Source organism: Heteronotia binoei, chromosome 3, assembly GCF_032191835.1.
Source record: "Heteronotia binoei isolate CCM8104 ecotype False Entrance Well chromosome 3, APGP_CSIRO_Hbin_v1, whole genome shotgun sequence".
In the NCBI taxonomy this organism is placed as follows: Eukaryota; Metazoa; Chordata; class Lepidosauria; order Squamata; family Gekkonidae; genus Heteronotia; species Heteronotia binoei.
Genome location: NC_083225.1, coordinates 93,417,184 through 93,489,272, shown reverse-complemented (window position 1 = coordinate 93,489,272; position 72,089 = coordinate 93,417,184). Strand labels below are relative to the sequence as shown.

General features: G+C 41.7%; 1 protein-coding gene across 1 annotated transcript; it reads left to right on the top strand.

Moving 5' to 3' along the window:
- Window positions 1-12,359: 12,359 nt before the first annotated feature.
- UMODL1 (uromodulin like 1) lies at window positions 12,360-71,850 on the top strand. Its single transcript, XM_060235265.1, has 21 exons — window positions 12,360-12,555; window positions 17,307-17,549; window positions 32,016-32,174; window positions 33,414-33,529; window positions 38,543-38,735; window positions 45,681-45,986; window positions 46,421-46,533; window positions 48,416-48,635; window positions 50,992-51,129; window positions 51,793-52,440; window positions 55,549-55,806; window positions 56,196-56,308; window positions 58,471-58,684; window positions 59,708-59,845; window positions 62,551-62,963; window positions 63,862-64,004; window positions 67,311-67,547; window positions 68,090-68,249; window positions 69,905-69,989; window positions 70,964-71,168; window positions 71,736-71,850. Exons 1-20 carry the CDS (start codon window positions 12,414-12,416, stop codon window positions 71,146-71,148), a joined length of 4,224 nt encoding a protein of 1,407 aa, XP_060091248.1. The 5' UTR covers window positions 12,360-12,413; the 3' UTR covers window positions 71,149-71,168; window positions 71,736-71,850.
- The last annotated feature ends 239 nt before the right edge of the window (window positions 71,851-72,089 follow it).

Here is a 72,089-nt window from a genome sequence, read left to right as displayed (position 1 = left end):
TTACTAAGAAATATATAGAAACCAGCCCAAATGTCCAAAACATGTACATTCAAGTCCCAAAGTAGTCCGGTGACAAGCCAATCAGTTAAGTACTTGTTTCTTTCCAGTCTTAATCAGACCTGGGACCACTAACAAAAGAAAATATTATACAAAAATATCAGAAGGACATTCAGACACCACCAACCCTCTTCCAGTGAAAAAATATCATACTTACATATTGATTCAGTTATATAGATTCTTTACATAATTTTTTAAAAAGGGCACAGAGCATCTCCAACAGAAATTTCACATCGGCTACATCTCAGTATGAGGTTTCTTGTGCACCCTAATGGTGCAACTAACATGTTTAAAAAGGCAAACATCTCATTTACAGCTGCCATTACACAAACCTCTTAAAGGTAAAGTAACATATTTCTAATGCAACATGCTAAAAGACACAAACACCGCAAACTATATCCACAGCAGATACGACATACAAAATATTCCATACAAAGAATGTCAAATCACATAATTTATACAAAAATGTGTTATCACACAACCAAATTATGCACAGCACTCATAATATTATAAAGAAGACCATTCATAAAAAACATGTCAAATCATTGGTCATATTGTCCTTATGGAGTGTAGGAATCATGCCCTGAGAAGCTATCTTTCTGCAGTGCCAGACTCCATGACAGCGAAGCGGGAGGCTCACGTACTCAACAGATGTCACCTATGCATAAGGTAATCAAGCTTATCTTGGGTGTGGATCCTGTCAGACTGCCTAAGCCTTTGTCCAACAGAACCCAAGACAAAAGATGGTACTAGTAGAGGAATGAAGAAGAGGAAGAAAGTCTTCACCCAGAGTCAAGTTTCTTTTATAGATGGGGTGTTACCTTAGGTAACAATTTGGCCATCTATTGTCACCTCTTAAATAAGTTTTGATAGCCTTTAATCACTTCCACCCAAATAGTTTCTCTCATTCTTTCCCTTAATGGTCATCATGGAGCATCCCTTTTTGGCCCATTGTTACCTGGAAGTCCAATCAGGTAACCAGAGCCAGGTCTGCTCATTGGCCAGGTATGGGCATCCAATCAGGTGCCCCAATAAACTGGCTATTGGCTACCGCATAAGTCCAGCCCTTATGGTCATTGAGGAGCCTCCCCTTTTTCTGAGGTCATGTACCAGCTGACCACTTGTCATCTGCCCCTGTACCTCCCATCCCCTAAGGGCTAAAGGTAGTCCTTATAACATGTGACCCAGCTCCCCACAGGTGTGCATCTAGCAGTACCCCATTCCTGCTGCTTAGATACATCCCCAATTCTTGGCCAGTTGAGGGTCCCCTTCTCCATTGTCCTCGTTTGTCGCCATTGGAGCCTTCCTTGAAGACTACGATCGGTAATTATCATCCTGTTTGTCCATCCTTATGTTACCTCTATGCATTTCTCTATTTTTATTAGGTCTGTATATATGTTATATGAGTCTATTATCTTGTATGTGTGTGTTCTATATTTTTCTGTAATAAATTCATGATTATTTTACTTAATTAGTGTCCTTGGTAAACTTAGCAATAATTTCTGGAAGTAGAATCCTGTATACATAGATTCTAGATCCTTTTTAAGCCAAAGGTGCCCACCTGTCCATTCCCCAACCTCTTTTGAGGGCATTTTGGTTTACAAATTTTTAAGGTCCCTGTTGAACTTCTTAATCTTAACCTCTTTGATTTTTATTCTCAAAATCATATAAACTACTCCTAAGTTCCTTAAGTTGCTCTGTTCAAACACTTACATAAGTGGGCATGTTTGACAAGCCAGCCAGCAGCTTTCCATAGGTGCCTGTCCCCATGGGAACCTTCCTCATGCTGCCAGCAAGTGGAAAACAACTTTGGCTGGGGCCAAAGCAATTCTGCCTGCCACACATGGCCAGAGGTGCAGGAGACAGTGGCAGACAGTGTGTCCTGGCCCAGTGCCTCCACCCTGGAGAGATAGTAGACCCTGACCTCAGAGATGGGGATATGCATGAGACTGGATAAATCAGCTTGTCACTCTTAAAAATTAGCCTGGTTTAGGTCCAGTTCTATTAACAAACATTTGGGATTTTCACTCATCTTCAGTTTTCAGTGGATCCATAGGAGCCCGGTGCGAGGGCTTGATATTCATGCGAGCCCACTCAGCAGCAGGGATGGATCTAGGGAGGGGACTTGCCCTGGGTGCCACCAGAGGGGGGTGCTAAATTGGGTAAGGAGTCCATTCTATTCTAAGCCCATAAAATAGAATGGGCCCACAAAGGGGCATCATATTTAATCCCCCTCCCCCCCCAAAAAAACCCCATGTTGCAGACTCCAGGGCAAGAGTTCCTCTTGTCGCAGAGAAGTTTTCAGAACCTCAGACTACTCGAGGAAGAGGGTTCACAACACTTGTTGTTCTCCTTTTTGTGTACCAGTGACCAAGTTGTGACTTGAACAATGCTCTCTTTCCTCTCTGTGCCTGCATCCCTTACTCTCGTCAAATCATTTGAGTCTCCCAGCTTTATCCTCCACAGCTCCGTTCACTTCTTCCCAATTTAAACTCTCTCCCCATCCCTGCTCCCCCTCCAGGAGGTCCCGCTCCAAATCCCAATCAGGTGCAGCATTGACTGGTCTGTCAGGGTCAGGCTGTAGGTGCTCCGGGTAATCCAGTTGGGGTGCTGTCCAGCCAGTGGGGAAGTCAGCATCCACCTCCTTTGCTGGTTGTTCGGGGGTCAGGATCGTTGTTTTGGTGGCCCCTGTCAAGGCAGGGTCTGCACCCAATGTGGTGTCTGGATAGCTGGGTAGGAGTTAATGGTTCCTTCAACCTCTTGTTGAACTTTGTGCATGCTCTGAGAAAGAAGACAACGACTGCAGATTTATACCCTGCCCTTCTCTCTGAATCAGAGACTCAGAACAGCTTACAATTTCCTATATCTTCTCCCCCCACAACAGACACCTTGTGAGGTGGGTGGGGCTGAGAGGGCTCTCACAGCAGCTGCACTTTCAAGGACAACTCCTGCAATAGCTATGGCTAACCCAAGGCCATTCCAGCAGTTGTAAGTGGGAACCAGATTTGGTTCCCCCAGATAAGAGTCAGCACACTTAAACACTACACCAAACTGGCTCTGCTTATGCTCTGAGACAACTAGTGGAAGGACCTTTTCAGTGGTGGTTCCCCATCTTTGCAACAGCCTCCTTGCTGCAGTCCACCTGATACCAAATTTGCTATCTTTAAGGCACAAGGTTAAGGTAGTCTTTTTTAAGGCCTTTTAAGACCTCCCTGGTTATGCAGGGATCCAATATGATTAGCCATGTGTTTTTCTTGTGTTTGGGTCAGATCTTTTTCACTCAGGTCTATTCTTTAATGCTTTTATGGTATCTTAAAATAATAAGCACAGAAGAATAGATGCTTTTGAGATGTGGTGCTGGAGAAGAACCTTGAGAGTCCCTTAGACTGCAAGAAGATCAAATCAGTCAGTCCTAAGAAAAATCAACCCTGACTGTTCTCTGGAAGGTCAGATGCTGAAGCTGAAGCTCAAATACTTTGGCCACCAAATGAGAAGGGAGCACTCTCTGGAGAAGATCCTGATGCTGGGAAAGACAGAAGGCAAAAGAAGAAAGGGACGACAAAAGATGAGATGGCTGGACAGCGTTACTGATGTAACTAACATGAATTTGAGCAGACTTTGGAGAATGGTGGAAGACAGGAGGGCCTGGCATGACTTTGTCCATGGGATTGCAAAGAGTCAGACTCGACTGTGTGACTAAACAACAACAACAAAATATTTTTTAATTTTAATGTTTTTATCTATTGAATTTTATTGTTTTATATTTTTTGTAAACCACCCAGACAGCTTCAGCTATGGATGGTATAGAAACAACAACAACAATGATAATAATAATACAGTGTACTGCTTTGGTCACTCTGTCTAGTTCCATTTGGGCTTTTTGTTTATCCAGGGCTGCATCTGCACATCATTGGAAATTGTGCTGTAGCAGTAATTTGCAGCTAGATTCGCCTGTCCACACAGGGTAATCTAATTGTAAATGATTGTGGAATGTCCAGTGATGTAGCAATGCAGCCACTGGTGCTAACCCACTTAAAATTAAGGGGTTTTTTTTTAGTTTACTGTGGATAATATATGTTCTTACATCAGCAGTTAAACCGATATTTACTTCATTTATGTTGTCGAAGGCTTTCACTCCTGGAGTTCATTAGCTGTTGTAGATTTTCCAGGCTGTATGGCCGTGGTCTTGGCATAGTAGTACCTGACATTTTGCCAGCTGCTGTGACTGACATCCTCAACTTTGACACAGTGTTATACCTCTGAGGATGCTGGTCACAGCTGCTGGCAAGACCACAGCCATATAGCCCAGAAAATCTACAACAACTAATTTACTTCATTGGTTGGTTTAAGAATCTAGATAGCTATAATCCTCTTGTTTTCTTATATTATTGAAGGGGAACTTGTAAGCATTTTATTTGCCTTGCTGTACTTGCTTGACATTCTGGAAAGGTGTACAAAAATAAAAGGCTGTGTGGAAGATAGTACTGGTACTGTACTTATTTCTTTGTTAGCAACCTTCTTCAGATCCATCTTTTCTTTATTTTAGTGGGAGACTTTTTCAGGCCAGAGGCTCAGTCATGCTCCCAGGGACTTCCCCTCTGCCCCTCAATATGGCTTTCAGTTGTAAAGGCACCTCAGCATTCTACATCTCAACCACTTTATTCCCATGAAACAACATAGGGATCTTCTGCTCATGCCCGTGAAATCTTGCTGATTCCCCCCCTCCCACAGAAGAACTCTGCCCCACCCCCATTTGTTCCTGGGAGTTCTGTGTCCTGCAGGAACAGATTTTTAGACTTCTGCCTGAGGGGAGAATCAGTAAAAATCATCCCCTGCCCTAATTTAAAAACTAGTTAACTGTGGAGGGCTTTACATTGACCTCCACAATAAAGGGAAACCTTTAGCTCTCCTCCTCAGAGGAATGTGAGTCAGCCTTGTTCATTTCCTGTTCCAAGGGCAGGTTATAACACATTCTGTATAGTTTATGTCTACAAAAGCCCTGTAAAGCAGGTTAAGGGAGAGTGGTTTCTCAAGAGCACTTAGTGAGCAAGTTTGAATCTGCCTCTCATGTTCAAATCACTATTTTGCCCACTGTGATGAGCTAACTCTCTTTGTTTCTGTGTTTTCATTACACCAAGATACAGAAATCAAGCTAATGTGAAAATCTTGATTAAAAAAAACTTTTAGTAGAATATGTAACCATTTCCCACTTGGCTGTTTATGGGGGTTTATATGTTTTTCTTTAAATCACTGTTACTTTGCTCTATAACATTTCAGTTCCTTGATTTGAAGAGTTAAAAATAATTATACATAACTCTTTTTCAAAAACGAGTCTCACAAAAGGTCTGTTCTAGGGGGTTCTTTGTCTTGCAGGAATGGATTTTTGAACTTCCATGGGAGCAGAGAATTAGTGAAATTCATCCCCTGGCATTGTGCATGTAAAAATTCTAGGTAGGAACCAAGCCCATAGATAGAGTGATCAAAACAGAGAACATAGCCCTTTCATATGATCTTTCAATATTTCCCCTAACATGTTTTATAATGTCAGTACTTCTAGTATGCCAAATTATGAAAGCAATTAAAAAATTATCTATACCTAACATTCATGAAGGATTATCATTGAGTAGCAGCGTGCTCAAGGCTCATAATGCAGCAGAGTTTATCTGAGTAGTGTGTTCAGGCAAGAAACAAAGTTACACATGGAGCCTCTTTATCTTTGCAAAAACTAATACGAGTCCTTTATTTAAGGAATTCCATTCTAGAAAGGATAGAGACAGGATTCTAATAAAATCTAACAGATGAAGATGGATAGAGATGGAAGAAGCATGTCCTGCTGTCATGGTGCCAAGATGTTGAAGGCTGGCATAGGAAGGAAGTTTTTTTAAGAGTAGCAATCTACACATCAAAAAGGTTAGCATCAGAGAGAGGAAAGGAAAGGATAGTTAGTGTCCTAATCTCTCTATCTCTTTAGTTCTCTTATAGACCCCCTCTGAAGTCTGAGGCTAAGAGACAGTGCAAAGTCCTTCACTTCCAACAATTCAAGTCAGGGGGAATCTAAGCTAGAGGTGTCAAAGAGGTGTTAAGAGAGCCGGATCTGACATAAATGTTACTTTGTTGGGCCGGGCCATGCATGCCATAAAATGTAACATGAGGTGAGATATAAACTTTATAAAGGTGATTCAGATGTCAAATGGCAATGGCAGGTGAATGACAGTAGCAGGCTTGATTAGATTAGGTGTGATGTGCAGAGGGGTAGTAGATGTGGAGATATCAGCACTGGTAATGAGACAGGAAACTTATGTCTCAATTCTATCCAGGAGGATTCAGTCCAGGAGGATGCAAAGAATAAATGGACACAAGTCTGACAATAGAAACCACAACATTAAGTTGCTGACCTATGAGTAGCAGTGCTCTTACAAAAGGAATTGCAAAGGGAAATTAGAAAGAGAGACTGCTGAATTGCAAGTGATAATGAAGCTCAAGAAGACAATGCATCCTCCTGGACTGAATTGAGAACCAGTTTTCCTGTCTCATTACCAAAGTGTTACTGTTTGGCATCTGAAATCATTCCACTCTCCAAGATATAAGAACCAATCTAAGTGTTCTAATAACTAATCAGGTTCTTTTTGAAAGAAAATAAATCCACATAGAAACAGAGAAATCCAATCTTTTTTCAAAAACAAATTTCAGAATAATTAAAAATAAATTTCTCAATGTACATTGTGTTTGTCAGAAGAACCCATCCACCCACCCTCCAAAAGAAGAAGTAATAATAATGTGCTTGCACAGAAAAGCTTATACCTGCCATAAAATGTTGATCTTAAACCTGCCATGGACTCCCAACTTTATTTTCTCTCTCTCTCTCTTTCCTCCCCCTCTCTTCCTTCCCCAAAGAGGAGGGGTAGCCCTGGGGAAGGAAGCAGAAGCTGTGTGTCTTGTGTGTTTGAGAAGGAAGAGGCAAGAAGCAGGAAGCAAAGAGCCATGGAGGAAGCTGAGAGAAAAACAAGCTACTGTGCGGCAGCAGCAGCCCTGGAAAGGAAGTAGAAGGAATTTCCCAGGGAAGGGCAGATTTGAGACCTGCATGGGCCGTATCCATCCCGCAGGCCACATATTTGACACTTCTGATCTAAGCAGTCAGAAATAGAGGGATTGGTAGCACAATTTAAAACATATTTAACGATGATTGTTTTAGGTGGGTAGCTGTGTTGGTCTCTAGTAGTAAAACAAAATTTGAGGCCAGTAGCTCCTTAAAGACTTGTTTGTGAAATGTGAAAATGATATTTGGCTAAATGCTTCACACCACTTTCAAGGTTGCAGTACACTAAACCAGAGCCTATGGTAGCCAACTCATTTGGGAAATTTCAGGATATTTGGGAGTAAAACCTGGGGACAGCAGAGTTTGGAGAGAGGAAAACTAGCAAGGATGTAATTCCATAGAATCCAGTTTCTGAAACAGCTATTTTCCCCAGAGAACTGATCTATGTAGTCTGGAGATCTGTTGTAATTCCAGGAGATCTCCCAGTTCTTTTGGAGGTTAGCTACCCTATGCAGAGATCAATCTTTTCAGGAAAGTAGCCATACTACCCCTTAGTCAGGGATGTCAAACATGCAGTCCGTGAGCCAAATCAGGCCCCCAGAGGGCTCCTATCAGGCCCCCAAGCAACTGGCTGTCACCTGCTTCCTTCTCCCTCTCTCTTGCTTCCTTCTGCATCACAGCTTGCTTTGCCAGGCTTGCTTAATCACACAAGAGCAAAGCCTTTATTTTCTCCATTGGCTGAGGCTCCTACCTTGAGGAGGAAGGGGGGGGAGACAGAACTTGCTTTTCCAGACTCTCTCAATCACACAGCAGAGCTACCGAGCTAAGCCTCTCTTCCTTTTATAGGCTGAGGTTCCTCCCCCTCCTCGTCCCCTGAGGAAGGAAGGAGCCAGAGCCTCCTTTGCCCAGTTCCTTCGATCCCATGGGAGAAATACAAACAAAGCACCTTTAAGACCAACAAATGCTAATGTTTTAAGCATGTTTTATTTTAAGTTTTTTTTTAAAAAAAAAATCTTTGTGTTTGTCTGTTTCCTTTATAAAGTTTATATCTCTGCTACCTAATCTTAAATAGGTACACACATGGCCCAGCCTGACAAGGTCTCATTATGTCTGATCTGGCCCTCATAACAAATAAGTTCGACACCCCTGCCTTAGTATGAGCTATTTTGGTAATGGGGGGGGGGGGGGGGAGGTTGTCATTTATTTTATTTAAAGTCTGAATAAAGCTGTGAGACAGTTGCTCTAAATGGATTTGCTTCGCCCTTTTTAGCCACTATCAAATATTAGGGTGAAATCTGCTGGAGTAGCTACTTATGTTTTCAGGGGAGCTGGTCAAATTCCACTTAATTAGTGGTGGGTGCAAAACCTAGACACAGACTCTTTTTTTCTTTCTTCTCCATATGAGAATGTTTTCTGACTGACACTTTGCTTTAACTAACTGTGTCAGTGATTAAGGCCAGTTTAATCTTAATTTGGAAACAAACACTTAAAGAACACAATAGAGTAACAGATTAAAAAGATAAACTGCTGGTATTTCATAAGCAATAATTTTTTCTTCAGGCCTCAGGGGTTATTTTGCTGTGTGCTGGTGAAATGAACGAATCACCTAGACAACTAAAAAAACTTACTCCAGATTTACTCTTCTGTTGCTCATACCGCCTTTGGAGATTTAAACACATAAAGCAGAAATCATTATTGTTCCTAGCAGGGATAGCAAAATACCCAAACCAGCAATAAAATAGCACTCCGTAAACCTTTATACTATTTGAAAGTCATGAAAAGAAATATATTTGACTTTGCTTTGTAATCATTAGTAATGTAGTGTGAATGCAGAAGACTGAAAAGAATAAACAAGTTAATAAGGTGCTGTGGGAGCTGTTCAGGTGAAGGCTTGTGAAAGGTGGAGCCTTGAGTTACCTGGGCAGAACATTTAAACAGGATGTTTACAGAAACTCATGTCCTTACGCTGGTGTGTCCAAGATTAGATTTTTGCCCCTTAAATTATATTTCTAACAATTTTTGCAATCTCTTCTATTTCTATATTTGTTCCCCTTCTCTCTCACCTGTCATTGTGATGTTTAATTAAAACTAACAGGCAAATAAGAAGGCCTAGACAGAAACCCAGTACCTCTTCATTTAACTTTTTTGTTACAGTTGTTTCATAGTGGGAAATGAAGAGAGCCTGGTATATTGAACAGGAGTGAGTTTGGTATTTGCTGTTCTTGGCTAGGGTACAAATTCAGAACAGAGACAGAGCCATATAGAACAGGGATGTGAGCCAGATGTTACATATGGCTTGCCACTTGGTAATCTCTGACCTAAATTTGACTTATATTCAATAGAGAAGCCATGATGACAATATCAGTATTTCTGTTTTAGCATTTTATACCATTAGTCCATATCCCAATTGGGGGGGGGGGTTGTTTGAATATTTTGTAGTATCAAGTGGGGATGAGCATGAACTGGGGAAATGGTTCATGATAGTTCATGGTTTGATTGATTGCCCGAACCAGTGGTTCATGTTGGTTCATGGTTTGATTGATTTCCTGAACTGGTTCATCATTCATTAGGTTCAGGAGGTGGTAGACCAGCCCCCTCACAAGTTAGAGATGCCAAACTCACGGGAAGTCTTCAGCAGGCTTTCTTTTACCAGCCCAGCCCTTCAGGTATGGCAAAGTGCCTCCAGGAAAGCTCAGCTCTAGCTTCAGGTTCAGTCCCTGAAACCATAGAAAGGAATACCTTCCCAACCAGGAGACATGTTTAAAAAATTGCCCCACTGTGTGGGATTAAAAGGAGCTCCTCAAAGTCTCCCCTAAATCAGTCAAACAGCAAACAACAACTGCACTAACTCATCTCTCTTTGTGCTGCAAAGTGAAAGCACCTAAGTCAGGGTGTGATATTATACTGGTATACAATCTGCTCCAAGTTTAATGGAAGCCCCATGGTGGGCTCCCAGAGCTGCCATTCAAGCTATGGACAACTACTTTGGGTATTTCTAGGGCTCTCCACAAGTCCACCCCCAGCATTGCCTAGGAATTCATTGAACCGGCACCAGGCTGTCTGGAGAATGAACTGCAAAAATGAACCACCATTAAAAAAAAGGGTTTATTTTTTTGTTTCAGAATGATGCAACCAAATGAGCCAGTTCAAAACAAACCATGAACTGGCCTGTTTTGTGCATTTCATTTTGTTCATTTCTTGGTTTGTGCCCATCTCTAGTATCAAGCATTTGATGCCAACAAGCCACATTGATACTGTTTTACCCAACGAATTCAGTGATCAGTAGACTTAACTAAAGTAGGACTGCCCAGTGGCAGTCACAGACCAAATAAGCACAGACACAGACCATAAATTTTATATTACTACTTTTTTGTAATACCTTCAAATTTAGTTTTGAAGCAAGTGGGGAATAATTAAGGAATGCAGTAGGGGGGAAGAAAGAAGAATGGTTTGGATAACAATTTTGCAAATGGAAGGAAAGGTCCAAAGAGATATGAAAGAAATTAGTAGAATGGAAAAAGTAAAAATATCAAGGCAAAGTTAAAAAAACAAAAACCTATCAATAATGTGGTTGAAAGAGAAATTGGTTGAGATGAGAAAAATCCCAGGTTTGACAAATTGTACAAATGGTTGTTCAGAATATCTCCTGCTTTTCCAAAATGGCTGACAAATCTATTTAGAGTTCCTTACTGAAAACCTCTCTGGACTTGTTTCCATTGCACTGTGCGTGATTTCTTGTAGTGATCACAGCAATAAGGTGTGCAATGACAGCATCCAGGGATGTAAAAATTCTTCAAGATTTGCCTAGTATGCTTCTTCTACCACTTGATTAAGGCCATTTTGCCCTTTCAATATACAACCTAATGCTGAAAATAGAAGTTGTCCATGGACAACACTTTGCCACAGAGAGCTCTGGATTTCTCCCCTGTCTGCATGGGTACATGTTAAAATGAAAGGTGAATAAAGCTAATAGCATAATCACATGAAAGACCACGTGCGTGCTTTGCCCATAACAGTTCTTAGTCACTTACCCATACCAAGATGTTCATCCTATGGCATCTTCCTTAGCAAGAGTCTCTCCTTTTATTTAGATGTGTATTGTGCCCACAGCAGGTCTTCCCTTCTCCCATGCCATCTGTAGCTAGGGAAAAGTGAATGACTATATGGAACAGCAATTCCAGTTTGTTCAATAGTTTTCTCCTTGGTAAAGGAGCATGGCAGACATAAATGGAGGGGGGGACCATGTGAACTATTTAGACCACATAATAACATTTAATGATGTCACAGGTTGTTTTTTCAATCTCATTTTGACCCAGGCTTATTAGCAATAGAACAATTAACAGACATTTTCACATTCTGACATGTTACTGTTTTCCCACACTAATGCAACCCAGATCAAAAGTTTTCTGAATTTGTTAATTTTACTATTCTGCTATTGGATTTTATCTTTGTACCAGTTTGCATTCTAAACCCCACCGGCTATATGTGGCTCTGCTTGCTGTGCCTCATTCCTCGTCTGAAGAAGTGTGCATAAACACAAAAGCTTACATTCTGAATAAATGTTTGTTGGTCTAAAAGGTGTTACTTGACTCCTGCTTTGTTCTAAAGTTAATGTAACAGCACTTAAATACTTAGGATAGTATATACCAACTGGTGAATTTTTTTATGGACTGTATGTATATCTTGAAGATAGATTTCAATTCACACACTAAATCCATTTATATACAGGCTTTTAAAAAAAAGTTTAGATAAATCAAAAGACTTTGGTGCAAACCACTTCATGTTTAGCTCCTTAGCCTAAGAATATGTTGACAAAACGTTGCTGTTTTTCCTAGGTTAAATCCCAAAACATATCAGAAATGGCTGGTGCAGTTTGCACTAATCTCAATACACTGAGTGAGTGGTTGGGGCAATCTCATTATATAGCATTACCTTACTCTTGGTATCTCATAGAGTATGATGATGTCATGCCATTTCATAAGTTTGCATGCAGACATCATCAGTTACTATAATGTGTGGTAGCATTGACTTAAAATATGATAGTGGTTCACCTTTACAACTTTTGCATTATTATCTTTTCTGGTTATGGCCAATTGACTTCAGAAGAGCTTCCAAGTAAGTCTGCTTTAATCAGTTGTTATTTTGTAAATCACTACATCAGGCTGCTGAGGATCAGGATCAGTAATTGAGATGCAGGCAGTCCATAGGGAAAGCATTAATGAACCTACACAGGTAAGAGTCGCTCTTTGTTCTCAGACCAGTTCTACTCATATACAAAAGAGAAAAGCGAGAAAATTCTCTTTTATTTCCTAAACCCTGGATGCAATACCAACAGCTATTTTGTTCCCCAGGAAAAATAAAGACTGCAGAAATGACAAGGATCTCAGTTTCTGGGATCCTAGTTGCTGCTATCTTCACCTTCTGCACCAGTATGGGACAGGAAGCAGGCAACACTTTCACAGGTGAGCAACAATACACTTTAACAGCACAGTTGTGTTGGTGGAGCTTTATGCAGAATTTTAACTTGCAAAAGACACTGGATGCTGTTCAAAAATCTACCCGAGGGCCATTTATTTTAATCAAACACAACTCTTCTCATTCCCAGAACTCACTGTTGAGTGTGGATTCAGTATATTGGTTTTTGGCTATGTGTTGTTTTTGATGTAGGATTTTAGGTGGCAAATAGGATAAGCTTTGTTAAGACAGTGATAATAAAAGAGATGTGTGAAGTGGGAACTACTTAGTGTGTATGGAAAAGGACTCCATTTGCACTGGACTTACTGCTGTGGCATCATTAACATAGTGGGGATTGTGTATATATCTTTTGTTTCAGGCTCTGGTATCTATAAAATTTCTTGCTGCGAAATAGAGGGACAGGGACTGTATTCTCAACTGGGGTAGAGAATACAGAAAACTAGCAGTTTAGCCAGCAAAAGCAGCTAAAAACATTATAGAGTGGAAGTGGTGAATGGGAATGAATGATGCTTTGAAAGAAGATGTATAAAATAAGGTGGGTATGGACCAGAACATGCAAAATATTGTCCATCATGCTCTTAACCCAGTCATGGAGAAAGACAAATGAGATTGTGTATACCGCTTATCACTGCTTTCAGTATTAAGCACTGGACTAGTATTGACGGATACTTTAAAAATATCTGCATTTTAGAATTTCTTTTTTCTGCTTTTCAAATATTGACAGTTGTTTCTCATGTGAAAAAAATTATCCATGAATTCTAACTAGAACAGTTGGTAGTCATTACAATGCCAACAAGATTATTGAGACTGTGTGACTATCACTGGTCTAGAATGAGTGGTTTCAGAGTAAAAAGACTGAGCCTGCTTTCTTGGTGTTCTCAGATCTCATTGTTACCAATTTGTCCTGGTCTAAAAAGTCTTTGAAATGCCAGCTATCATGCTGAACTAGCTTTTAACACCTAATGTCACAGTCTTCTAAACCCTGGGTTTCATACAAGAAAATATTCATAATAGAATAACAAAACAGAAAAAACAATTTTTAAAAGTGCTCAAACAATCTGCTGTGCTTTACTGTAGAAATAGACAGGAAATTGATAGATGAAAAAGGATGAGATGGATGGATGAATATGTGCCAAAGTGTAAAAAGCCAGATGAAATTATTCTCTGCTGGATGAGACTGACCTGTTTTCACAGAGTACCTCCAAAAATAGCTGTAGTCCTCATGTATTGATTTACATTTTTTTTAGAGGAAAGTTTAGGTACTCCTCAATGCTTGTTTTGTTTTCCATAGAATACGGACATAAATGAAGTGGGTCCACTCACAGGATAGAAATTATTGCAGCTGTAAAGGTGAGGGTGTGGGGAGTAAGCAAAAATAAGGAAATGCAGGGAAAATGTATCTCATTAGTATGGATAGTGTACATTGGCGGTCTGAGGGGAGGGAGGTTTATGATTCATGGGCAGTTGGCAGCCTTCTTTGATTTTTCTTTATTTGTATGTTGAGTAATTCTTATGGTCAATGCATGTACAGCTGAATGTATGATTTAAACTCCACATTTATCTTAGTTCTCGTCTCCAGTTTTGTTTGTACAGTGAACATGCAGTGGCTCTTTCTTACAAACAGCTGTACACATGCTTGCAGAATGTATGTGTGTTTCCTGTGACATGTGAACCAGGCTTGTCACAATAGATACCTTGTATTTTCCAACAGCTTGCTTGCTACATTCATGTATTTATTGTCATTGGGTTTTTAAAAATAATCAAGAACAATCTGGCAGGATTAAAAACTGAAAGTTTGCACAAACTACCGTGGATGCAATGGAAAGAAATTTCTAAGGAATTTTCTGGTGGTAACTGTGATTATCTCGTAACTGTGATTATCTCTGTTTCAAATACAAGAGGGAAACAAACTTTAAACATTTCTTTGGTTCCTAGTTAGTGCAGTAACAGTTTTAATTTTCATATATATCTTTGCTGTAAAGGTGAAAAAGGTGCTAAAATTCAACTATCAATTGATGATAATAAAAATAATACAGCAGCAATCATCTTCTTATAGCCTTACTGGAAACTTCAGCTACTGGTTAGTAACAAGCCATTCAGCAAAAACACATTTTAATTAGCTTAATGGCAGTCTAATCCTTGTGATTTAGAGCTAAGGAGCAGAGAATGCCAATTTGTTGAGCATTGTGCTTAGCAACCCTACTCAGGGGATTGGCTTCCTAGGCTGTAGTTTGGCTCTCAAAGGAATCTTCAAACTCAGTTTACAGCTGGGCTTTGTTTGAGTGTAAGGTGGAAGTCAAAGGGCTAATGAAGCTACACAAAATGAGTTCTTTCAGTAGTTTCCTAACTATTGTTAGGATTATGATCTAATAGTGCAAGGCGGACTCAAAGAGGGAATCACCACTTGGCACCATGGCAACATAAGCAATGCTCCCCCCCCCCCCCCAAAAAAATTAGAATACATGGTAGAATGAAGGGAACAAAGCTGTATGCACGTAACAAAAATCCTGATGCAGATCAGTAATTTTTTGGAAAAGCCAGAGTGAGAAAATCTGAGATTCACATCAAACAGCACAAATTCCATTATAGAAGCAGTTTACTGCTATAAACACAAAATGAATATTGTGGGACTTTTGTTTGGAAAATTTGTATGTTGCCTCTTCAAGGAACCTACCCAAGGCAACTTACAAAATAAAACATAATAAAAACATAGAAGTTATTAAAACACAGCAGAAAATAAAACACGGAGCAGCTTAAAATGGGTCTTCTTAAATGTTTCTCAGGCCAAGAGCAGACTATAAAATGATGTTAAAAATCACCTCTTTGGCAAAAAGAAACATGTTGCACTGGTGGCTAAAAAAAAGTAGTGTAGCCACCAGATAGGTCTGATGGGAAAGGACGTTCCGCAGGTAGAGATACATACTGAAAAAGCATTTTCTTTTGTCGCCCCCTCTGTCACTTCTGAAGGTTGGGGCACTGTTACGTATGTGAAGGCATGCCCGGACTTGTTGGGTATAAGCTCCTTCCTGGCTCGTTGGAGCTATAGGACTGAGCTTGAGGTGCATCACAATAGACTGAGAGGGTCCTAGGATTTCTCCTGCCCCAACTGTATATTACCACCTGTTCTGGTGCTTAGCAGTAGCATGTAGTAGAGATGCTAATCACTAGTAGAGATGCTAATCACTAATAAAGAGCTTTAATCACTACGCAAGAGCCTCCTCATGTATCAAACCCACTATCTAATAGGCACATAGACCAAGGCTTATGAGCAGGATATTAGCTGGGGGAGCTGGACTGTATAGGAAAAGGGATTTTTTTGAACAGGAAGGCAGTTCCGGCTGGCTTGGCATCAAGGGTGTGGCCTAATATGCAAATGAGTTCCTGTTGGGCTTTTTCTACAAAAACCCCTGTGTAAAACCAGGGTGATGTCAGGGCATGTGGCCTAATATACAAATGAGTTCCTGCTGGACTTTTTCTGCAAAAAAAGCCCTGGGAAGAAGTACCCTGTCCCCAAGTCATTGAGGGCTTTAAAGGTAAGAACCAACTGCATAAGGATGTGCAGCCAGTGCAGCTCTTCCAACACTGGTGAGATGATCAAAAATCATGGTAAAGTGTTATCTTTCTTCTTTGAAATGACAAGTCTTTAACTCTTCTAGCTTTCTAGAAAAGCCCCCCATTACAGCATTTGTTATTGCTTGGTACAGCCCTCTTATTTCTGGATCACCACACAATTCTACAACACCATTTAAATGTTATTAAGAAATATAAACTCTCAAAAAGGAAACATGCAAGGACTTGCAAGGTGGCGGCGGCTCATCACATATAACTCTCTTCCATGACTTCCTCTTTCCCTTCCTTGTCAGTCCCATAGGTACTCCTGTTTTTCTCCTTCCTCCTCTCCTTCCCACATACTAGCCAATCTACCTTTATCTGACACCCTGTCTTCATTCCCTCCCCGGCAGCTGGGAAAACTCTGACCCAGTTGTGTGGTTCTGGCCACCATGTTCAGGAGTATATGCAAGGACTTGTGGAAGAACACCTCACTTTTCCCTTTATCCACTTCCCCACACTATTTCCTCTTTCCCTTCCCCTGGCAGCCCCCATAGCTCCACCTTCCCTTGCTTCCTTCTCTCCTTCCTGCCATCATGCAACCTCCCTGTTATCTGCCCCCCACAGTCAGCTATATTTGTTATTTACTTCATTTATACTCCACTTTTCTCCACAATGGAAACTCAAAGCAACTTGCATCATTCTCTTCCCCTCGATTTATTTTCACAACAGCCCTGTAAATTAGGTGAGGTTGAGTACTTGTGACTGGCCCAAGGTCACCCAACCAGCTTCCATTGCAGATTAGAGATTTGAACCTGGGTGTCCAAGATCCTAGTCTGAAATTCTAATCATACACCACTCAAAATTTCAAGGGTTTAATTTCTTAAAGCTATTGGTGTTGCTTATATTATTTCAGTGTTTTTAAACCCCTCCCAAATTTTTTAAAAAAGATTTTAGATTTTTCATCAAATCTGGGGCATTTTTTCACATTTGTAGAATGCCTTGTTTGTAGTCTACCTTGTATATTCATGGCTCCACTCTCCAGATTTAAACATCCAGAGACTGAGCATGTTGAGAATTAGACATATTGGTCCTTGGTTCCCTGAAACTTCATCAATTAGAAGGTGCTTAAAACAATATCTTTCTGTGACACTCCTATTTAATTTATGTCACTGTGTTTCCTTTCCAGAGAAAGGTCTCTCCTTGCTGGGCTACCATTTATGCAATTATAGTGTGACCAAGCATGTGTCTAAAATGGTTGCCTATCAAAAGTCATATGAGAAGCAAACTCCATGTGGAGGATGGATTCCTTGGAGAGTTTGCACCAAAACTTATTACAAAGAAGAGTATCACACAATCACAGTCCCAGAGCCTATGAACATAACAGAATGCTGTGAAGGATATGAACAAGTCGGTCTCTATTGTTCTTTACGTAAGTATTATATTAACTATGAAAACAACACAATTGGCCTACGAGTTACCAGATTAACTGCTTTTTTAGATATCTGCATCATACTCAAATACTAGCATCTATTATAGGTTAGGTTTGGTTCATTCATAGCTGAGGCACATAGGTTATCATCACAGTATGACATAGTAGTGAGCCTTTGGTTTATGTTTCCTGTTTCATGTAGGCCCCCTTTTGTGTCACAATGCTCAATCAATGGATGACAACATAGTTTATTTGAATGTAATGGGGGGAACGTAAAGGCTATGAGGCTTATTCCTGCATGGATAATTACCATTAGGATAGATTACATTCGCAAGCCAGCCCTGATTCTCACTGAAACCCTTTGTAATTCCTCTGTCTGACCTTTTCATGTAGGTAGCTGAGAGAATACATCTTGCTTTTTAATTCTGCCATTTGGTATTCAGTATCATCTAGGATTTGCTTTTATACGCAGCCCCCTCCATGTTTCTGGGAAGAACTACCATGGCCACAACTACCCATCAAGGTGTACATTTGGTTGAGTCTGTGAGAAAGAAGTATAAATTAACAAAACCAAAACTCTGTCTTTAAAGGTGGCTGCCCAGGGTTAGTAGCAGTGAGTTGCTTTCAAAATTGTCTCACATATGGACTGTGTTGGGGTGGAAGTATATCATTTACCTTCAGCCCTCAGAGCCTAGTGAATGGTAATGCACTGTCTAGACATATTGTTAAATAAATGATGACAAGACAGAGGAAGTTGACAATCAGTGGAATGAATTCACAGCAGGTCATTGAACTATTGCTAATTTCCTCCTCTGACTTTTCTTGTATTAGTTTTCTCTGGGTTCTCTGAATTATTAGAATGAAGAGGTACACACAGTAGTAAAGTGTGATTTCTCCCTTGATGCTTTTCTCAAATCTTCACCCTTCAGAAGCCTGGGTTATTTGCTCATAGGGCCATTTTGCACTTTATGTGGCTTAGTAGTTTGCTGCTTGTCTGTTCTGTGTCTTCCCACATGCCATCAGCCACATCTTTGGATACTTAAATCCAGTGACTGGAGCTGTGAAGGTGTAAGACGTATCTTTCAACAAATCTTTAAAGAGTTCCAGGTTTGCAGAAATATGTAAAATCTTTTTTAAAAAGACATTGGGTGGTTTTAAAAAAATCCAAAAATAATAAAGGAGTGCCTGCAGCTTTAAGCAATGGGATTTTAAAAAAACTTTTTGGTATTTATCTTTACTGTGTATCTCACCTTTTGTGTGCTACTGTTCAACAGCAGCCACCCAATGACAACCTCCAGATCAAGGGTGGAGATCACCTGGAAATATAACTGTTCTCCAGATCACAGAATCATAGAGTTGGAAGGGACCTCCAGGCTCATATAGTCAAACCTCCTACACATTGCAGAAAAATCACAAGTATCTCCCCCTGCCCTCCCTCTCATGATCTGCCTAAGTTCACAGAATCAGCACTGCTGTCAGATGGCCATCTAGCCTCTGTTTAAAAACCTCCAAAGGAGGAGAGCCCATCACCTCCCGAGGAAGCCTGTTACACTGAGGAACTGCTCTAACTGTCAAGAAAGTTCTTCCTAATGTTTAGCTGAAAGCTCTTTTGATTTTATTTGAACCCATTGGTTCTGGGACAACAGAAAACTCCACACCATCCTCTATGTGACAGCCCTTCAAGTACTTGAAGATGGCTATCATATTACCTCTTGGTCATCTCTTCTCCAGGCTAAACATACCCAGCTCCTTCAAGCTGTGCTCATAGGACTTGGCCTCCAGGCCTCGCATCATCTTCGTTGCCCTCCTCTGGACAAGTGCTAGGTTGTCTATATCCTTCTTAAAGGTGTGATGCCCAAAACTGAACACAATACTCTAGGTGAGGTCTAACCAGAGCAGAGTAAAGCAATACCATCACTTCTCACTATACTTCTGTTGATAGAGCCCAAAATTGCATTTGCCTTTTTAGCTGCTACATCACTGTGCTGACTCATGTTCAGTGTATGGTCACTAAGACACCTAAATCCTTTTTGCATATACTACTGCCAAGACAAGTCTCCCCATTCTATAATTATGCATTTCATTTTTTCCTACCTAAATACAGAATTTTACATTTATCCCTGTTAAAATTCAACGGTCAACGGGCATCCTTACTTGCGGTCAAAAAATAACAACAAAGAAAAGGCATGCACCTGCCTCACAAAGTGTGCAAAGACTAAAGCTTGCGTGTTGGAACATCAGAACCATGCTTGACACAGTAGACAGTGGTCGCCCTGAATGACGCTCTGCTCTAGTTGCCCACGAACTTCTCAGGTTGAATATCGACATAGCAGCTCTCAGTGAGGTCCGTTTCCCTGAGGAAGGTAGTCTTCAAGAACACGGTGCTGGCTATACCCTCTACTGGTCAGGTAAGTCAAAGGCTGAGAGCCGCCTTTCTGGCGTTGGCTTCATGGTCAGGAACTCCATTGCCTCCAAACTCGAAAACCTGCCAACAGGTCACTCAGATCGCATCATGTCCATGCGCCTCCCACTTCAAAACAAGCAGCATGCAACACTCTTCAGTGTGTATGCCCCAACCCTTCAAGCAGATCCTGCAGAAAAGAACAAGTTCTATGCTGATCTACACAACCTCGTACGGAAGACCCCTACAGAGGACAAGGTGATCATCCTTGGCAACTTCAATGCCAGAGTAGGTAAAGACTCGGAAGCCTGGAAAGGAGTACTTGGCAAACACGGCATTGGCAACTGCAATGACAACGGGCGCCTCCTGCTAGAATTCTGCACGGAGCACCAGCTCACCATCACCAACACTATCTTCCAGCAGAAGAACAGTCTGAAGACAACCTGGATGCACCCACGGTCCAAGCACTGGCACCTTATCGACTACATTCTGGTGCGCCAGAGAGACCTTCGAGATGTCTTACACACCCGACTAATGCCCAGTGCAGAATGTCATACGGATCATCGTCTTGTACGCTGCAATCTCCGTCTTCACTTTAAACCCAAACCCAGGAGAGGAGGTATCCCTCGGAGGAAGTTTCAGGTTGGCAGTCTCCAGTCAGCCGAAGTTAAAGCTGCCTTCCAGGCAAAACTCCAGTCAAGAATTGAGGACCCCAGTTGCCCCACAGACCCCTCTCCAGAAGCACTCTGGGAACACCTAAAAACTACCGTCCTGCAGATCTCTGAAGAAGTCCTCGGGTTCTCCACAAGGAAGAATAAGGACTGGTTTGATGAGAACAATCAAGAGATCCAAGATTTACTGGCGAAAAAGAGATCTGCCTACCAAGCACATCTTGCTCAGCCCTCCTGTCCTGGGAAAAAAGCAACCTTTCGCGCTGTATGTAGCAACCTCCAGTGCAAGCTTCGAGACATTCAGAACGAGTGGTGGACCAAGCTTGCTGAGAGAACCCAGCTGTGTGCAGACACTGGTGATTTAAGAGGGTTCTACGAAGCCCTGAAGGCAGTATATGGTCCATCATATCAGACTCAGAGTCCCTTGCGTAGTGCAGACGGCCAAGTGCTCCTCACAGACAAGGCATCCATATTGAACCGGTGGTCGGAGTATTTTCAGGTTCTCTTCAGTGCCAACCGCGTAGTTCAAGATTCAGCAATTCACCTCACCCCACTTCAACCAGTGAAAACAGAGTTGGATGAGATCCCCACTCTAGAAGAGACTGTTAAAGCCATCAAGCAACTGAAAAGTGGCAAGGCAGCAGGAGTTGATGGAATTCCACCAGAGATCTGGAAGCATGGGGGCACAGTACTACATAGCTCACTTCACAAAGTACTTGTCACCTGCTGGGAACAAGGCAAATTACCACAGGACTTTCGCGATGCAATCATCATCACCCTATACAAGAACAAAGGGGAAAAGTCAGACTGCTCCAACTACCGGGGGATAACCCTGCTCTCCATCGCAGGCAAAATCCTTGCCAGAATACTCCTGAACAGACTGGTGCCCGCCATTGCAGAAGAACTCCTCCCAGAGAGCCAGTGCGGCTTCAGAGCTAACAGGAGCACCACCGACGTGGTATTTGTTCTCAGGCATCTCCAAGAGAAATGCAGGGAACAGAACAAGGCTCTGTATGTGACTTTTGTCGACCTTACCAAAGCTTTCGATACCGTTAGCAGGAAAGGCCTGTGGCAAATCTTGGAACGTTTAGGATGTCCCCCAAGGTTCCTCAGCATGATCATCCAGCTACACGAAGACCAGCGAGGCCAAGTCAGACACTGCAACGACCTCTCGGAGACCTTCCCAATAGGCACAGGTGTAAAGCAAGGCTGCGTTCTCGCGCCAACTCTCTTTACGATCTTCTTTAGCATGATGCTTCAAAGAGCTGCAGTAGATCTAGATGAGGACGATGGTGTCTACATCCACTACCGCACCGATGGCAGCTTGTTCAACCTGAGGCGACTAAAGGCCCACTCCAAACAATGGAAAAACTCATCCGAGAGCTACTGTTTGCTGATGATGCTGCACTCGTCTCCCACTCGGTATCAGCTCTGCAGCATATGACGTCCTGCTTTGCAGAGGCTGCCAAGCTATTCGGCCTAGAAGTTAGTCTGAAGAAGACAGAAGTTCTCCACCAGCCTGCACCCCAGGAAGATTACCACCCTCCCTGCATCACTGTGGGTGAATCAGTTCTGAAGACAGTCCAGCAGTTCAGCTACCTGGGGTGCATCATCTCCTCAGATGCTAAGATCGACAAGGAGTTTGACAACAGGCTGGCAAAGGCAAACCGTGCCTTTGGCCGATTGCACAAAAGAGTGTGGAGCAACAAGCATCTGAAAAAAGGCACAAAGATCAATGTTTACAAAGCGGTTGTGATGACAACCCTCATCTACGGCTCCGAATCGTGGGTTTTATACCGTCATCACCTGCGACTCCTTGAGCGCTTTCATCAGCGCTGCCTTCGCACCATCCTCAACATCCACTGGAGTGACTTTGTGACCAACACTGAAGTTCTCAAGCGGGCAGAGGTTACCAGCATCGAGGCACTGCTGTTGAAGACGCAGCTGCGCTGGGCAGGGCATATTTCTAGGATGGAAAACCACCGCCTTCCCAAGATTGCCCTGTATGGTGAACTCTCCACCGGCCATCGAAATAGAGGGGCACCAAAGAAGAGGTACAAGGACTTCTTGAAGAAATCCCTTGGCACCTGTCGCATCAACCATCACCAGTGGTCTGCCCTAGCCTCAGATCGCAAAGCATGGAGGCACACCATCCACCAGGCTGTTTCTTCTTTTGAGAACGCACGCATAGCTGGTCTTGAGGACAAAAGGAGATTGAGGAAGAATCGCACTGCTACAGCACCAACCCTAAATCAGACTTTTCCCTGCAGCCACTGTGGCCGGACCTGCCTGTCCCGCATTGGTCTTGTCAGCCACCAGCGAGCCTGCAGCAGACGTGGACTATTGCACCCTTCTTAAATCTTCGTTCGCGAAGCCAAGCCGAGAGAGAAACAAAACAGATCCCAGCACAGATCCCTGAGGTACTCCACTTGTCACTCCTTCCCAAGAGGATGAGGAACCATTCACAAGCACTCTTTGGGGGTGATCTGTCAACCAGTTACAGAGCCACCTAACAGTAATAGGATCTAAACCATATTTTACCAATTTGTCAATGACAGAGATCAGTTCCCTTGGATAAAATGGCTGCTTTGGATGATAGAACCTATAGCATTTTACCCTGATGAGGTCATGGCCTCTCAAAACTCCATCCCCAGATCTCCAGGCATTTCACAACCTGGAGCTGGCAACCCTAAGGGGAACTGATCTCTATAGTTAGGTGATTTGTTGTGATTCTTGGAGAGCTGCTGCTGCTGCTTCTACTGCTGCTGTGGGGCAGGGGGTGGGGAAGGAGGTGGGAGGCTGGGAGAGTGATGAGGCAGAAAGAGGCTAATGGGTGGGGTGCAGAAAGAGAGAGGAAGTAACAGGTATGGAGCAGAGAGAAAGTAAGAGGACAGGTGGCAGTAGGGAGAAAGAGTGAGAGACAAAGAAGTAGGGCAAGAGGGGAGGAAGCAAAAGTAGGGGGAATGGGATAGCTGCCCACTTGTAATGTCTGAAAAGGGGGCACATGTTTCCTTAGATTACTAAACCTGAATGTAAGGTTATTTTACTTTAGTACCTCAGTAATCGGTTTTCTTAGGTGCTTCATTACTAATAAACAAATTCTACTGCACAGGGGCACTGAAGTGGACATATGTTGGGAAGCTGATTACAGTTTCCCACCCAGCAAGCATTTATTTGCATGTAAGCGGATTTCCCCTTCAGAGATTATATGTGGACTCCAGGCAACAAATAGGAGACTCATCAGCCTTGTAAAATATAGGGATGGGCATGAACTGAACCACGAAGTAATACTCATCATGAATTTTGCCCTGTGTGTGGTTTATGAACAAAAGTTTGTGGGAGATCTGCTGTAACAAACTTCCACAAACTTTTGAAGCAGTTCATGGATGAAGCAGAAAGCAGGGGTTTAAAGGAACTCGAGTCCTCTTAAATCCCTGCTTTCTGTTCCCAGCAAAAGCCGCAAGCTGAACAACAGGGAGATATTATCCACTGCTCAGATGCTTCAGGCTATCTTGTGCAGTCCCTTTACTACAGAAGACAGCCTAAAAAACAGCTGAGCTGGTGGGGAGCAGTCTCTTTACCCATCAGCTGTTTTGGGTTCTCTTGTACAGTCTCTTCAGGGCTGGCCACGCCACTAGGCAAACTAGGTGATTGCCTAGGGTGCCGGCCTTCTGGGGGTAATGAATTGGGTGCCTCCATGTGACTTCTTGACATTATCAGTGCGGGGGGGGGGGGGGGTGCCAGAAGTTAGCCTTGCCTAGGGTGCCAAACAGTTAGGGCTGGCCCTGAGTCCCTTTAGATGGGCGTGTTTAAAGGGGCTGCACAAGGAAGCCCAATGGAGCTGAGCCTGTGGGGAGAAGTCTCTCTATCAGCACTGCTTCAGATTCTGTTCTGCAGCCCTTTCAGCCAGCCTGCACAAGGGAGCCCAATGGAGCTGAGCTCAGTCTCTCCACTGGCCCAGCATTGGGCTTTCTCTCTGCAGACCTTTTGCAGGGCCACAAACTAGTTCAGTTCAGGAATAGACCTTCTGGTTTGGTTTGCAGTTTGGTTCATGGGTCAACCATGAACTGAACTATATTTCCCCAGTTTGTGCCCATCCCTAGTAAAACATGTACCAGCCCTTATGGCTGTCTTATTGGATGAATGAAATATGAATGCTGAATAATATGGAATGTATAGATTTTAAAAATATTTACCTTGCCTCTGTTTGCCTGGAGTAGAAAAACTGCAGCAATTTCATTTCTTTAATTAATTCTCATGCTGCTAATTTTAATGGGGCACCCAAGCATGCAAGCTGTGTGCACTATTGCCATCTTAGTTAGCATATCAGGAGAGGCTTTGCTACCTGAAAGAATTCACAGGCTGAATTTCATCCTTTAAAGGGGTTTGACAGATGGGCTCACTCTGGGGGTTGGTCCCATAGTAATTATAGCTTGATAGAATGTGACAGGGATGTTCTGGAGGTCTGTCTCTATATTTTGGTTGGTGTAAAAAATGATGACCCTGACATTCCAGTTGAATGGCTACTGTGCCTCTGAGCCAGCATTGTTACACACCCCAGTTGCTTGCACAAGTTTTTCAGACTACATATATGACTTGTTAAAATGTTTTTGCCAACATAAAAAAGAATAAAAGAGCTGCTTTGAACACTGAAGTCACTTAAGCTGAAACTCTGAACCATGTTGTGACAGGTTCATATGCAAGGTGTTGGATTGCCAGGTTCATACGGAAGGTGTCAGAACATTAATAGCTCAAGTAAACAACTAGTTTCACAGTAAGAACTAATGTTCAGTGGTTCAGTTGTGTGAACAAGGATATATCTTTTTAAATTTAAATATTTTCCTGCTTAAAATGAATCAAAGTTTGACTGGGTTACTATTCACATATTCTCATTTCCTTTCTCCCCAGCCCTTATTTCTACATTATAAACCACTATTTATTATAGCTTTTGTACATCCAAGAGACATGTTTTTCATTGAAATCTTTCATTGAAATCTGCCTCCGTTCCTGAGGACTGGAAGGTAGCAAATGTCACCCCCATCTTTAAAAAGGGTTCCAGAGGAGATCCGGGAAATTACAGGCCAGTCAGTCTGACTTCAATACCGGGAAAGTTGGTAGAAACCATTATCAAGGACAGAATGAGTAGGCACATTGATGAACACGGGTTATTGAGGAAGACTCAGCATGGGTTCTGCAAGGGAAGATCTTGCCTCACTAACCTGTTACATTTCTTTGAGGGGTGAACAAACATGTGGACAAAGGAGACCCGATAGATGTTGTTTACCTTGACTTCCAGAAAGCTTTTGATAAAGTTCCTCATCAAAGGCTCCTTAGAAAGCTTGAGAGTCATGGAGTAAAAGGACAGGTCCTCTTGTGGATCAAAAACTGGCTGAGTAATAGGAAGCAGAGAGTGAGTATAAATGGGCAGTCTTCGCAGTGGAGGACGGTAAGCAGTGGGGTGCCGCAGGGCTCGGTACTGGGTCCCATGCTCTTTAACTTGTTCATAAATGATTTAGAGTTGGGAGTGAGCAGTGAAGTGGCCAAGTTTGCGGATGACACTAAATTGTTCAGGGTGGTGAGAACCAGAGAGGATTGTGAGGAACTCCAAAGGGATCTGTTGAGGCTGGGTGAGTGGGTGTCAACGTGGCAGATGCGGTTCAATGTGGCCAAGTGCAAAGTAATGCACATTGGGGCCAAGAATCCCAGCTACAAATGCAAGTTGATGGGGGTGTGAACTGGCAGAGACTGACCAACAGAGAGATCTTGGGGTCGTGGTAGATAACTCACTGAAAATGTCAAGACAGTGTGCGTTTGCAATAAAAAAGGCCAACGCCATGCTGGGAATTATTAGGAAGGGAATTGAAAACAAATCAGCCAGTATCATAATGCCCCTGTATAAATCGATGGTGCGGTCTCATTTGGAGTACTGTGTGCAGTTCTGGTCGCCGCACCTCAAAAAGGATATTATAGCATTGGAGAAAGTCCAGAAAAGGGCAACTAGAATGATTAAAGGGCTGGAGCACTTTCCCTATGAAGAAGGGTTGAAACGCTTGGGGCTCTTTAGCTTGGAGAAATGTCGACTGCGGGGTGACATGATAGAGGTTTACAAAATAATGCATGGGATGGAGAAAGTAGAGAAAGAAGTACTTTTCTCCCTTTCTCACAATACAAGAACTCGTGGGCATTCGATGAAATTGCTGAGCAGACAGGTTAAAACGGATAAAAGGAAGTACTTCTTAACCCAAAGGGTGATTAACATGTGGAATTCACTGCCACAGGAGGTGGTGGCGGCCACAAGTATAGCCACCTTCAAGAGGGGTTTAGATAAAAATATGGAGCACAGGTCCATCAGTGGCTATTAGCCACAGTGTGTGTGTATATATAAAATTTTTTGCCACTGTGTGACACAGAGTGTTGGACTGGATGGGCCGTTGGCCTGATCCAACATGGCTTCTTTTATGTTCTCTTATGTTCTTATGATGTGCTACAATAGCTAATGATACCAACAGTTTTGTGGTGCCAGCAACATTTGTTCATTACTTTAACAAGAAGAACTGGAAGGGAGAGAGATTTTTAAAAAAATTGGAAATCCCTTCTAACATTTCAACAGCCAAAGACACTTGAGCTCCAAGGGTAGATGAGTAGCTGCTTTATCACTTAGCACCCTCCTCCATAGTGGAGCACTGCAGCACAATTACTTTGATCTCTAAGTTCCAAGACTAGCCACAAAAAGCAAGGGACATATTTCACAATGGTGTTGTTCCCGCCTCCCTTTCTGTGCTTCTTAATGGGACAATCTATGGGAGAGAATTGGGATTGGACACACACATCATGACGTTCCCTCCCCCCCATTCCAGAGTACTTTAAGCAGTTTCAGGCTCTGCCCCATTCACAGCTTAAAAGTCCTGGAAAAGGGAGTACAATTAATTAAGATCAGAGCAAGCACTTTTTCTGTGATTGTAATTAACCCATCAAGATTTTTTTTTTTTTTAGTTTTAAAGCGATCACAGTCTTTAAAACCTTATAGGGTCCTTGACTGAAGGGTGTTGGTGTGTGGTTGGGGGATATGTGCACAGTATTTTCCCAACCATGAGACCATATATCGTTAAGGGCTCTAGTAGGTGAGTTCCTCCTTTTGTCCTTCCAAGATAGATATATCTTAAATGACAGATCATTTCCTTTTAAATACTAGTAGCTGCATGGGGGAGCTTGTTTTGATGACTGAAACCAAGTGGAAGTTAAAGGCTTACGCCTCCTTTTTCTTACCTTGATGGTTGTGACTCTGAGGCAAATTGAGGCTCCAGGAATCTGCAGCTTGCATTTTGTAGTCAGTTGAGCTCTGATATTAAACTGCTGTCAATGTTCCATGGCTCCTGGAAGGCAATCCTTATTAGTATATTTTGAGGGAAGAGGAGTTCCTTTCCTTTTTAAATTATTAATGTATATGCTAATATTTTTCTATTTATTTGGAGAGTCATAAGAACATAATAAGAGCCCCGCTAGATCAGACCTATAGCCCATCTAGTCCAGTGTCCTGTCTCGCACAGTGGCCAACCAGTTCCTCTGGACAGCCAACAATTCAGCATAGAGGCTGAGACCTTCACCTCATGTTGCCTCCTGGCTCTGAGAGTCAGAAAATTAGTGCCCCTGAATGTGGAGGTTTCCTTCAGTCACTGCAGCTAGTTGCCATTGATAGTCTTATCCTCCATGAATCTATCTAATCCCATTTTAAAGCTGTGTATCTGTTGCCATCACAACATCTTCTGGCAGCAAATTCCACATTTTAATTACTCTGTATGCAAAGTAGTACCATATTTCCTTCTGTCCCTCCTGAACCTGCTGCCCATCAGTTTCATTGGGTACCCCTGAGTATGCAGAAATCCTTACCTGGTCTGTGAGCAACCTTGTTTAATTGTCCTAGCACAGGGGTGGCCAACGGTAGCTCTCCAGATGTTTTTTGCCTACAACTCCCATCAGCCCCAGCCAGTATGGCCAATGGTTGGGGCTGATGGGAGTTGCACGCAAAAAACATCTGGAGAGCTACCGTTGGCCACCCCTGTCCTAGCAGATAGGCTCAAGACCATCAACTTCCCTACTGGAAGGAGAGAGAACTGAATAACAATAATATCACCAGGACTTTTTTGCATTCCTTTGCATATTAGGCCACACACCCTTGATGCAGCCAATCCTCCAAGAGCTTACAGTAGGCCCTGTACTAAGAGCCCTGTAAGCTCTTGGAGGATTGGCTACCTCAGAAGTGTATGGCTTAATATGCAAAGGAGTTCCTGCTACAAAAAAGCCCTGAATATTACCACTTGTTTTTGATATCATGCTATCAGACAGCTTAGTACTATTTTCCTGCTGCAGTTCTTGCAAGAGAACTGTAATTATCTGGGATGTTTCAGTTGAAGGCAGGCATTCTTAATTGAGATCTACTTGCCCTTATTTATTGCTGGCTCTGTTATTGCTATTGGCCATTCATAAGTATCCATATTTCTGTTTGGAAGACCTGAGAATCTACAATCCACTTCATAACTAAGCACTGAAACAGTGTGTCAGAGGAGCAGCACTAGCCCATTCATTCCATTTACTGTGAACTTCTGTGCCAAATCATGTAACTTTCCTCTGCTTCTTTGAGTGTAAAAGCTACCACACGCACTGGGTGCCTTTGATTGCCAGAAACTCACACAAAGGCTCCATGCTACCACCCTGGCAGTCATAATGTATAAAGAGGAGCCAAATTTAGTGAATGACATGCATCGGATGTGTTGCAAGGCTTTGTGAGTTTATGGAACTGAAGTATTTACAAATGGAGATGCATGAGATCTTAAAGTTCTATCTGCACACACATACATGGTTGATCTAGAGCAGGGGTCTCCAACCACTCGGCCATGGATTGGTACCGGTCTGTGGCTTGCTAGCAACCAGGCCATGGAGCAAGGCAGAGGCACCACCCTTGCCTGCCTGGGACCCAGGCAGATGAAAGAGGCAGCTCGGCCTTGCTCCAAGGCAGAGAAGCTGTGCCACCCCTTTCACCCACCCAGGATCTGGGTGGACAAAAGAGGCAGCGTGGCCTTGCTCCAAAGCTGCCTCCCCTCATTTAGCCTACCCTTCATTTATAGACCCCAGATGATAGGTGGGTTTTTTTAAATAGAATGGGGAGGCAGATTGGCCTTCTGCTACCTGGCCACCTAGCAGGGAGGCAGTAGATACAGCCCCAGTCTCCCTGTCATTTAAAGACCCCCATGGGGAGCAGGGATGGGGCGCAGGCAGGGGGTCAGCCCGGGGTGGCAAAAACCCCAGTGCCCCTCCTCCAGTCCGTGGAAAAATTGTCTTCCACTAAACCGGTGCCTGGTGCCAAAAGGTTGGGAGCCACTGATCTAGAGGACTGGATAGAGATGCACATAACCATAGAAAGGAACACACATGCAAACAAACAGAATTTCTTCCTGCACACCTGCTGTTTTACCAGTGCCTCTCCACATGAGGACTGATTAAGTCTGGAAATAGGACTGTGGCATAGAGGCAGCAGAGGAGGTCTCACCTAGTGGGCCCAAGGCAGCAGCTGCTCTAGGACAGGGCAAGGCACTGCTCAAGCAGGCAGTAGCAACTTGATGGGCCCAGTGGGGGTAGGGGCCACCTGCAGGAGAGTCTCCCTCCCATCTGGCAGTGGCTGAGCATAGCAGCATGGGCAGGAGGTTTGCCAGTTCAGGGCATTAAGTGTGTGCAAGGGGCAGCAAGGGCCTCTGGTTAGCCCTATGCAATCAAAGTTGGCAAGGAAGGGGTTAAAAGGGGAGCAAGGCTTCAGAAGGGAAGGATGGTGCTGAGCTTGGCGAGCATAGGTGGAGGCCCAGGGAGATGGCAGCAGAGGAAGGCAAGCTAGCTGGGAAAGACTGAGAGGGTACAGAGAAAAGAGAAAGGAGGAACCGAATGGAGGACCAGGCACCTGGGACAAGATCAATACTCCTAAGCTGTGGAGCCTTGTGAGCAAAAATTCTACTTTGTGAGCTACTAGCATTAAAGTTGTGAGCTACTGCAAACATTTGTTTGCTCTGGGGCCATTTTTTCCTGAGCTAAGACAAAAATCTGTGAACTAGAGGCTAAAAAACTGAGCTAGCTCACACTAACTTAGCTTAGAGGGAATACTAGACAAGATAAAGCTATGAGACCTGGGGAGGCCTGGTTGAACTGCTTCAAGGCAGAAGCAAAGCTCAGCGCCTGAGGTTTTGAAGGTGCAAGGTGAGTCTGTTGAAGGGAACTGCTCTTGTGTGGAACCCTGTGTGGACTTTGCTCATTCCAGTAAAGAGACACACATTGCATCTGGTCAGTCTCTGCTGCCCATGGAAGATATTTATGATGTCCTGCTGCTCCCTGTAGAAAAGAATAAGAGTTCAGTAGCAAAGACTAACAAAATTTGTAGTAGGGTATGAACTTTTGTGAGTCACTGCTCACTTCTTCAGATTCTTGGTGGGGCCAAGAGGACTAAGAGCATAAGAAAAGCTTTGCTGGAACTGACCAGCAGTTTATCTAATCCAGCATCCTGGTCTTGCACTGTGGCAAACTAGTTGCCCTGGAGGTCCAAGAAAATGGCATAGAGGCCAGCCAAAGCATTTCCTGAATGTCGCCTCCTACCAATAGTATTCAGAGGTGAATTGCCTCTGGGTGTGGAGCGTCTATTTAGAACAAAGCAGGAGTCAAGTTCACCTTTAAGACCAACCAATTTTTATTCAGAATGTAGGTTTTCGCATGCTCTCTTAAGCATACTTCATCAGACGAGAGGATCCCCTCGTCTGATGAAGTGTGCTTAAGAGAGCACATGAAAACTTACGTTCTGAATAAAAATTGGTTGGTCTTAAAGGTGAACTTGACTCCTGCTTTGTTCTACTGCTTCAGACCTACACGGCTGCCCACTTGGAACTTCTCTTTTGTGATCACGATTCATAGCCTTTGATGTACACATCTTTTCATTGCTACATCTATAGTGAATTCCACTTAATTAACTTTTTAAATTTGTTTTTTAAAAATTATGACAGCTGAAATTACTTGGAGGGATTCTAATACTGTCTTAGCAATGCATATTTGTGTGGGCTAAAGTGGCAGTTTCCTACTTGGATACATTCAACTCACATCCAGAAAGAAATGATGCATTGAATAAAATAACTTAAAAGGTGCCTGGGAACAAATGAATCTCACAACTGGCTTGGTGCTCCCAAGAGAGTTTTGAGACTGTTTTTCAAATGGCACCCACAGACTTTTCATGTTGGGGTATGACATATGGTGGTAATGAAGATCTGTTATTCAAGTGCGGGGGCGGGGGAGACAGTCATGCTTAAAGAAGCCTTTTCTATTTTAGACATTGGATGCAATTTTACTGTTAATTATTTTACTATGTAGCCTTAAACAGATCCAGTGAATTTGCCTCAGCATTTGGTGTATGCCCAAAGGAAGTGGAAGAGTTAAACGATTCCTGTACAATTGATAAGGATTGTCCAGAACATAAAAAATGCTGTAAGACATCTAAAGGGATGAGTTGTTCAGACCCTGTTCCTGAAGGTATGTTATTAAGCAATTTGTGTTCCTCATTCCAGGAAAAGAGCCTTCTCAATCACTACCCCCCCCCCCCCCGTTGGTGGAACCAACTGCCAGAGGAGGTTAGAGCCTCGCCCAGTTACATAAGGCCTGCAAGGCAACATTATTTCGGCTAGCCTTTAACTGAATTGCTGATATAGTAGCATAAAAGGATACCTAAGAGTACTGAATGCCATCGGAAATTAAATGACATTAGCACCATATTGTTTTAATTGTTTAAATCATTGAACTAATGATTTGTTTAAATGTTTAATTCATACTTGATTGAATGGAACTGTTTTACTGTGATGTATTGCTTTTATTTTTTGTGAGCTGCCCTGAGCCTGCTTTGGCAGGGATATAAATCTAATAAATCAAATCATCAGTTTCCAGCATTAGCAGCCCATTGTTTAGCCACTGAAAATGGTGAAAGACTAACTGTCACTTGTAACAACAGAAATGTGCACTCTTAGAGATCTTGATTTATATGAGTCAAATTAATGCTGTTGTTAGTAGAGGGCCCCCCAAATGCTTCAACAATGTCTTGCCTTCTATTTTTTTTTCCTTCAGTGGAGTATCTCTGACTCAAAGTATGAGCTGCTGGAACTTTGAAATGCCAATGAAGAAAACTAGAGCAGCTTCATAGAACTTTGGCTAGCCAAAGTATTATTAAGTTGTCAGAACTGCACATCAATGGACACTTTTGTGCTTAACATAATTTTTCTTAATCAATTAAAATATAACAGGCAGCATTTCAAATGTGTAAAGAAAGGCAAACATTTATTTATTTCTATGTTATTGTGGAGCTTAGCTAAATCCTCAGTACTGCAGAAGATTATAGCAAACAGGCTGAAACTGAACACAGCCAATTTCCTAAGCAGAATTACACCTTTCTAAGTCCATTAAAGTCAGTGGGTTTAGAAGGGAGTAATTCTGCTAAGGATGGCATTGTCATGTTGGGAATGGCTACAAAGCTGCCATCAATTTCAGTACGCAGTAAAACACAATGACCGACATGCAGGAGTTATATACAGAGGTCCTGAATTGGAGAGATTGCTAATTACTCTAGAATATTAAAAAGAATTAGTAAAGAGGATCAGTTTCAGTGCTGAATTTAATGTGACCACTGGAAATGAGACATTCACTACAGTTAATGGCACATTTTCATTGATTCAATGTACCAAGATTCAAATGCATTGTTTTCTTTTTTCTGATAATTTTTAGAGCAAACTGTGGCAACATACTGGTATAATGTATCAGTCCTGGTGAAAATGGATTTCAAAGAATTAATCAGAGTGGACCCAAGACTTCTGGAACATTCACGCCTTTTGCACTCTATGGTATAAATGCATACAATGACTTTCAGCCTACTGCAAACTTGTGTGATAACACAGCAAAGCCAAAATAAACAGGAGAATGGAGCATTTTAAGGACTGCATATTATAAAGATACATATTTTAAAGATTACATATTACAGCATAAACTCTCATGGATTAGAAGCCACATCTTCAGATGCTATGAATGGATCCTCACTGGACACACACTTTATGTAGGAGGTGTGAACAGGGTTAAGATGGGAATGAAATATAATTAACTAAAATCAAAATCTAATAAAGGGGGAAAGCACAGGTAGGAAGTTCTGGGTCTTGTGGAGGTTACTAACAGCTATAGGTGGATGGAAATCCCAAGTTCTGGTTCAGCCTGACTGGAAAGCAGTGTGACATCTTTATCAGTTCCAATTTAGAATTTCACCTTTTCAAATTATTATGTTGAAGAATGATGACTTTCAGGTGAGTAATTAAATGTCCTGAGAGACTTAATTTTTTTTCATACAGATTTTGTGTACATTTTAGATAACCTCGTAGTCCTAAAGGGAGAACAAAAGGACAGTGTTGACACATGGTGGCATGCCACATTGGAGGATGAGCCAGTGGATGAGCCCAAAATGGTATTGATGGATGGTCCTGTAGAGCATTGCCTGGGTATACATAGGCATAAAGCCGGCATCTTGGCTTGTTTCAGGGTCTGGTCCCTAGGTTTGAGTCTCTGTTCAGTGCACCATTGTTGTAGTGAAGAAGCTCTTTTAGATTAGAAGACTGTAAGTAAGAAGCTATCCAGGTACAGGTACACTGGATCTGCTGTGAATGTGTATGTGTACCACACAGCTGTATTGGGTACTCTGAGCTTTCATTAAAAAATGCAGGCCTCAGATTCAGTGGGAGCTCACAGGAGCACAACTCCTGAACCTTTCTGAGAGTTCCTCCTCCTCCTCCTGAGAGTTCCACCTCATTGTCCATTGAATAGTATGTGCAGCTGCATAACAGTCCCTGGATGAGCTTCACCACCTATTTTTCTACAAAACGACCCCTGGAAAAATGTATCTTTATGTACTGATGAACTGCTCAAACCAGGCCTCAACCTACACTGCTAGAGTGTGAGTCTATTTGTGTATAAGGATAACAGGAAAAGACCCTTCCTTGCCCTACAAGTGAGCTTGGACAAGTTCCTTGTCTCTGCAAAGCAACCATCCCTCTCCTCTCCTGTTTTCAGTATGATGAACTGAGAAGCTGGCTTGCGAGTTGCTTAAAGATTTAATTAGGGTTGTCAGATCCAAATTGGAAAATTCTTGGAGATTTGGGGATGGAGCTTGGGGAGGACAGGGACTTCAGTGGGGTACAATGTCACAGAGTCCACCCTCCAAAGCATCCATTATCTCCAGGGGAACTGATCTCTGTAGACAGGTGATGAGCTGTAATTCTGGGGGGATTCCCAGATTCCTCCTGGAGGCTAGCAACCCTAGATCCTGTTATGAAATGCTTATTCCAGCTACACATAGATAGACTTGGGTGGCATGAGGTAATGGGACAAGAGAATACAGAACAAAGAATTAAAATCAAAATCCAGTTTGTCTCATTCCAGATGTATAGACCTTTGCTGGTTATCACTTCTCCCTTGTCTGTATAGTGAGGATTCACTCATAGCATCTGAAGAAGTCCAAGAAAGCTTACAATATACTTTTTAGTCTTTAAGGTACTACAAGACTTCAGTTTATTTTTGCTGCAGAAGACTTAAGATGACTACCTTCTGGATTTCATATCAGAGCCTAAGCAGAATTTGTTACCACCACCTACTGGACAAAGAACTAATCGCAGCTCTAGTATCTAAATTTAGTAGTCGGGGTGGGAAGTAGGGGAAGTAACGCTGCCTCATTTTTCCTTATTGCAAAATTGCTTCAGAGAAAAAAAATAGTAATAATGAAATCATGTAATGTTATAATAAACATCTTTATTTTAGGAAAAGCTTTAGGATAATCATGCTGTATATGGTCAATGGCCTAATCTACAGAGCATGCACTGAAAAGCCCATGCACTGATTAGTCCATAATCATGGTGTATATGGTCATGGCCTAATCTACAGAGCATGCACTGAAAAGTCTCATACTCTCTAATATGACAGAAGTTAGGGTACAAGGCACACAGTAGTGTCTCCTCAGCTCCTTAACCAAGATCACTCCACTTACTTGCCCTGAAGACCCCAGAATCCTCAATATTCAAGCAAATTCCATGAAGTCCCATCTTAGTTGTTGTTTCACTTTGCCAGTAGTACAACTATATTTGCAGGCACAGATGGGTAATCAGTGGGAGACTGAGGGGAGACTTAGAGGGATGCCAGAAGCACTGGCATGATGGCACATCAAGTGATAACCAGGAAGTGATGTCATGCTTCTCTAGGAATTGCCAGGAACTCAATGGCAGAACTTGGAGTGGTGGTGGGAATAAGGTTGCCAGGTCTTACCTGGCTGCCATGGGCACCCAACATGCTCAGTGTGATGACATCACCTGGAAGTAATGTCATTGTGCTGGGCATGTTGTGTGGGGGACACTCTAGCATAGATCATTGAATTTTTACCCAAATGCTACAGCGTCCCCCACATGACATGCCCAACATGATGATATCACTTTCAGATGACATCATCATGCTGGGCACATCAAGCACCAATGGAGCTTTTCTGGGGTGGGGATCCCTCCACTGGCCAGCTCTGTGCCAGCAGGTTGGAGGCCCCAAAACCAGGGGAACCCCCATCCCCAGAAGGAGACTGGGAACCCTAGATGGGAACTGTGAGCTGGGACAGGGGGCTGGCAGCCCTAACTTTTACCATGCTTTCCTAACTCTGCTTTTAATAACACAATTTTCTTCTGATTTCCTCAGAAAACAAGTCCATATTTAACACAGCACAGGAGAGGAACCTGCAAAGTCTTGTGGGAATAGGGTTGAGAAATTCCTGGAGATATGGGGCATAATGTGAGGAAGGTGAAGTCTGGGGAGGAGATTAAGCTCAGCAGGAATGTGATGCCATAGGGTTTGCCATCTAAAGCTACTGTTTGCTGCAGGGAAATTGATTTCTGTAGTCTGGATATCAGTTATACTTCTGGAGGCTGGAAACCCTATATAATCATTTTCCACTGTACTCCCTTCTCCACACAGTTTTCTCTTCCTCTACTTCTGGCAGCCCCCATATCCTCTCCCATTCCTATGCTTCTGACTTGTCAATTGAACTTTCTTTTATTTCCTTCTCTTGTTTTCAGCTTTATTCCTTGTTTATTTACTTCATTTATACTGCACCTTTCTCCCTCATAGGTACACAGAGCAACTTTACATAATTCTTCTCAATTTTATCCTCACAACAACCCTGTGAAGAAGATTAAACTGAGAGAGAGTGACTGGCCTAAGATCACCCAGCAAGCTTCCATGGCAGAGTGGGGCTTGAGTCTGGGTCTCCCACATCCCAGCCTGACACTTTAACTGCTACTGCACACTGGCTTTCTGCTTTCCCTTTTCCCCTCATCCTGACAACCTCTCCATGGAAAAAGTCTAGCCAAGTTGCAAAAATAGTGTGGTAGCAAGTCATTTGGGTAGTTTATGTGGTGGCCACTGCTTGGCCTGGCCAAGTCATCCAAGTTGTGTAGAGGTTGCCTCTGAACCCAGGCAAGTAGTATGGTATCAAGATGTAGCCATTACTACACCTGGATAAGTTGTGCAAATGCATGGTAGCAAATTGTGCAGTGGATGCTGCTGGCCCTGGCCCCAGTGGGTCCTTTCTCCAGGACAGGACACAGGAGAGCAAGGGTGGACTCAGAAGCCAAAGTAACCCTGCAATGGGGCAAACCTTTTCTTGCACACAGAAAATCCCCCAATCTCAAACAACTCCTCACCCACTATAGTACAACAACTAACTTGAGCATGGACACTGGTACCAGAGTTTGCAATAAACCTAGATGCCAACATTGCTGCCACATAGATCCGGACAACACAATCAGTGAACCTAACAACATCAACTATACCAACTCAGGCTCACTCACTTGCTCATCTCCTAAAACTGTTGCCATTAAATGCCAACAATGACCTTCAGTTCTCTACATAAGACAAACAGATCAAACCCTATACCAAAGAATAAATGGACACAAATCTGGCATCAAGAATCACAAAACTGAGAAACATGTAGGAGAATATTTCAACTTCTCAGGGCACTCAGTGTGGGACCTCAAAGTAGCTGTTTTACCGCAAAATAATTTCAGAAGCAGACTGGAATGGGACAATAGAACCCCTGGGCTTAACAGAGATTCTGGGTTCTTATCTCACTATACCTGCTAAGTCACTCAGATGTCACTCATACCTAGAATTAAATTTTGTTGATCTTAAAGGTACCACTAGAATAAACTTAGTTCTCACGTCTGTTGTTAACTCTTTTATTATCTGTATGCTATTTGCTGCTTATTCACAGATCTTACCAACTGCATTATTCCAATCTTATCTGTACTTATGCATCTTGACTCTAATTAGTCCTCCCTCTACCTATATGTAATGCTTGAGAAAATCTGTTTCAATATATCTGAGGAAGTGCACATTTATTACATGCTAAGTATCTCAGTTTTCACTTATACCCAGAATTGAACCTCATCGGTCTTGGAGGTACAACTGGACCCAAACTTAGTTCTCCCATCTCTTCGTTAACTTGTATTTGTATACTAATTTGCTGCCATTCACAGGTATTAACAACTGCTTTAATCCAATCTCAGCTATACATATCACACAGTTACTTATGTATCTTGGCTCTAACTAGCCCTTCTCGGCAACTAACGCCCCCCCCCTCGCCACCTCTTTGTATGGCTTGAGGAATACTTTTTAAATGTATCTGAAGTGCATATACTCATGAAAGCTTATAATTAGAATTAAATTTTGTTGGTCTTAAAGGTGCCACTGGAGACAAACATTGTTCTGTTGCTTCAGACTAATACAGCTACCCACCTGAATCTATCAAAAAGTTTAATAATACAATATCTTTATTTTTACAGATTACTGGAGCGTTGTGGCCCTTAAATGTCTCAGTATACCACATCCAGACTACTCAAGCAGAACTCTATGCTGAGACATTAACGTCTCAGGTTCTGATTGGCCTGCAACAGCCTATTCCATTGGTGAACCTATCATCTTTGTTGAAGGACATTGTGATGCGAGTGTATGAAGTTATTGACATAGATGTTCAAGGTTATTTTTTTTCAAATATATTTCAAATATTACCTTTATACATGAATTAGAATTTCAAGAGAGTAACCCTGTAAGAGACACTTTGTATTTAGGGGAACCTGAAATCCCCATTCTGGAGAGACATCTTCAACCTGCAGAGCAGTTTTACACAAACAAAAAAACCCCTTGTATATGTATGAATTCCATATACAATTTATCATAGGTTAAGTATGCGTGTGTGTGTCTGAGACTGAGACCATGAAATACTGGAGAAGACACCTTCAGTAATAGCTTTCCACTGCATACCATTGACTGAGAGTTCATATGCAGTGGTATAATCCCAGAATAATCTCAAAATTACTCAAGATTTACATTGAGATTTTGGAATCTGGCCTTATATATTAATTAATAATTTCAAAACTAAGATACTTAAAAAGGTACCTCTTATTTCAAAAGATGCAAATAAATTTTCTGCAGATCTCAATGCTTTCTTCAACCAATAGGTTTGTGTTAACCTAGAAGGTTCTCATAAAGGTATCTGTAATAATAAATAAATGCATACATGTTCTAGCCATCCCTTTAAAGGGTGTAATGGTAGGAAACACTGGTGAAACATGTTTTATTTAACTATTTAATTGTTTTAATGTATTGATGGATTTTAGTGTAATTATGGTGTAAACCATGTCATGTGAGCCGCCCTGAGCCCGCTTTGGCGGGGGAGGGCGGGATATAAGAATAAATTTATTATTATTATTATTATTATTATTATTATTATTATTATTATTATTATTATTATTATTATTATTATTATGCCCTTGTGGTCATAACAGCCTTCCACCAACAGGTTAAAACTTTCTTGTTTCATCCAGAATTCTTTCCATGATCCTTTATTCCTGCACTATGTTTTAATCATGGCTTTTATGTTTTTGTATGTGTAGCTTACCTTTGGTTTTACTAGTTTTAATATTTTTAAAGATTTCTTCTTATTATGTACGTTTTTACCTTGGTGAGCAGGAGGGGGTATTCATTAAATAATTTTAATGAAAATTAAAAGAAAGAGAGAGCTGGGCAGAAGGGGTGGCCAGGAAGGTGGTGGCATCTGCCCAAAGTGCAGCAGTTCCTCCGCTGGGCACATCAAATGGGGAAGGGATGGGGGCTCCACCCCTGTTTTGCCCCACTGATTGGCAGCTGGGGCCAGCTACAGCGGTGGCCACAGCTAGGAGCAGTGGGGCCCAAGTTGCCTCAGCCAAGCAACAAAAGCAGCTGCCTCAGGAATGGCCCGCTTAGAATAAGGCACCAGGCCGGATCCCCATCTCCTCCTTTGTTCTTCTCGTTTTCTCTCTGCTTGCTGGCCCTGGGACCAGGCAAGGAAGGAAGGGGGGGGCAGGGGGAGCAAGAAATGCATCACCCAGGCTTTTTAGATGATTGGTGCAGCCCTTGCTCTCTTCCCATGTGATTTTGTGCCCTGTGGCCCCCCAACTAAAATTTTATCCCTTTGCCCCCCCCTTCTAAAATTTTCTGGCTACGGGCCCATTGTTATTTAATACTGGAATTCAACTGACAAAGATTCATGAAATGTTGGTCACACCTATGAGTCAGATCTACTTAGAATTGTGTACATTCATCTCTTTGAAGACACTACACCTCTGCAAATTTTGCGTTGTCTTTCAAGACTTTTGGACTGTTATTGATTTAGTCAAACTGATTCATGGACTGGGGTTTCCCATTGTTAATCTCTGTGTGATTGTGTATGGTGACTTCATGTCATATATGTTCTTTATCACACTTAGCTGCACAATATATTTGCATGAGTTATACCAACTGAGTTATTACCTGCTTGTTTATGCCTATAGCACAGATGGTTCTGTCTTTGTTGTGTATACTATCTCAGTGGTACCTCTTGTTTGGATGTTGACAAGTGGCCTATTGGCATGATTTATGTAATGTCTGAAGTGAAAACCTATGAAAATTGCAGGGGTCTGCTTCCATGATTAGAAAAAAATGCCAAGATGCAGTGTTTTCTCATAATGGATGTAGCCCACTGCAGTCTTACTATAAGCCACATTTTAAAAATTTAATCTTACAACAAAATAAATGGGAAACCTTTTAAAATATAATGCCTGTATTAGCTGTGTGTGGACAAAATAATAAATTCCATAGAGTGAGTTCCACCCACCGAAAAGGCATGTTGTACTAACTACCTTTACTTCCAAAGGATATTGCATTCAGACTAAGGCATTCCGTGATGACCTGAGCTTGCCAGAGGCTATATAAAGGCAAGATTACTTCAGATCAAATATATTTATCAGTTTTTATTCTTAAATATAGTTGAACAGTCTGAGAAGTAAAATAAATGTCAATAATCTCCCTTTTGTAAGACAAACTTTCATTTTAAAATAAATGTTAAATGAGACAACCCCTTTTACAGCAAAAAAAAAGTCATTATCTTAATATTCAAGGTACAGTTGAAGGAACCATTTTTGAAGAAGCCTAGTTCTAATAATACTAAATTTCTTGCATTCTTTCAACAGGCTTAAATCCACCAGATAGTCTGTTTAAAACTAGCAATACTTCTGCTTTTGTGACAAATTCAACACGTGCTTCACAAAAAACTAGCAAATCAATATATTCCAAATGCTGTAAGTTATTTCTTTTAAATTCCTTATTTGATTGAATCTATTTTATGTATACTTTCTGTACCTTGCAAACAGGAAATATTTCCAAAATTCACATATAGAGAGACATTTTATATCTGTCCATGAGGACTGTTCAAGCAGTCACATCTACAGTGACATCCAGTGGCTGTTAAAAAGGACCATGCTAACCTCTGCAGAACCCCCTTATCTCAGGACAGTTCCATTGAAGTACAATGGGAACTATTTAAATGTAGCTTTATGAGTTCCTCTGAGGATGGATTCACATATGCTTGTAGTCATTAGATTTTTCATCACATGCCTACTTCAGGTTTAATGTCAGTGTTAAATACTGGGTTCGATACACGAGGAGGAGGCACATAGCATAGTGATCAGTTCACTTTATTGTTATTACAGCATAACAAGAATGAACTACTGGCATGGGCCCACAGGGCCAACTATATACACATCTGGTTCCTGCGCTGGCGAGCCATTGGCCCGTTTAAACTAGCAAGGGAAACCATGATTGGTCAGGGAAGCGCAAGGACTAGGATCCTGCTCCCATTGTGCGAGTCCCAGGCTAAGTCCTTTGGCTCCGCTGAGCTGCTTTAGGAATGCCAGAGTGCACGGAACCCCAGACACAACAGTCAGGCAGCTGAATGTGGAAACAGGCTTAAGTGAAAAACAATTGTATTTTGTAACATGAACATGTTTTCTTTCATGGAATATTTTACACATGTAGATCATCACTTGATGTTACTGTTAGCAAATATGTATCCGTTTACCAACACCAAGAGAGTAGGCTTTAAAACTTATAGGTGAGGGGACAAGGAGTGCCACTGACTCCAGTAGCCATAGGTTGTTCTGATGATGAGTAAGATAAGAATGAAGCTTTTCCAACCTCTTCAAGTTGTTTTATTGTGGAGGTCCAAGTGGTAGTCAGTCTGGGCAGTGTTTCAATAGGCTTTTTATATTGTGATCCAGCAACACGTTTAAGGCATTTACAAAATGTGTCACTGAAGAATCTGTCCACATGAAAAAATTACAGCACACTGGGATACATTCTGCTGATGTGTGAGGTAATTATAAAAAGCCATCCCGGGGTAGAAAAATAGCTATCTGAATCCACCTTTGAGTTAGTTTTTATATGTGGCTATTTAAAATCAGATTAGCATTCAGCACAGTGCACAACAGCTTCCTTTGGGGACATCTTATTTCCTAGGGAAAAATATCTCCCAACAAAACATTCTTTGGGATATGTTAGGTCTCTACAAATGAATTTCCAAAGCTGATTTCTGTTATATATTGTTGGTTGCTACCCATTCAGTACTAAGGGCTTGTATAATTGCATGTTGTTGTAGATGTAGCCATTTCTTTTAGCTTGCTGAACTGGGTGATCTATATTTGTATGATTGAATCAAAATGAAGCTATTGAATACTTATCTCTTGCCAAAACATGATAATCAGCTTCCACACTGTATAATTATTTGTACCATTGCATTATTTACAGAATTATAAACCTATGAAGTTTGAGACTATAAATCTTTGAGACTAACAAGTTTTAATTCTAGCATAAGTTTTTGAGGGTGGTTTCTTTTGGACAACACAGCCAAGGAAACTTACGGTAGTTTGTAGTGTCTTTTTATTTACAAATGTATAGATTGAGTAGAGTAAAAGCAAGAAGACTCACAGGCAGGTAGTGCTATTTCCAAAACTGTTTTTAGTCACAAGGCAAAAGCAGCCATTCTGAAACTCTCTTGTTCATTTTTCATGACTGTGCCCCTAAGCAATCTGAAAGGTCAGCTCTTACCCTGACCATTCAACCCTCAGGGCCAACAGTAATGAGCCCTACAGTTCCCCTATGCACATGGAAGCCATCCTGGGGCAGAAGGGACCAGGGGCACACTTTTGGAAGCAAATAAAACCTTGACTGATGCTCTTTGCACTCTCATCCTTAAAAGTTGATATGAGGGGATACCCCAACACTCTGTTATTCCTCATGTTGTTTGCTACCTGTGTAAGGCTCCTCAGTGAAATCATCTGAAAGTATGGAGTAGGTTGCCATTAGTATGCTGATGACTTCAGCTATATATTACTCTAAATAAGCCACTAGCAGCTGTCTCAGTCCTGGCTACTGCCTGAATGCCATAGTCAAGTGGTTGAGGGTGAGTTGAATCCAGAGAAGACAAAAGTGATGCTGACTGCTAGGGCCACTACTTTAAAAGGATTGTTCTTCCTGCCATCAATGGTAAGCAACTTTCACTGAAAGGCTCTGTTAAGAGCTTGGGAGCCTTGCTGGATCCTGGTCTACTGTTGGAGAAATAGGTGTCCATGACAGCAAAAAAAGTCTTTTCTCCAGCTGTATCTAATTAGGAAGATTACTATAACACACTCTACATGGGGTTAACTTTGAAAACAATTTGGAAACTGCAGTTAGTGCAAAATGCAACTGCCTATTTGTTATCTTGGGCTAGCCAGCAGAAACATGTCACTTTTACGAGGCCCCATCAGTGGCAGCTGATTAGTTTCTGGGTCCAGTGTGAGGGGTTGGTGCTCACCTTTAAAATCCTTCATGACCTGGAGCCCACATACTTGAAGGACCTCTATATTCCTAGGCTGCTGTTAGTATGTTCAGTAATACTTCAGGCTCAAGCCTTATCTGTCTGTCTGTCTATCTGTCTGTGTTTGTCTGCACATGGAAACCATATTGACCTCTGGTGATTGACCCCTACTGGGGGCCTGGGGGATATTCAGAAAGGTGTACTAACTAGTATTAACTAGGGTCAACCCTGCTTAGTTTCTGAGATCTGATGAGATTGAGCTTGCCTGGGCTATCTAGGTCAGGGTTGGCTCAAGCCTTTTCAGTGGCTTCCCCATGCCTCAGGAACAGCCTCCCAGAACAGGGGGGGGGGGAGGGGGGGAGGGCTTCAACCCTCCTGAATTTCTGCTGAGGCTGCAAAACAGAGCCATTCCAAAGAGTTTTTAGGCCAGCCTGGGCAAAGGGGAATATCCTACTGGTGGGGCATAGGGTCTTTTTCGATTGGCTTTTAATGTTTTTATATCTGTTGGTTTAATTATTGTTTTATCAAATTGTTTGTACACTATCTTGGGTGCTGAGATGCTCAGGAGAAAGGTAGTCATATAAAACATTTTAAATACGTAAATAAAATGTAAGGACAATTTTACATACCCACCATTATGTGTGCAAGACTGCCATATCTTTGAATTGAATGAGGCAGTTCCCTTGGGTTCCAAATTTTTTTAAATTTCATTTATTTATTTTAAACCCCTCCGAGTGCCTCCCTTCCACCCAGGGTGGCAAATGACATTACATTAAAACATTTCAACATTAAAACAGCATTTAAAATTAAGTATATATAAAAATAATTCAATAAAAACACATCACAACCAGGGAGGAGGCCTGATAACAGTTATTGGAAGTATGCCATACAAAACAAAAATGTCTTCACCTGCTAGCAAAAGACAACAATAAAGGGAGACAGACAAATCTGGGCAGGGAGTTCTAAAGTTTTGGTGTCATGATCAAGAAGTCTCTTTCTTTGGTTGTCACCCATCTAGCCACAGATGGTATGGCACCCAGAGCAGGGCTCCAAAGATGATTGGACGGGCAAGTTGCTATGGGAGAAGGCAGTCCTTAAGTTATGCAAGACCCAAGTGGCTTTAAAAGTCAATATCATTAACTTGAATTAGGCCATGAAGCAAACTGGGAGCCATTGTAGCTGGAACTGGACTTTGAGTAACATGGTTCCTACAACTCACTCTAGTCAATATTCTGGTTGCAGCGTTCTGTACCAACTGTGGCTTCCAGACAGTTTTCAAGAACAGCTCCACATGACCACAAATACATAAGGAGAACATGTGATCCTCTGGATTGGGGTTAAGGCCGTTAATGACTGGAGAACATACATGATCTTCCTTGAGTCTTTTAAAGAAAGGTGGACTATAAATGCTGTAAAATAAATAAAATAACCAATTATGATGGAGGACCTCTTGTGTCCCCTATTAACTATCTGTGCCTCCTTAGGAAGGCTTGCATTGCACAGATAAATTGTTTATAAAGCAAAATGAAAAAATACTAGTATAAAAGGAAAATGAATGATTTATAACTCATACATTTCTTAATTCTAAAGTGTTTATAGTCTTAAGGGAGAGGTTGAGTATAACCTGCTCAGAGTGTCTGAGACTGGACATGCTAAAATGTGAAAGCATGAATAAATACGATTCACATAATAGCTAGAGAATAAACTCTGTTATCAAAAGGACATTCGATTTGGCTAAATGCACCATAAATCTGCATTTATATTATTCCTTTAAGTAAATGTCCTTTTCCATTGTGATAAGTCTCTTGCGTATGCTATTACAGATCCTTCTGCCATCATGGAACACAAGATCTTCAGTGTTACTAGCAGCAGTTTTGAAGTGTCTTGGACCGTAGAGCCTTTGCTGAACCGTACATTCCAAATAGAAGTGTACAAAGGCAAAGAGTTGATTCAAGCAATGGAAACCACTAATATGACACTGTATGTTTTTGGATTGGAAGCAGGCATAATGTACACTGTGAAGATCAACTATGAAGCTTGTGGCAAAGGCATTGTATCATATAGAAATGTGAAGACTGGTATCTATCATCTTACAAATGTTATCTTCCCTTTAACAGGCATCCATGTCTCCCCAACCCACCTCAATCATGTTTTGCTACCTATGACCTTTACTGATTTGACATTTAATAAACAGTTGGATGCAATGTCCTAGGTGACATTATCTTGATATAGGTAGGAAAACCCCCTAATTGGATTTAATTGATCCTAATTCATCAGATTTTCCCAAATGCCACATTCATATCTCTGATAAGACCTTCAACTGTATTATAGCATCTCCTTTCAACTCCCTTTAAGGAAGAAACACAGATTTACATTTAAGTGACTTCTTTTATCTTAATGGTTAGATTTCTCTCATCATATAGACTGATCGCTTACTGTAATGATATCACATCTGTGGCTTGATTGATCCATCCAATGCATTGTATCACTCTTTTAATATTGTGCCTTTTAGATGCGTTGATATTTGGTGTTACAATAAGGATCCTGAACTATAACTTCACAGAGCAGTTCTTAAATTCCAGCACCAAAGAATATCATGGATTTTTCAGCATTTTGATGACAGAGGTAATGCTGAAATAGTTACCCATTTGAAATCATAGCTTAAGTTTTGCATGATGCAGCAGTTTTTCTCAGACCAATTCTTAATAAACAATTTTACAGAGTAGCAAATTGGCCTAAGAAGTTTCAAAAAGGAACTTTCATTTTTTTCTCCTTACTCGAGATTTTAGCTTTTAAAACAGGTGTGCTGGCACACAGTTCTTGTGTGCCCAGGTTTTCCTCATTAGATTTGCAAATGTGCTACATTCTTTAAATCAGAAGCAGAAACCCTTGGCAACAGCTCTGGCCTCTTTTGTGCCTCTACCAGTAGCATGAGGTGCAGGTATCAGCAGCTGAAGCTTTTTACAAGATGGGACATTATTACCTATCCATATCAGGCTGCTTTTAAAGGCACAGCTTCCATGATTTGTTGAAAAACTGGCAAGCTTAGTGGGCAGGTGAGCTCCCTGTGTGTTTTGGAAGCCTCATGCAATCAAAGAAGTACTGGATCAGATAATATGATTTATGTAATACAAAGAGTAAAAACAAAAGAGAAATTAGAAGGGCATTATGTAGAGCCAAGTGCATTACTTCACCTTGGCTTCTGTCTGTGTCACACAGAATTTCATTTATCCTGTCAATATAACTTTCTGATAACGTTAATGGCGATGATATCTGTAGACTTCAGGTACCATATTTATGAAAGGTAAGTACATGGAAAGAGGAGCATTACAAACTAGAATGCTTTTATTGAGTTCATTATTAATTATTGATTTATGCCCCATTCTACTAAATGGTAACATTTCTTTTCAGTATGAAGCATGGAGTGTTAACAAGGTAAATACAACTGAATTAAACAAAGTATTAGAGAAGTGCACCTTTAAGATCAACTAAGTTTTATTCAGAATGTAAGCTTTCATATGCTGTTAAGCAGACTTCATCAGACAAGTGGGAATGGAAGCAGAAATTATAGGATGGATTAGTATATGTAGCACATTTGCAAATTATACTATAGGATGGATTAGTATATGTCTTATTGCATATAGCAACCCATCCTATGGCAAACTATATGGATGTTATAATCTCTTGAGAAACCATGCCTTCTGTTTAAACTAACAAGGCCAAAATGTTACCTACATTTATGGCACCCCTACGACAGCAGTCTGCTTTTTATCACCCTCCACTCCAGTGTTTTTTCAACAAACACAGATCTCTATTTGTGATTCTTTTAATCTGCTAAAAACATTCCCATGACTCCACACTGCCCACATATATTAAGAATTTCTGCTTCCATTCACACTTCTCTGATGAAGTCTGCTTAAGAGCACATGAAAGCTTACATTCTGAATAAAACTTAGTTGGTCTTAAAGGTGCCCTTCTCTACTGCTTTGTTCTATTGCTTCAGACCAACACAGCTGCCTACTGGGAAACAACGGAATTAATGCAGGTGTTAGGCTGCTTGATAATACCTAACATTCTGTTTTAGGGATGTTACCACATTTTGTGAATGCACTTTTCCATATTGAAAATCCTAGCTTCTGAAATGTATTGTCTTCATTCAGGATGAAATCGCAATAATTTTTGTTACTGACCATACTACTCATAGAATTATTACTATTAAAACTGAGACCTGTTATGTATGAGTAATGTAAAAATATCACATAAATAGCAGAAAACAAACTAATCAGGAACACTGCCAACAAAATGAGAGAAATGAAAAGGTTCATGATGCCAACGTATGAAACAAAAATAAAATTCAAAGTGCATATTCATACATGTTGTTCATTGGTATGAATAGGGCTAATATTGTTTTTTGTAACTATGCAAGTGAAGACAGGTCAAGGCGAATGAAATACAGTTCATGTCTACTTGATGCTAGAATAGCAGTATTTCTCTTACTCATTTTCAGATTGAAAAATCATTTCCTTCAAATCTGCTTGCATTGTACAAGATGGGGAAACTGAAAGTGCAAATGGACTCTATTAAAGCTGGAAGTATCATTGTGAAGCTTAGAATGATAATAGAAGACCCACAATTTCCAAAAGATTTGTCTGTGTTTGACCAGATGGTTTCATCAGTGCACAAAAGTACTGTGCTTCATGTTGACCCACAGAGCTCTGTAGTGGAAGGTAGGCTATTTAATTTGATAACTAGGTTGTATGAGTTATGTGAACATCATGCAGAGGAAAATCATGAAAATTCTGAATAATTTTTACTGTCAGATTTAAGAACCATGAGTGGAAAATAGATCTTTCTCCAACTCCTGCATCTCCTGCTGTAGCCTCTGTATGTTCCAGATTCCACTTCTGAAGGTCTGGAGGTTTTGTGAGGTGAGGGACCACCCTCCCCATTTCCGCTATCATTATTCAGCCCTTTCTACTGCTGTACCTACCCCTTCCTACACTGCCACACCACAGGTTCTGTTTCTACATTCCTTCTTTATATAGGTGACCAATAGCAGCTGCAGACCTATTTAGGCAACAAAACAGAACCCACATCTACCACATTTCAGACATGCTTTTTGTGCTTATTCCAATGTTGGAAGCTGAGATCCTAAAGAACTTGGTTTGCGCAAGAGTGATCTTATTTGAAATCATGGAACATAGAACCTAGCAAAGAATTTCTAATTTGGAAAGAACATGAAAAATCCTTTGTAATTAGGGCTGCCAGCTCCCCCTTGCCACCAGCTAGGGATGTGGGGTACGGCTGCCAGATCCAGGTTGAGAAACCCCTAGAGATCTGGAGGTGGAGCCTAAGAAGGATGGGAACCTCAGTGGGATACAGTGCCAATTTGGTATGCTACCTCTGTAGTATATCTTTATGGCTTAGCCAAGATTTTAAAAATATTTTATATATTAGAGATAGAGATGTCAGCCTCCAAGTTGAACCTGGATGCTTTGGAGGGTGGACTCTGTGGCATTATAACCTGCTGAAGTCCCTGGATGAAGGAATAGAGGGAATGCTTATTAAATTTGCCGATGATACTAAATTGGGAGGGGTTGCAAATACAGTAGAAGACAGAAACAGGATACAAGATGACCTTGACAGGCTGGAAAACGGGGCTAAAATCAATAAAATGAATTTTAAAAGGGATAAATGTAAAATCCAATGCATGTCTTAGCAGTAGTATGTGCGAAAAGGATCTAGGAGTCTTAGTGGCTCATACGCTGAACATGAGTCAACAGTGTGATGTAGTGGCTAAAAAGGCAAATGCAATTTTGGGCTGTATCAACAGAAGTATAGTGTCCAGATCACGTGATGTGATGGTATCACTTTACTCTGCTCCGGTAAGACCTCACCTAGAGTATTGTGTTCAGTTTTGGGCACCACATTTTAAGAAGGATATAGACAAGCTGGAACGGGTCCAGAGGAGGGCAACAAAGATAGTGAGGGTCTAGAGACCAAGTCCTATAAGGAAAGGTTGAAGGAGCTAGACATGTTTATCTTGGAGAGGAGGCAGCTGAGAGGTGATATGATCACCATCTTCAAGTACTTGAAGGGCTATCATATAGCAGATGGTGTGGAATTGTTTTCTGTGGCCCCAGAAGATAGGACCAGAACCATTGGGTTGAAATTAAATCAAAAGAGTTTTGGGCTCAACATTAGGAAGAACTTCCTGACAGAGCGATTCCACAGTGGAACAGGCTTCCTTGGGATGTGGTGGGCTCTCCTTCCTTGGAGGTTTTTAAACATAGGCTAGATGGCCATCTGACAGCAATGAAGATCCTGTGAATTTAGGGGGAGGTGTCTGTGAGTTTCCTGCATTGTGCAGGGGGTTGGACTAGATGACCCTGGAAGTCCCTTCCAACTCTATGATTCTATTATTCCCCCCAGCCCCCCAATCCTGCCCTCTATAAACTCCTCTCTCCAAATTTCCAGGAATTTCCAAACTTGAACTTGGCAACCCTATCCCCACCTTGCATTTCTCCACCTCCATTTGGTCTGTTCCTTGTCTCAGTTTTTAAATTGTGTGATCTTCTCAGGTCAGGGTCCTTTTATACTCTGTAAAGCACCATGAACAATGGCGATGGTGCTGTATAAACAATCAGCAACCCAAATAATATTTCTTTATAGTTATAATTTTAAGTAAACTGTGAGCCAAATGTCATATTAAGTGAAAGATACATGATCTGATCTCCTGATGTTTTCTTTAACAGTAGATGGGTTGAATGGCAATTGGAACTAAGGCCATGACACTAAGGGATGGCAAAATTTATGGGATCTCATCGACTTCTGTTAATAATAATAATCAAAGAAAGACTGGGCCTTGAGGCTAACCTGGAGAGTGATTTTTGCTGGAGAGGGCTGGGGGTGAAAGTTAAAAATATTTATGTCTCAGAGCTTCATGCACAAAAAACATCAAGCTACCACACTGGTTGTTTCTTTAATGCTGAATAAAATGTGAGAGGATCTGATCTTCCATGAAAGTTGAATTTGGCTCTGTGAAAACTTGTTTTACTGAACCTGGGTTTTTTAAATTTACAGACTGGGATGAATGTGCACATAGGACAGAAAATGACTGCTGTGTTTTTGCAGAATGTATCAATACAATAGGCTCATATGTGTGCAGATGCAGGACAACCACAGATGCCAATCCCTCCCAACCTGGAAGGAACTGTGAAGGTAACAGACTTACATTTCAGTGGAGGGGAGTTTTTTACCATGAAATGAAGGGGGTGGTTCTTTTGTACATATTAGTATTTATTTTTATTATTTTTATTAAATATTATTGATTCTTGTTGGTACAATTTCATTTACATTTTTGCTTCATTTGTAACCCACCTTTCTCCCCAATGGGACCAAAAGTAGGTTACATAATTATTCATTTTCTCCTCACAACAATTCTGTGAGGTGGTTACTCTGTATTACTGGCCCACAGTCACCCAGCAATCTCCCATGGCAGAGTGGGGATTCAGACCTGGGGGTTCCAGGTTCTAGTCTAACATTCTAACTGCTATATCAAACAGGCTGATAACTGTGAGCATAATGAGCACCTTTAAGACTAACAAGCTTTTATTCAGAATGTAAGCTTTTGTGTGCATGTACACTTCTTAACTCATCCACTCTTCTTACCTCATTCCTTGTCTGAAAAAGTGTGCATGCACACAAAAGCTTACATTCTGAATAAAATTTTGTTGGTCTTAAAGGTGCTACTTGACTCCTGCTTTGTTCTACTGCTTCAGACCAACACAGCTGCCCACCTGGATCTGTGAGCATAATGGATATTAACAATCTAATACATTTTAATTTTTTTTGTTTGTTATATGCAACAATGCTGTACTTCAGGTGAAATTGTAGATCCTGTCTCAGAAAGGATACCTGTATTTGAATCTGAAGGACTGTCTGTGACAAGTGCCAGTTCTATATATGAGGCAGAAATAAAGACATTGACTTCTAAGCACAGTGAGGCAGCTACTTTGCCAATTGTACTGCCATCAAGTGATGCTCAAGAGTCAAACACATCTACAATGAACAAAATGGTACTAGCATCACAGAGAGTCAACACTTCTGGGTCTATCACAAATAATAACACTCTGAGCATCTCTGAAACACCACTTCAAGTAACAGAACAGTGGGCCAGCATAACTACACCAAGTGAAAACTTAGCTGAACAGAGATCAACTACTCAAGAACAGCATGGCTCTTCTTTGTCAATATTGCCTGCAGTATCAAACACCACAGTTTATGCTCAAGGAAATGAGTCATTAGGAGAGACAAGCAAGTCTGGTCTCTTACCTGAAGGAAGTACGTGGAAAATTCCAACTTCAGCCCTGTATGTTACAGAGCACCCCCCACTTCTAAATCATACAGTTGATAAGAAACTCTTCGTCAACAACTCTTCATCAGAGAAGAAATCACGTTCGTTGTTGCGAGCTTCTTCTAAGGAGCAGTCACCATCTTCTACAATTGGCTCCTCAGCCACAAACTGCAGTGGTGAGTATCCCAGAACTTTGCTCACGAGCCATTGGCTAGCATGGACAGAAAGGCACAAGGACTGTGAAACATATAAATACAAAGGAATGGCAGTAAGCCAAAGCATACTTGACCCATTCAAATAATAGGATCTAAGTGCACAATTACAGTCTTAATCATACTCCTTTTCTCTTGATTTCACCCAATCATTCCCAGATTTCTAAAGTGGGTGTACCACATGCAGACAAGATTTTGCATCAGAATGCATTTGTACCAAAAGGACAGAGTTTGAGTTTGGGACCCAAAGACAGGAGGAACCCCCACAACAATGCTATGCAGAAAATTCTGCTAAAAAAATCTTTCTCCCCGTTGCTTAAATTGGCATGGACATGGCTGAACATGCTTACTGTGTTTAATCTGATTCTGCCTCCAAGTAACAAGAACAAAAAATGAAATGAGTGAACTGCACAGACATTATGAGTCTAGGGCCGGCTCACCCACTAGGCAAATTAGGCATTTGTATTTGCCTAGGGCTTCGGGGGGGGCATCAAATTGGGCTCTCCCCCCCCCCACCAGTACCAAAGACAAATGGCTAATTGCCCCGAGGCAGTTAGGTGGCAGTGACAGCAGCAGCGGGCAGGCCACCTCCTCCCCCCCCTCAGTGCAGACAAGCCACCTCTGCCCCTGGCGTGCTCAGATGACAGCCTCGTGGTTACTGGCTTCGGGGTGGGGTATCAGAATAGCGCTCTCTCTCTTAATACAGAGCAGAACGAGGCTTCACTCCCCCTCCCTTCCTGTTCCGGAAGGGAGGGGTGAGAGCGAAGCCTCTTCCTGCTCTGTATTAAGAGACGGGTCTATTGCGATGCTGGCCAAAACAGGTAAGCACAAGGCTGGTGTTGCTATGCTGAGCACAGGGGAGGGGGTGGAAGGTGGCCTACCCGAACAAGAAGGGAGGGGGAGCTTGTTCTGCTCTGTATTGAGAGAGCACGCTATTCTGAAGCCAGTAAGCACAAGGCTGGGGTCTGAGCATGCTGGGGGGAGGGAGTGGAGTGCCGCAGAAAAAATGGGAGGGGGTTGACTAGGGGGCGTATGGGCAGTAAGTCTGTCTGGGGTGCCATGCACTTTTGAGCCAGCCCTGTATGGGTCTTTTGTATTACTTTATTTGGGAGAAAGAAAAGGCTAATGGCTTAGATCCAGCAATTTGTGCGCAGAAATGTAAATGGACTTAGCACAGTTCTGCTTGTACAAGATCTTCTGCAATATCTAGCGCTTTCCTTTGTATATCTTATACTGCCCAGAAATTGCTTGCACAATGTGTTGTGCAAGTGGAAAAAATGGCTTGGGATATGCTATGTTTAATATGTTGGCAGAGTAATTAATACATGCAGATGAGCAAATGTGCTGTTTTTATAAGACTCTGGCAGGCTTAGTAATACAATCAGATCTTGATCAACAATTTCCTTTCTTGTACTCCTCAGTTGCTCAGCCAATCCGAGAATCTCATCAAGATGATTATGTAAATGCCCCCCTCTTTCATCTTAGTACTGAAAAGTTGCTTTTGTAGATAAAGCTGACTCTTTGATGAGGATTGTTCATGCAGCCTTTCCAGCTCGCACCACCCAAGCTTTGGCTGTTGGCATCTGTATTACTTTGCATACATTTCTGTCAGTTAAACCCATGATTATGGCCCTTTTTACCTTTTCATTGTTGGAATCCCAGGTTCTCTGATTTGCTGGGTCATCATCTCCTGGTTGGGCATCCTGGATAATGTCCTATAATCCTATTTCAAGAAGGTGACTCTCCAAATTAGATGATTTTTCTCTATGAGCCTATTTATCATGTGACCATGCTGTACACCACAGGAGGTTGCCATCTTTGATCTTGCCTGCTCATGCCAAGAACCTCTGGTGATCTTTTCGCCTTTAATCAGAGACAGACTTAATCTGGGCCACCATAACCCTTGCTGGCAATTAACACAGCAATGGCGCACAACCTGATTAAAGAGTAGATAAAGGTTTATTTTGGAATTATCATACTTCATGGGAAAGAGGAGAGACAAAGATAGGTTCCTAACTACATCTCTAGCTAACAGAAAGGGTAAGACTGAGTGTGGTACTTCTAAGAAGAAGGGGGAAATTGCCCTAATAGTAGCAATCTGGAGACAAACAAAGAATTGCACTTAACAGAAGAGAGAAGGTGCTGTCCTCATTATCCTATCTAATTGTCTTCTTGCTGCCCCCCTACAGGATCTTTTCTTCTTTGTACACCACACATTGCCTTTTCCAACATAATGTTAGTAATATAGTAATACAGTTAATTCATGTCTTCTTTTCAGAAATTAGACAGTTTTAATTGTTTTGATTATTGGATTATTTATTTTAACTATTGTACCTTGCACCTGTTGTGATCTGCCCTGAGCCCCTTTAAGGGGTAGGGCAGAATAAAAATCCACTAAATAAATAAATGTCACCTAGAATCCTAGTGCATGCAGAAATCTTTTGGTGAATCCAAGCCAATATTTGCATATGCACAAAGCATAAGTGTATACAGCACAATCTGTATAAATGAAGTAATTGGATAACTGTTGCTACTGCTTTATAGTTTTCAGGAAACAAAACAATGCTTATTATCTTCCGGGATGAGATGGAAGTTCAAGATATTCAAGGGATTTAATCCCTCTGTAACTCTGGAGGTCTTCGGTGGGAAATATATTAATACAAAGTGGGGGACCTTCAATGAATGGTGAGGGAGAATCAAGTATTAGGAAAACTGCTCCCCATGCACCAAGTTCTGTGTTTGTAGACTGTATAAATAAAAGATCTGCAGGCTTTCAATATAGTTTGTTAGGTTTAGAAGTTGATGATTTTTTTCACACTGCAAGTAGTTGTATTTATTAAACGCATTAATTTTGCCTGTAGTTGCTATATATTTAAACAACTGATCTTCTGTGAACATAATTTAAAATTTACTGGACAGTTCTTTCTCACATGCTCTTAATTTTCACTGGTCTATAGTTTAACTGTAAAGGCATTCTGTGAGAGTTAGAATTGTTGTGACATGATCCTTTGCAAAAGTAATACTTTGTTTTTCTCTTTTTAAAGGTATAATTGTCCTCTCTCTTTTTCTTAGTACCTCCTCCAGTTGAAAGGGCTGTTTTTTCCAATGTCACCAGTACTGGCTTTCATGTTGTTTGGACTACAAGTTATACACAAAATCCTGGTTTCCAGTTTCTGCTACTTGATGGAGAAAAGCTTATACAGAAGGTTAAGACCCAAAGCAACAACCTAACTGTTTCTGGATTGGAACTGGGGGTCCTGTATACTGTTCAAATCAAGACAGATGTTTGTGAAAAGAACAGTAAACCAGCACAGTGGAAAATAAAGACAGGTAAATTTGTTAGAAGCTCGTTTTGTTCATGATGGAAAAGTCAGGGGTTTTTTGGTTATGTATGGACAAAGGCTTAGAAACTTAAGCCCAGTTTTGGCACTCAGCATGTCAGTGACTTTCCAGGCTTCTTACTGAAAAAGTAAATTAGAATGGAATACAAACTGGGAAACCCACCACCCTTAGACACCATCTTCAACCACAAATTCAGAACACCCTGATTCAAGCAGCATTTGTATCTAACTTGACGTAACTCTTTTTTGCCCTATTACTTGAATGTTCTTTTAAATCATATTTCCATTCAAGGATTTAGAGACAAGTACAGTTCATCTGAAAGCTTTGATCTGATTGCAATCTGATTTCCAGCTAACACTGTTTTTTAAATCCTGCAGCTGCCCAGAAATTTAGTGGAACGGTCAGGATAACAAATCTGAATTATAGTTCAGGGTTCAGCAATTCAAGTAGTGAAGAGTACCAAAATTTTACACAGCTGTTTCTCACTGAGGTAAGTTTGTATTAAGATTCATTGTTAAACAAAATGGACATGACCAATATTTGAACAGTTCCAGAAACAGTGCTAATAAAATTTGTGGTAGCCCAGCAAATGAGACCTTGTATCCTAAAGCATTTCACCTTCAGACAACTCATAGCTTGTTCCAAGGTGTTTCCACACACTTGAATTACTCCTGGTTAGGAAATTGAAACCAAGCCAGCTTGATTTCCGAAATGGATTGTGAACCGAACCTGAATAGGTTAGAATGAAAAAAAGCCCCCAGGGCCTTAAAGGCTTCAGAATAGCAGGAGATCTTCAGCTGACTCTCTTCTACATGCCCATCAAGTTTGGTGAAATAGAACATTGGCATCTGAGTTACAGATCCCCTGAACAAGGTGCCCCGGATAATGATTTTCAGTGAGAGGTCACTTGCCAGTTCAGGAGTGTACAAAACAGACCCTGGGTGAGCAAGAGGAATCCACATTGCAGAGTGCCTCCTGGGGATGTCACTCTGTATGCCCAACAAACTACATGTGGGTTGGGTGTGAGAGGGTCCAAGTTACAGATCCCCAAGTGAAGGCTCCCCAGGAAGATGCTTTTTGGAGAGATGTTGGATGTGGAGTGGGGCAAAAGTGAGATGTATGGGAAGAGAGCAGAAAGGAAACCCCAGGCAGCAAAACCCCAGAAAGCGGAGGGGTGGTGTGGGTGTTAGAGATGCAGAGGAAGTGTGAAACCCCAAGGCAATGACTGTGGAACAAATCAGGCAGGAACCCCAGGAAACAGGAGAAGAGCAGAATGGGATCCTCAGGCAGCAACTCTGGAACAGTGCAGGCAGCGTGACCCCCAAAAGTTGTAGGGTGGGAGTTAAGAGAATGAGGAAGGAGGCAAAGCCAAGGCAATGACTGTGAAACAATTCAGGCAGTAACCCCAGGAGAAAGGGGTGTGTGTTGGAGAAGAGCAGAAAGGAAGCCCAGGAGAAAGGGGTGTGTGTTGGAGAAGAGCAGAAAGGAAGCCCCAGGCAGCAACTCTGGAACAGCACCAACAGAAAGGGGATGTACTAAAAGGAATGACAGGATTGCCCCTGGAAACAATGTGAGAGGCTTGAAGGCCCATTGAAAATAATGGGAGCCAGGAATGCTAATTGCATGGGCTCCACTGAAATACATTACAGCACAATAAGAGTTTTAAAGAAAATGTGGAATGGATTTTCCATTAAAATATATGGGCCCAGGTAGCTTACTCTGGGACTGAAATGACAGGTCCCAGAGTGGAATGACAGCCTCTAGGAGTAGCAGACATGTTCTGGGACTGGAATTAGGGATGCCTGTCCCCAAGTGGGAACAGGGGTCCCCTGATTTTTCACACACCCCCCCCCCCCCAGATGCTGGCCAGCTGGCTGGCAGCAGAAGCCCCACCACAATGGTTTTTCAGGGTCCCTCTTGAAAACAGTAGGCACTGAGTATGCCTGCCCTGCACACCACGAATTGGCGAGTTCCAGGCTGGCACATGCAGTACCCACTCTTTTCAAGCAGGGGCTGCATGCACCTGCCCTGCAAGCCACAAATTCATGGCTTACAGGGCAGACCCGCTCTTTTCAAGTGGAGGCTCCTGGCTCCTGCCCTGCAAGCTGCGAATGCATGGCCTGCAGGGCAGGTGTGCAAGGTGCCTGGTCTTTTCAAGTGGTGTCCATGCATGCCTGTTCTGCAAGTGACAAATTCACAGCCTTCAGGGCAGGCATGTGCAATGCCCGCTTTCCCACCAACAGTTTAAAAGGAAGGTTCCCTTTAAATGGTTGAGAAACAGCAGAGGGCGTGCACACACAGCTTTGCATCCTTGGTGCAATGATGTCACTCCATTGTGTTGTCATTGCATCAAGGACAGCCCCTCCCAAATCATCCCCAAAATCCCCCCACCGGGAAGAAGATGGGACCTGTCAATCTTAACTGGAATGACAGCTCTGAGAATGGAATGACAGCCCCTGGGAGTAGCAGTAAATTCATGATAGTGCAAGAATTCCAAGAGACCTGATGCAGGAAGATTCCATCTTTTCTGTAACCTTTGGTGCCAGTATAAAGCAAGTCTCAGTGTTTCATGTGTTGAATTATTTACTCACTGTGAATCAACTAGAAGAATCAGCAGTACATATATTTACACAAATTTTGCTTCAATATCAGGTCCACACCCACTTGCCACTTGACATTCTTCAACAAGTGACTGCTGGGACAATTAAACTGTTGATAACAAGTGTTTCTAATGGAAGCGTAGTCGTAAATTTTGATCTCCTGGTAGCATCAGGCATGGATGCAAGCAATGTTTCTAGATGTTTCCTTAATGCTTTTCAACATAGCCATTGTTTTATAATTGACAACAGCAGTCTCTCCATACGTGGTAAGTTATATTTATTTAAACATTTATACCCTGCGTTTCCTTGTCATTTAAGGTAGTTTATAATCATAATTAAAATTGTTTCCAGTTAGCAGCCAGGATGGAAAAGGCATAGGCTCTGGTTGGTGCCAGATGGGCTACCTAAATGGAAGGATAACCAACAGATGCCTGACAACCATAGCTGGTGCGCAAGGGTATATGGAAAGAGACTGTCCATCAAATAAGTGGGTTGTGAAGGGCTTAAAGGTCATTACCAGCACCTTCAATTAAACTTGGAAACAGGCTGACAGCCCATGTAGCTGTTTCAAAATAGGCAACCATTTTCCCAGAGGTTAGCCCCTTACAATAGTCAGGTTGCAGCATTCCGGACCAGTTGTAGTTTCTGGGTGGTCTTCAAGGGCAGACCCACATATAACATTTTGCAGTAATCCAGACATGAAGTTATAGAAGCATGACCTGTGTCTCATATTGCTCTCATTTTTCAAGGCCTGTGAAATGATAGAGCTGAACTTCTAACTGGCATTCTGAAAGAAGATAATCTGTAAAGGTGATAAACAAATGGGCCCTATAGTTTTTTGTTTTGCTTTCAAACTTGAGCTAATACTTATCTCATACAATAAAACCCGTGGTTAGCACAGTATGAAAAATTGCTAGAGTGGTTGCCACTGGAAAGCACTGTTACACCACAACCTTAGGAAACATGCATTCATTGTGTATCCTTGGCACCACCTTGGAGGTGTTTAATCCCTTCTGCCTGTTCAATGAGCTGAAACTCTTGAGATTATGGTCTAGTCATATTTTGGACAAAGCTGGGAATGGTGTAGATCATGCCACCCCTGCCAGAGCAACCTGCACGCTAGCATTAGTATTGTAAATTGTACAACTGTATTACACGTAGAAAAACTTCTTGAAAGCACTGAGTACCAGAAAAAATACCAGTAATTGCCAGTTCTTAAATAATAATCATTATAGACACTAAAGCATAGTCGTGCTCTCTTTCTCTCTTTTTAAATTAAAAAAAAACAGATTATGATGAGTGTGACAGAGAAGAAACAGATTGTTCTCCTAATGCATCTTGCAATAATACTTATGGATCTTACGAATGCAGCTGCAAAGAAGGATTTTCCAATGTAAATGCTGAGAGACCTGGAAGAAACTGTGAAGGCAATGTTGCAATATTTTTTCCCACTTCACTCCAGTCTTACTTTTTAAAAAAGCCTGAAATCATTAGATAATATCTGGGTGTGATTACCATGTAGAGATCTGGTAATAGTTATGCATTTTGCTTATCAAGACTTGAAGGCTGCATCTAAATTGGCACAACATGTTATAAATTCACACAAGAAGACCAATAGAGCCTTACCTGACCAATTATGGAGCATTAGCATTTTACTGCTGTTTAGGATCCTAGGTTAAGTCCAGTTTTCTCTGATTCCTTGCCTTCTGGTTTTCCAATCATATTCTAGTTCCATCTTCCAACTTGATTCTGAGATTTCAGGTTCCCTAATGTCCTCAAAACATTTTCTCAGACTGATACATTTGTCATACATGTTTTGTGATCCTTCTGTATACAGTTTACTATTAGGCGTGGTCAGGGCTTTTTTTGTAGTAACTGCCCAGCAGGAACTCGTTTGCATATTAAGCCACACATCCTGACAGCACTATTGTTCTACACAGGGCCTTTTTGTAGAAAAAGCCCAGGCATATTAGGCCATACCCCCTGACACCAAGCCAGCCAGAGCTGCGTTCCTGCTCAAAAAAAGCCCTGGAACTGGTTTTCTGAAAAGTTTACTCACAATCACTGTAAACCCTGACAGCATTTCATACCAAGTACCCATGTGAAATTTAGTCTCATAAAACATAATATCATGTGTCCATCATGTTTTAATATCTTGGTTTTTGTAGTTTTTGATGCTATCAGTTGGTTCACAATCTCAAACCATTCACAAGACTGGAATCTTGTTCAAAAAGGGTATGCATAACTGAAGGGTTTTATTTAGAAATGGCTGTATAACTCAACCATTATGCTGAAGTCCTAAAATATATTTTCTGAGAAGAAAGTTTCACTAAATCACTGGAATGTTTTCCAAGCAAAAGTGTTCAGGTGAATGAGACATACTATGAGTACAGTATTCTGAAGGGGCTTGAATGGAAGGCTGAAATTTCTTTGTACATCTGTGTATTTCATACACAAACACATGTTTAAATATTTTCAGTGGTGGTATGTTGTAGCTAAACAAGGCATGGAAGCAGGAAGATTTCTTAATCACTTAAGCCCTCTAACATATTTTAAGAAGAGCTCATAATTCAATATGATAACATTTTAAAGCACTTCTAGTTTAATATTTACTTGTGATCTGAGCTCCTTTGAAAAATCTCTCAGTGAAATATATGCATGTTGTTAAGCTATAGCATTACTACATTGTCAAAGAAAAAGAAACTATATTTTGAGGGAAATATGCTTTAGAAATAATTTAACCTAGGGCTGAGCGAAGGAGCAACCCATTTCATGAACAAGTAAGGAACGTTGCAAAGTTCCTTCTCCATCTTTTGGTTTCAAAAGGGATTAACAATACCCACCTTTGGGGAAAAGATTGCCATCAGTGAATGTTTGCTTAGTGACATTAGCACATAGCCAAATCTGATTGACTGTAAAACATATTATCCTATTGTTGTGTCCTAGGCTCAAATGGGAGAACTGTTACTTTTGGAGGGAACTGTTACTTTTGGAGGGAAGCTGAACAAGCCAAAGCTTGTACTCCACACCAGGGTTCCAGAGAAGGCCTAAGCGTGCCCAATCAGGGGAAGGATTGAAACATAAGTAGCCAATCAACATCTAGGCTCATACTGTACCCTGATAGGCCCTTAGGGCCCTGTAAACAGCCAATCCATGTACATAGTTAAGGACCAATCAGAAGGGGGCAAGAATTGTATAAAGGAGCGGGAAGTTTGAATAGAGCTCAGTCTGTGTGTGTGTTCCTGAAGTAAAGCTTGCTGAAATCACTCTCCGACTCTGGTCTCTTACTGCGCCGACCCCAGTACTTTACACCTATTCACCATGTGATTTTCAATGTGTTGGGATCATCCACGTGGCTGATCAAAGAACCATTAATGACATTGCTCTCATTTTTGGTTGACTTTGTTTGCACTCAGTAATATCATCACATAACCAGATCTGATTAGTTATATATTATAATGACATTCCATTCACTGAGCTGGATGCCAAGAAGATTTTTGCATGGGCAATAGTCCTTTAGCACAAGTAGAACCACTAAAATTATTCCTTACTGTCTGCTTGTACTAAGTGGAAGAAATTTGTATGCCTATATTTTCATTGTGTGCAAGAAATAGTACAAGGTATTTTTTCTGGCACAATTTCATAAACAAAGAAAATGATACAATGGATCTGTTCAACACTCCATTCGTCCATATGCAAATAGGTTTTTTTTGTTAAGAATTATAATTGTTCTATATTGTGATATTGCTTGCACAAACAGAAATGTGCTAAGTAATATTTTTTTTCTGCTCACACATCACTGGATCCAAACTGATGTATGACACTCAATTAATTGAGATTACCTATCTGACTAATAATATAAGCTGATGCAGGAATATTAAGGAAAATAATGGTAGTGAAGCAGCGGGAGATAGGCGAGTAATAATATCAGTAGAAGAGACACCCCCCCCCCACACACAGAAATATTCTAATTTAGGAGGAAAATATTTGTCTTCAAAGCACTATTTTTTGCCATCAAATTGGCCTATCCCCAGCTAAAATCACTTTTCTCCAATAGGTGATTATGGCTGTGTTCTAGTTTACCCTTCTTAAGAGGATGAGCAATACCTTTTTTCTATCTGTGGTTCTGCAGGTATTCATGGAAAGCACTGGAACAGAACAGTTGTGCCTTCTGTATATTCAGATACTTTTACCAATATACCTTCGTCAGCTAAAGAGGATTCTTTCAGAACCTTAACAAATACAACCACCGGAACAGAAGTTACTAAAGTACTACAACCAAGGCTAAGTGACCATAGTTCAGCTCAAGTCTCTTCCTTACCTACAACTAAATCTGTCCAGGAGATTGCCATTAAGAATGCAGTTCGAGTGGTATGTGAGATTGAAAAAATTGTCATCACCATTCAGAAACTCTTTCTGCAACAGGAAGCTATCCCAGAATCCTCCCTGTACTTAGGAGAGCGGCACTGCAATGTGAGCATCAGCAATTCCAGCCATGTCATCCTTCAGACTGGGTGGAATGAATGTGGAACTGAAGTACACACTGTAAGTTACACACAGCTCCCTGATTGTACTACTTTGCTAATGTTTGTGGCCATAGGTATCTGTTTCCTCTCAAAGTCAATTGATTTAGCTAGCAAGGAATGCTTGAAGTTGCGATACATGATGACCCTTACAACATAGCCATATGCAAGCAGTGCCACCGTTTTTGCATGCCATTACAATCCTACATTTTTGCATCTTTTGTACTTCTGTGCTCAGATCGTAATCCTTTGCTTAATGATGGCTGCATACAATTGGCTGGCCACACGATGGTGCAAGAATTCCAAGAGGCCACCCCAAGCAAAGGGTTGTGTGAATCAGCCTTCATTAAAAAGTACAGCATGGCCAATGTTGAGTCAACACTGGAAGTGCATTATTGAAATTAGTGCACAGCTATATATTAACAGCTTTGCATTACTGTTGGTGTTGGGCTGTGGAACAGGTATTGTCTAAAAGTGAAAGGGCTACTGCTTGGCCTATATTGCTCTTTTTTTCTTATCCATTTCTGATTCTATTTCAATACAATTTCAACTTCAGTTTGAATTCAATTTCAATTTTATTGAAGGTATTACTTTTCTAAGATGAAGGGATGTAACCCTTTTAGCCTTTCCTCATATGGAAGATGTCCTGTACCTGATCGTTGAATTTTTCTCTGTGCTGCAATCCAAATATGTAAAAGACCTCTAAGTTATCCTTAACATTTAAATGAAATGTGAGTTAGGGCTGTATACAAGCAGCTTTTCTGCTGGCAAAAATAGAAAGAGAGGTGACCACTAAAAGGGCTATACTGGGGATCACGGGGACCTGCGTGGATAAAAAACATGTAGGTGAAATGAGACTGAATGAAACCTGCGAGCGGATCCAGCCTTTAATTTTTTTTTTTGCTGCATTTATTTTCCAGAATACAACACATACCATAGTGAAAACAGTTCTCCGGAATGATATGTCTGCTCTGGGGGTCATCCACCACTTAAAGGTTGTTAGTCCAGTTCATTGTGTATTTCAGAATGATCTCTTGGCTTCATCTGGATACACTCCAGAGGGGTAAGAACCTATTGCTATAATATACCCCCCATACATTATATACTATAGAATGGCAGCAAATTGTGACCGATTCCCCACTAGCCATATGCCTCTCTCACGCTCCTCTTCTCCGCAGGGCTTCCTTCGGATTTCACGCTATCTGCCCTGGGGCTGCAATTCGCTTTGCCTTTTTCATGCGGCAAACAAAAACCAGTTTTTAGAGGATCTTGTTTGCTGCACGAAAAAAGCAGAGCAAGTTGCAGCCCAGGAGCAGATAGTGTGAAATCCAACGGAAGCCCCGGGGAGAAGAGGAGAGTGAGAGTGGCATAAGGCTAATGGGAAATCGGTCAGAGTCTGAAAGGAGATATTTAGAGAAAGGACTGGACAGGGTGCTCAGAGCTAGTTTTATGTATTTTAACAGTGGTCCCCAACCTTCTTGGTACCAGGAACGGGCACCAGAGCTGGCCCGCCCACCGCAGCACCAGGGCTGGCAGGGGGGGGGCACCAAATTTCCCCCCACCCCCTGTAGCACTGCGCAGCCTCACCGCTCCCCCATGTCATGCAGTCTCACTGCCCTGCCCCCCTCCCCTCACGGCGGCTCACAGCCTCGCAGCCCGCCCCTCTCAGTGCCTTTGCAGCAGCGGGCAACCTGCTGAAGAAGCAGCCCGCCGGAGTTTAGCTCCATTGCCCCCCACCCTGTGCGACAAGGTTCGGGTCCCCCCTCCTGCCGCCTTTCCTCTCTCCCTAGTGCTGCAATGCAGTGCGGCACTCCGTCGTAGCCCTTCCCTCCTCCCTCCCCCCCCTCAGATCAAGCAGAGCAGAGTCGAAACTGGGCCTTACCAGTTGCGATGTGGCCAGCGCGCTAACACTTTGAAGTACGAGAGAGAAAGAATACTTCTCCCCCCCTCATTTCTGGTTCCAGGAAGGAGAGGGGAGAAGCATTTTCTTGCATGTACTTCAAAGTGTTCGCTGGCCCCATTGAAACTGGTAAGGCCGAGTTTCAGCTTGGCTCGGCACAATCGGAGGGAGGGGGGGAGGGAGGGGGGAGGGAGGGAAACACTAGAGCGCCACTCTGCATTGCAGCACTAGGGAGAAAGGGAGGGCAGCAGCAGGGGGGTGACGAAGCTAATCTCTGTGGTGGTGGGGGGGAGGCCACCAGGCTTCACGGCCCACTTGCAGACAGGCCACAGCCCGGTAGTGGTCCATGGTCCAGGGGTTGGGGACCCCTGTATTATAATGCAGGTGTAATATACATAAGCCTCTCTTACAGTGAGGAAACCACATAACAACATCAGGTGTTTACCTTTAAAGTAATTTGGGGTACACATCAATTTTTGCTTACATGCCTCTTCATTGTTGGAATAGGCAATGTCTGGTGTACAAAGAAGAGAAGACGCTGCAGGGGGCAGCAAGACAATTAGATAGGATAGTGAGGTTATCACCTTCTCTCCTGTTGAGTGCCATTCCCTGTATATCTCTGGATTGCTACTTTTAGGGCAATATCCTGCTTCTTTTCAGAAGTTCCACATTTAGTTTTGCCCTCTGCCTTAGCTAGTAATGTAGTTGGACCCTATCTCTGTCTCTCCTCTTTACTATCAAGTACATTTGTTCCTAAGTAAATCTTTATCTATACTTTAATCAAGTTGTGTATAGGGGTGGCCGCTTGGTACAAACTGAGCTGAAAAAATACTCCATAAAAAGCAGTGTTCTCTCAGCCGGTTACTGAGTGGGCTGCTGATTTGGCTATCAAAAAAATGCCGCCGCCCCCCCAAAAAATTCCTGAAAATATTTGGGATTTTTCAGAGGCATTGGATAGTTGGTGTTTAAAAGAAATTGCATTCCTTTTAAACATCTTTCTGCTGCTTCAGAGTTCACTAGTGGCATGGCTTTTTGCAAGGCTATAACGGAGAATAGACCCAGGGGTATCTGGAGCTCAGGTAGCCCTGTTTTTTTTTAAGTAGAAGCACCAAATTTGCAACATAGCTGCTGGTGCCTTTCCTCAAATTCTTCTCCCCTTTCAAAAAAGATTGGACCAGGGGGTCCAGTTCTATGAGCCCCAGAAGAAAGTACCCCCATCCTCCATGGTTTCCAATGGAGAGAGAAAAAGCATTTTAAAGGAAGACAGTCCCTTCCAATGTCTTCTCCAAGCTGCGAGTGAACTCCAAAGTGGCAAAACAAAGTGAGTTCAGTGGCACACAAAAGCTTATTCAGGGTATAAGCTTTTGTGTGCATACACACTTCAGAGTTCACTTATGACTTGGAGGAGGCATTTAAAGGGATTGTGTTGCTGTTAAATGCCTTTTTAAGACTTCCATTGGAAATAATGGTGGATGGGGGCACCTTCTTCTGGGCCTCATGGACCCATTGGTCCAATCTTTTTGAAACTTGGGGAGTTTTTTAAGGAAAGACACCAGCAGCTATGCTGTAAATTTGGTGCCTCTACCTCAAAAACAAATTCTCTCCGAACCCCAGATACCCCGGCTTGATTTTCCATTATAGCTTATGATCCCCATAGCATATAATGGAGTCAAACAAATTCAGCAATCCTGAATATTTCTTGAATCACAATACCATACCAATATTGGTGTTTGGGAATATTTCCAGACTTGAAAAATACCTATTTAAATGCCTTATCATTGACAACTTTGCTCAGGTCTCACAAACTGAAGGCCATGGCTTCCTTTATTGTCAATCCATTCTGTGATGGATATTCTTCTTTTCCTACAGCCTTCAACATTTTCTAGCATTCTTGTCTTTTTCAGTAAGTCATCATCTCTTGATATAATCAAAACACAAAAGCCTCAGTTTAGTCATTTTAGCTTCTAGGAAAAATTAAGGCTTGATTTGATGTCAAACCCACATTTTTGTCTTTTCAGTGGTCCATGGTTTCTGCAAAACTCTCCTCTAGTACCACATTTCAAATGAATCAACTTTTTTCCTGGCAGCTTTCTTCATTTAGAGATCTTATAATTTGGTGATGAAGACACAATAAATGGTGCAAATACCATTTCTATAGCTAAGCAACTTTTGCCTTTGATGTTAGCCATCACCTGCACAAATCCATATACCACCCTTTTTAAAACCTCTTAACCTAGGGTGGTGCAAGATGCTGTTCTTTTATTTATTTACGGTATTTTATTTAGAAAATTTCTATGGTGACTCTCCAGAGAACCTGCTTGAGGCAGTTTACAAAGTAAAATATAATGAAAACATAAAATGCCATAAAAAGTCATTCTTTTGCATCAAGCATCCTTTCAGCACTACTAGACTTGCCTTGTAAATGAATTCTCTTCAACAAATTTTAACATCAGATAAATTTGCTTGCAGGGTTTATACCATTTTTGAAGATTTACATGGATCAGGACACTTTTTAACAGAAATGCAGCTCTTCATTGGAAATTCTCCAATTCCCAAAAACTTCAGCATCTCTGCTAGCGATGACATAATGATTGAAGTGGGAATTCGGAAAGAGGACAGCAAGCTCAAGGTGGTTGTCAGCGAATGTTGGGCAACTCCAAGTAATAACTCCATGGATCATATATCATTTCCTTTTATCCATGGCAGGTACAGTACACACAACCAATACAAGGTGATTGTGTGTGTGATTTGTTTTCATGTGGGCAAGTATGTAACTTCTTAATACACAAATACACAAAATCAGGCGACAGAAAAAGCAGCTCTATTGTAACAAGTGATTGATATTTTCTTGCTTAATAGTTCCACCCCTATGTAGATTGCAACCACTGTCTTCTGTGGCAAATCTGTAACCTATTTAGGTAGTCTTCGGGCAAGACTGCTGCTTCTGATCCTCAGCCTGTGCTCCCTGTCTGAAATGTAAGAATAATTCCATTGATCTCCCTTTAGTGTTCAGATAACACAGATGAAACGGTTTGAGCACTCAAAAGGACTATTTAAACACTTAAGTATTCAACATGCCACAAATAAATGCATAGGACTGGATACAAACTTCTACAAATGGAGAGTAAGGTTGCACAAGGGATCTTTCCTGCTTTGTTTCTCAAGTGAAAAGACACTATTGAAGCATGAGTGGCCCATGAGAACACACATGCATAAACTAAATGTTGTACTGATATGTTTTTCCTCAGTTGTCCAGTTCCAAGCACGCATACTGCTATTACTGCGAATGGGATTTCCAGCAAAGCCCAATTTAAGCTGAAAATATTTTCCTTTGTGAACAACTCAGTGGTTTATTTACACTGCAAAATCCATATTTGTGTGGAAAATCTGGGAAGTACTTGCAGGACGGTAAGACATTTCCCTATACAAACTTTATTGTTTTCTACATGTTCCATGGGACACTCAAAGGGAAAACAAAATGATAATAAACCATTAAAATGCTTATACATTGTTCTGATTTTTTTTTTAAAGAAGTGGCGGCAGCAGTTTAAAAATACTAGGCTGTTTACCAAAATAAAAGGGAACATAAATATTTTTTTATTAAACAGAAAACTGGGGGCATAATAATAAGAAGGCGGCGACATTGAATTTATATTCCGCCCTCCACTCAAAGCCTCAGAGCAACTCACAATCTCCTTTATCTTCCTCCCCCACAACAAACACCCTGTGAGGTGGGTGAGGCTGAGAGGACTGCAATCCTTTGCAATCCCCATATCTGTCAAACTGGAATACCTGAATTTAAAATGGTTTTATCTCATTGACTTCACTAGGAGAAGGTCTTCTTCAGCAAATGCACAAATGATTTGGGCGTTCAATTGCTAGTGTCTTCTAGAGCCAGTTTGGTGTAGTGGTTAAGTGCACGGACTTTTATCTGGGAAAACCGGTTTTGATTAGCCACTCCTCCACATGCACCTGCTGGAGTGACCTTGAGTCAGACATAACTCTCTCAGAGCTGTTCTGCTCAAAATCAGTTCTTGGAGAGCTCTCTCAGCCCCACCCACCTCATAGGGTGTCTGTTGTGGGGAGGGGAAGGGAAAGGAGATTGTAAACTGAGACTCCTTTGGGTAGTGAAGGGTGAGATATAAATCCAGTCTTCTCCTCCTCCAGCTTCAACCACATTCTCCATCAGTAACAGTAGAAAAGCAAAAAAGTGCTTGCTATGCCATATGATGGGGCTAGAACTAGATGATCTTCATGTACTTTTCAGCTCTGGCCCTGAGAAGGTATTTCTACAGAAGTTTATGGGACTTGCTTTCAAGTATTCCTATTTAGGATGGAGCTCCAACTCTGTTAAGGGGTAGCTCCATAGTAAGTATATACAGTATCTGGATTTATTTTTTTTTTTTCTAGCAGAAAATATTTGGGCAGCCTGATCCTATCCCTCACTTTAGTTGATGTAGTTCTCACAGGCGGATTCCACACTCACCTTTCTCCGGGGCAGGCTTCCGTTTCTGGGTGGAACAAACTGGCGATTTTGCACCAGTTGCTTCACACCGGCATTTTGCGCGGGGCAAACCCGCGATTTACCCCGCCACAGTGTAAACCTGAAAAAACAGGTTTGCCCTGCGCAAAATGCAGGCGCGAAGCAACTGGTGCGATATCACCAGTTTGCTCCACCAAGAAACGGAAGCCTGCCCTGGAGAAAGGTGAGCGCGGAATCAGCCTTAGTGTTTAGGATGAAACAAAAAGTGTTGCTCTTTTCACGTTCCCAGTGTTGCATGATGGCTGCTATTGTTGTTTCAGTACACGGGGTACAGGCTTCTTGGAACAAATAGGTGTCCTCTTAAACCAGCAGTAGAAACCAAGCACCCATTTCAAGGGCCTACAAAGTTAGGCTGTGACAAAGGAAGAGGAGCCATAGAATTTCTGAGTGGTTCTTAATTTACATGAAAACTATGGGAATCCACAGTATAAATAATTCTGTAGGACTAGATTAGCAGCCTTATGTTTAGTGTTGCATATTGATAATCAAACCTTTGATCTGAACAAAAAAATTCTTGCAGAACTGCAAAGGTGTCCGTTCTTGGAGGACTGGGGAAACTATTGCAATGCCCCATACATCCTGGGGGCCTCTGCGCAAAGCCAGTGGTGAGTAATCAGTAAGGTCCACAAAAGGGACACAGACAGGTAAGAATTAATGTCGAGATAGCTGGAAGTCAGCCTAATGGAATTAAAGCAGCTATGAGACAGTGTGGAACTAAGACAACAGAATTGTTCACAGGTTATCACGCCTTAGCTAGCCTTTTTGACTGATGGTTGTAAAAATAATAGCCATCATATGCTCTTGAATTGCTGTGTCAGCAAAATAAAGTGCCACACTGTGTTTATGCATAATTTGGGTCCCTGGGGCCAGGTGGTGGAGGAATACAATCTCAGCAGCCCTATATTAACAAACAACACCCTGCCCAAACCCCAGCATCCTGCTTTTTTCACTGCTGTCTGGAGCCTTCTGTTAGAACCCCATCAATCTCACGTGGAATCACAGTGGCCACAAAAGATCCCACCCCCTTCTTTCACCCTCCCAGCTCAACATCCAGGTGTCTATTCTCCTGGCCTGACTTGCTATGGCCTAAGGTTGCCAATCTCCAGATGGTGCCTGGAGATCTCCCAGAATTAAAGTTCATATCTAGACTAAAGAGATCAGTTCTGTTAGAGAAATGAGCTCAAGAAAGAAGTGGATTATAGCTCCAGTTGGCCTGGGTCAGCAAGGAAGATTTGACATCACTCCCCCAACTCTCCCCACCTGTCTTCTCTGCTTCTCTGCTGATGATGCTGGTGCTGCTCTAGGAGCACAATAATAATTTAATTTAAAAAATTTCAAGGCAGCAGTAACCTTAGTAAGTCTTTCATCCCAGTAAGGAGCAGAATGGACATGCTCTTTATCTTTCTTAAATTCAGGTTTTTGACTGTTGGTGAAATACAAAACCACTGACAGTGTGAAGATGAGGCTATTAATACAAGCAGGGAGTTTAGATTGGTTGCAATCTCCATATCTGATCAAGTTTTATAAAAGTTGCACATTTGAGTTTTGCTGAGATATATTTTTATTCCTTGTATTTTAGATGGTTTAAATGAAGAAAAGAAGCCTGGCTTAGGAGTAGGCTACATTGTCCTTATTGTCATTGGTGTATTTGTTCTTGCGCTGGGAATAGCAGGTCTTTTGGTTTTCCGATACCAACGAAAAGCTGGAGCATATAACTTCCAAATCAAGTCTGACAATTTTAGCTACCAAGTGTTCTATGAGTGAATGCTTCAATTTCACTGCAGGTAAGGGAATTATGAATTTGTTTTTCCTTTTTTCAGTCAAAATTTATTCAGTATAGAGTGGTGGGTGGAATGATGAGATAGGAGTGGGAAGATCTAGATTCAAATCCTCAATTATCCATAAAGCACACACAGTGACCCTAGCTCACTCAGAATCTCTCAGCCATTCTACATACCTCACAGGGTTGTTGTAAGAATGTAGGAGAGCCTGCTTCATGAGCTTTTGGCAGAAAAGTGTGATAAAAATAAAGGTTGTCTCCTTAGAAAAAGTGGTTTGTCCTTGATATCTCTTCCTTCATATGGTCACTGTCCAACAGGAGCCAATGTAGTGGACAGAGTTTTCAACTTTGCTTGGGAAGGTCTTTGTTTAAATTCCCTCCATGCCATGATTGGGTGGCTTTAGGAAAGTAATTATCCATGTTTTAATTGTGAAATCGGATAACCCCATGGAAGCCAAGAAAAGCTCCTTGGAAGAAGGGTGGGATCCAAATGGGATGGATAGCTAGATAGTGTCCATGCTGCTAATTATCTTATTTATTTTTATCTTATTTTTTCCTCTTGACATTCTAGTTGGAGACATTCTACAAATATCATTTCCTGTATATGATGCCAGGCTTGTTGCATCAAGCTAAAGCTGTCCACAAACAGAATGATGTATTTCCTGGTCTTGTCATCAGTCTTCTAACTTCTTACCAGATTTAAGTTGCTGTTTTGCAATGATTTGCAGGAGGAAGTATCCTCCTCCTTACAGATTGTGCAGTTGCACCATCCCCCTTGCTCTTGAAAAGTAGAACACTGATCAATTTAGTAAGGGAAAAACTCAGGTTGCCTTTCTTTATAATTTCCCATCTAGGCATTTAAATTATGAATTGTAGTATTCCCAGCTTGCCATAAAGCCCTAATTCTACTAGGACGTATCTACTG

Coding starts and splice junctions, on each gene's coding strand:
- UMODL1 (XM_060235265.1), top strand. CDS start 12,414: ATGCAATACCAACAGCTATTTTGTTCCCCAGGAAAAATAAAGACTGCA. Junction 64,005..67,310: donor TCTGGATACACTCCAGAGGG/GTAAGAACCTAT, acceptor ATTTGCTTGCAG/GGTTTATACCATTTTTGAAG. Junction 68,250..69,904: donor TGGGAAGTACTTGCAGGACG/GTAAGACATTTC, acceptor AAATTCTTGCAG/AACTGCAAAGGTGTCCGTTC.